Below are 63831 nucleotides of genomic sequence, written 5' to 3'. Positions count from 1 at the left end.
GGTTGTGTCGTCAAAGCGAGATTTCTCGGCGGGCATTCAGTTCCATACGATACTGCACGTTCAATCGCAGCGGCAGCTACGGCTTGACAGTATTGGAGGGTGTCCTGACAGCGACGTAGAGAAGTGCAGATTTTTCCAATCGCATTTGAAGAATGCAGACTAGGGAACCGTCAGTTGTGCAACAGCTGGGTTTGAGTACAAAGAACCTCCGCCTACAGCAGCCCACAGTGCCTCCCTTGAATCTACCTTCCACGACTGTTGCGTCTGGACGTGTCGAGGTTAGCGTCTTCTGAATAATTTATACAGTGATTACTCTCCTTGTGAGAATTACGTTGTGGCATGCAGACGTTAGGAGTTAATTGGTAATTTATGCAACAAAGAAAAATAGTGATGGAAGCCAATTGAAGGTTAGGCACAAAATCAAAAGATATACTGTACAATTCCGTGTGTTGTTCAGAATGCAGCCATGCCAATGCACAAAGCAACACCCACGGTACGTAAAATGAAGCTGTGTATTCCGCATCTAAGTGTAACATTTTAATTGTCGCAGCAATGTGCACCAATCTAGTTCATGACTTCTTCAGACCAGATGTGGAAACAATTGTTGGAAATACAAGGCAGGGATCCGGTACACGTTTTATTTTATTTGTTTTCCTTGTAATATGCAGCACACTGCACATAGTAAAGGTGGGTTCTGGATTCTAAATCAACCCTGTTGAAATCCTTAGTTTAACCCAAGCTGTACTATTGTTGTCTAATCTGGGGAAACACCACAAAGGGCAACTATGATAAAATTGCAGTGCACCAAAAAGAGATAGACTTGTGTACGACAACCATGTCTACAGGTGCACATGCCCCCCATATCCTGCAAGACATGCAAGTACTTTCAGTAGACAAAGTGTTCACTTGGAAATTAGACATTTACACAAAATCGCCTTGCAAATTCAGGATCCGTTACATTTCCCATTACGGTATGAAATCCATCACCGTGCCCCCTTAGAAAGTTCCACTGCTACGGACCAACTACGGAAGTCAGGAGACACCCTTCCTCATTCCGACTTTTCCGAACAAATTTGGTCAGCTGATTCGAGATGGCCTTCCTGTGTCCACTTTCAAAACAGAGTTACACAAACTTGTTGAAGTCTTATTACAGACACAGGCTACTCTGTTATGTTTTCTTTGTGTGCGTGTGTGTGAATACGTGCACAGCTTGGTGCAATTGTGTGTTTTATGCATGTGATTGTGATTTGCCGTATGCTTGTAGTGACAATATCTCAGTTATCGCACACTGTATTGGTGCCAGGCACCTCATCAGGCTGGTGCCTGGTAGCCTCATTTCATTTTCTATGAAATGAAAAATCTAAATTAACTGAACTGAATTGAAAATAGAGTTCCTCATTAATTTCTATGGTTTTTTTAAACAATGTTAGGGAGATGACTTCATGGATGTGCAAGGAACAGGAGACGAATGTTCACGACAGTTGACTGTCAGGTACGGGACCAATTTATTTTACTTTTATTTTACTTTTATAAATTGCGAGGTTGTTACTAACAAAAAATATTTTTTCTTTGCCCTTTGAAAGAATCTTTCAAAGAAGAAATGGTGAGCATGCGTACGGACTTGACATATCTCAGTACAACTTAGACCTGCCAGTTGCACATGAGGTGTGCGACACTTTTTTACACACAAACTTCTGCAGGTTTGATGCATGTATATGTTGAAACGTGAAAGACAGAGTGCTAAAAAATGTATCTAAGATGAAAAATTGAGCAGTTCATTGCAGTAATTATGCTAATTTATTTTCAGCATTTTGGGAAATACATGGTGATGGCAAGATTACCTGTGTTATGCCACCTGACTATCTGCTATTGGAGTTCCATGTCCTAGTTATTATATGTAATAGCTGTTTGAGGTTATTACATATTTATTATGCAGGTTTTGCACCTGTGAGTTCCTGCAAATGTGCTCCGCGGTGATCATGCTGGACAGAGAGTTATGCCTGTATAATAACAGTGACTAATGTTCTTCTGCCCATAAAATATGACTGTCACTGAGCAAGCAGAGGACAGCATACAGGGGGTTGCTGAAGAGAGCTCAAGTACATTTCGAACTCCAATAAAAGAACTTCGTCATACTTTCATATTTGGAGCATTTTTTACGCACATTATTTTAAAACAATGGCTGCTAAAAACGTGTCAGACACCGTTACCAAAGCTTCCTTCTGTTTCAGGTGAAACATGATTTTTCCCAGAAGCCCAATAATGCATGACGCTGCATCACATATGCTATTTTGGAACAATCTCAGCAAACATATTAGGAATATATTATCTGAGTGCCGCAATAAACTATATGAACCACATTTCATCTTGCATGATCTTTGGCTACAACATGCATATTTGAGTATTTGCGCAGCCAAAGATACAAAGCTTGGTTTCTCAAGGTCTACATCCTACTCCTACTGAGTCCACACTTTGCGCACAAAAGGAAGATTGAGGGTTTGGATAGTCAACTTGTATAGTGAGCACTTCTTGAGGACTGTGAGCGGAATGAACCGGAGGTCACACACAGGGTAACCTGCATAACACTCTGATTTACTTGCACATAACGATCATTAAAATATTTGAGGTGCTTAAACAATACTATTTGGGTGCTATCAGACAGAGTTTCAAAAACACTTACGACATGCTGACGGAATGGGTGGACAAAAGGATGCATCAGAACAGGATTGGATTTGAATATCATAGCTGTGTTGGCGGTGGAATTGAGAGCCCAATGTGATTCTTGACCTTGTTGACAGTTTCACACTCTGTTGACATGATCTTAACACACATCCGTATCGCTTGCTCTACTTGTTCCCAACTCCCCCCTGGTCTCTACAGTCTTCCTGCAATTTCCCCTTTACCACACCTTACAATTCTCAGAAACATTGTCATAAACAATACAGGCTTCTTACTAAGAAAGGGAGCATCCCTAAAACCAGTTAACGTGCACACCACTGACAACATTCTGTGGTTACAGCTGTGCTCCTGTTCGCCCATTGCCTCTCGACGGAGGCCACGCACTGAAACAGTTCTACAAGCGGACACTGTTTGTGAAAAAAGAAAAATTAATTTCTTCGAGTTCTAAGTAATAAGGTCCCCTTGTTTGTCTGTGAACTGCACGTGAGCTGTGGGACAATGTCAGTAATGCATGTTTGACCAATATAGGTACATGTCTAGACAAAAGCTTGCAGAACACCTAGGCAACACCTTATACAGTACTGAACAGGAGTGAGTACACTTAACGTGAGGTGCATAGAATGCATAGTCAGGGGTGGATTTAAGGGAGGGGGGTCCAGATGTTCTGACCCCCTCCGCAATTTCAGTTATTTCATACAGTTTCAATTGACTTTAGTGGTGTAATAGCATGCTGTCCAAGACAGGGCACCCATTCAGCAAAATCCTGGATCTGCGTCTGTGCACAGTCGTCTGTCTGCAAGTGTATCTGCTCCTGTTCCCTGCAACGTGTTGCTCCTGTGAAGATATACACCACAATTTCTGCATTCACATTCAAGAGCCCCATGTCCTACAATGCAAACACATGATAAAGGGATACCGAAAAAAAAAGTGGCTCACAAAAGTTTTAAAAAATGTGCTCACGTTGTTTTTTTTGTCATACTACAACATGAATTACAGATATGACTACTGCTAATGTGGCAATCAACTTTTCTCATCACATACTGGACAGCTCAAGTTACAGGTATGTTTAATAGCACCAGATTCATGAAATTGTACATGCAGGGTGTACAATTTAAATCTGGGTTATAAAGTGTCTGAAAGGTTTTTCAAATGCTGTTATAGTCTGAATATTCATATATGGCTATGAATGAACATGAACAGTACTGGATTAAGTTACTTATAAACACAAGCTGTCCATATACGAAGTCCACTTTTTCGTAAATATGAACGAAATGAGGGAAATTATGGTAAGACGTACCTCCACCTAATATCTTTGATATTGAAAGCCTGTAGTAGTTTCTGTGGGAAAGGCTTGGTGTATCCTATTCACCGCACAGGCTGGTATAACCATTCTCTTGTTTTGTCCAAGTTTGTGCCACACCCATCTCACAAACTGTTGGTATGCAGTGTATCTGTATTTCCTGTATGAGACAACGCAAGCTTTGAACAAAGCTAACGCTAGGACGCCGAGTATTATATCACCTGCAGTCTTTCTGAATAAGTGACGACCAATGACGAAATGTTCAGAATAACTATTTTGTATTGCAACCCACCAGCATAAGTGTGCATGAGATACGCTACTTACTTGTTAATATGAGCGCTCCTACACTGTTAAAACAGAACTTCACCACATAGCACGCTCCTAGCCAACTATCATTCCGAATGATATCATTCTGTGTCCTGATTTGTTCAAAACAGGGGGAGGCGCCTATCTGGGACAAGATAATCTGTCCCAGATAGGCGCCTCCTCCCATTTTCAACAACTCAATGCACAGAATGATATCATTCGGAATGATGGTTGGCTATGAGCGTGCTATGTGGTGAAGTTTTGTTTTAACAGTGTAGGTTCGTGCTGCCCTCGAAGTTCTAAATATGCTACTTTGAGGACAGCGCCTTGCAGCATAAGCACTGAACCTCTTTTGACATTATTACACACCGCCATTATTTGACATTATTACACACCGGCACCTTAAAAAGACGGTGCCATCAAACACGAAATTTACACAAACTGTTCATGTGCTTCACCATGATGAATGCTGAAAGCTCATCTACCAGTCTGTTGTTTGTTGTTTACGTTTGCGCATGGAACTTCCTCTTCATGCTCAAGTGATTCGCGGCTCAACATTTCAAGAGCAAGGCTTCCGAACTCTGCTTCACGTACCCAAACAAAAAAAAAAACCTCCCGGGGTGTTCCTGTGGATATCCTTTGACGGAAATTCGGATTTCCCTGGGAGACAGACATTTTTCCGACGGGCGTCCCCCGCATCTCCGAGTGGCCACGGTTCGGACTTCCCACATATATCCGTCGTTTGTCCTCACAGGATGTTACATGGAGATGTCTGAACATTGCACGGACCTACTTATGTACATGCACACGTTGTGTGGATATACAAATATTTTTCTGCCTGCTATGTTTTAATCCCCGCCTAGGCACCTTTTAATTTCTGTTGCTCCTCTTTGTTTTCGTACATGCCATGACGGAAAACGAACGCAGCGTTTTAGTCAGAAAAAATATATATATAAAAGCTCCTACAAGACAACCCAGTCCCACAAGCTCACTTCGAAAGGCAGTGCCATTTCCTTCCAAAGAGAGAACAGATACTATATACTGCTTGTCTCGCGAGCATCCCCATATTCCAGATACCTTCTCGCCTGTGAATCAAAATGATGGGTGTGTTGTATAAGCTTAATTCGATTACGCACGCATACAACAATGAAGTGAGAAATTGCTCGGTGTATTAACTCGCTATCAAGACAAATGATCCGTGTAACATTCCGACAGGGATCTAGCTCGGACAATTTTTGAAACAGCCGCGATCGGATATCATGTGGATACAGATCCTAGGACGTCCATGTATGAGGCTCCCAGTGATATCCGACGGATATAGATTTCCGGATATGGACCTTGGGATCTGTTTCGGACGTCCACAGGAGAAAGTGTTCTGTTTGGGTAGCAGCACTTCCCTCTCAGTTGCTGAAAGGTATCTGAAAAGCTGCCTTGTTGACTCCGCTGTGCTTTCTCCTTCGACGTCAATATTGAAAAAAGCACACAGCAATACGGAAATTGCGGAAACAACCCGAACTTTCGGTGTGGATTTTCCACCAATAAACGTCGCGGGCGTTTTAGGTCATACATTAGGGAAAACCGATGCATAATAGCTAGACTTTTGCGCTGATCGGACAAGTTGAGGGTTGAAACCGAACCCGCTTTTCGGTTCCTTGTTTTGAATAGTTCGCGGCTCCGCAGAGACGAAACGTTTCAATTGTAACTTGGAGGCACCATGTAGGTTCGTTATCCTTACAAACAAAAACATTTACCAGGTTCTGGTCAGAGACCCTTTAAATGTTGAAAAAGCTTGGCCTACATTCCGCAACATTGGCAACGCTGCTGCATCCTTAAAACAACAGTATGTGCTACTGGGGGCGGTGCTGGGTGGGTGCTGGTGCGGGTGCGGGTGGGTCCGGAAGTAACATACGTATTTCCTTCCGGACCCACACCTCGAAGGCCGTCCAGCTGCCGCTGAACAGGAAGTTCGTCACAAAAAATATCTAGCACCCAGTCGCTTGTGTCGCGTGAAGTGAGTGGAGTCTGAAATGCTTGCGCTCAGGGGCGCCTACTGAACGCACCCAGTGTCATCACACGAACCGTAGTTCACACGTTTCTCCGCGCGCGAATTTCAGACCATGTGGTTAATCAATTATACAGTGTTCAAATCAGCGAAAAGTGATGCAAGGATTCGGTAAATAAGGGTACACTCCTAAAATGAACTTCACCGCATAGCACGCTCCAAGCCAACCATCATCTCGAATGATATCGTCATATGCCCTTATTTGTTGAAAACGGGAGGCGTACGCCATTTCTGTGACAATTGTGAACAGTGTGAACAGCATAAGTGTCACAGAAAGGCGTGCGCCACTTTCTTTTTTTTTTTTTTTTTTTGCTATAGTCGTGACGATGCCCACTTGAGTGCGGCCAGCAATGGCAAGCTACCTCGACCCCCCCCCCCTTATTTTTAAGAGTGTATGTGCTACTCGTAGAAGGAAAAAAATATATATACGAGGCGTGTTCAAGTCAAACAGTGACTTTCTGTTTCCTGACTGTACAAATGGCTCGCGCTACTTCTTTTTCGTCATTTTCATACGCTAAAGGCCTCCGCATTCACCGCGTGGTGGTCGAAAGTTTGTGCAAAAAAGAAGACACGTGCTGGCCAAGAATGCGGACAACGAGGTGAGCGCGCACATCGAACAGCGAATTGTCATGAAGTTTCTCGTGAATGAAGCCATAAAGTCGTCTGAAATTCACAGAATATTTCAGGCTCAGTATGGCCACGATACACCTAGCCGCAGCAAAGCGTTTGAGTGGTGCAAAACGGTTCCGAGACTGCCGTACATCAGTGCAGGACGATAACCGGCCGGGGCGGCTCAGAGCCCAGTGTCAAAATTCCTGAGAACACCCAACTAGTGGAGCGCCTGATCCTCGATAACCGACGGATAACATGTCTATCGAACTGGCTCGAAAGACGGATCTTTCTGTGGGAACGTTGAAAACTGTCATTCATGAACACCTCCAGTTTCGGAAAGTTAGTGCTCGTTGGGTCCCGAGGCAGCTCTCCGTGTTTTACCGGCAGAGAGGACTAAAAATATCCCAAGAGCTAAGTACCGTTTTGACACTGAAGGACAATCGTTGCTTGATCGGATCATCACGTGCGATGAAATGTGGGTGCGCCATTTCACTCCTGAGTCTAAACGCGCGTCAAAACAGTGGAAGCATCCGGGCTCGCCAGCTCCCAAGAAGTTCCGAAGCACCCCGTCTGCGGGTAAGGTCATGGCCACGGTTTTCTGGGACAAGGCTGGCGTTGTTCATGTTGATTTTCTGCCCAGTGGTACCACCATCAATAGTGCATATTACTGCCAGGTTCTCAGGGATGTGCATAAGGCGCTGAAGCAAAAGTGGCCGGGCCTCGTCACCAAAGGAGGCCTCCTCCTACAGGACAATGCACGCCCGCATACCGCGCATCTCACGACACGCACCTTACAGGAACTTGGCTGGGAGTTGTTGCCACATCCCCCTTACAGTCCAGACCTCGCCCCCAGCGATTTCCATCTCTTCGGGCCACTGAAGGCGTTGTTTGGGGGCCTCCACTTCGACTGCGACGACGAGGTCAAGAATGCAGCCCGATCATGGCTGCTACGCGCCTGTAAGGCTTGCTACGCTGCTGACATCCAAGCCCTCGTAAAACGCCTAACGCGTCTACGCTTCATCAAGCATAATTTCGCTCTCAATTTTTCCTCTAAAATTATGCTTCATGCGCCTCGGCATCGTTTGCAAGACGATATGGCTAGCGGTCCAATCCTCTGAGGCCTCTTTCACACTAACGTTTTTGTCGTCCGTGTTTTTGAAGGAGCCTAAACGGACGCATTGGAACCTACGGGGCTCGATTGCCCTTACGTTCTGTTTTTGAAGCAAACGGACGAGAAAAACGTTAGTGTGGAAGCGGTCTTAGACCACGAAAACGTGGGTTCCAGGCAGTAGCGGATCTCGGGGGGAGGGGAGGGGACGTCAACTTATACATTGGATTGGATTATACATCCCCTGCCCCTCTACCCGCTTCGACAGAGAAACCGGTCAAATTTTTGTACAAATCTTGTGAAAAAAAAACGTGATTTCGGTTGGAATAGTGTGCTATGGCCATTGGCTTCTGGAATTCAATTCTGAATCAAGGAAAACGTTACTTTTGCTTCGCTAATTTTCGAGTTCAATTAGCAAAATTAGCTTAATTAATGTGTGACGCGAATGCAAATGGCCTGAATCTGTGGCAAAAGTCTGTGTGTGTGTATTCCAAGTAGTCTCATAATTTTCTGAAGTTAAACCTATTTTTAGAAACTTAATAACACTTTCTCACCTAACACCCTGTATACCGTGCGGTCTTGCGGATGCAAAGCTAGTGGAATGTGGTGAATATTAAATGCTGTAGATAGCTTATAGAAAGGAGAATATTGATAAGAACACATGCAAAAAATGCACCAATCTTTGTTGGCGACACCTCGGAAGCGAGTTTTCTGAATGACGTCGTCCACGGCCGACAGGTCATAAAAGCAGTCCTGAATCTCCCTGGTGTTAAACAAAACGTGCAAGCTTGGTGCCTTGGTTCTCAACTTTTGGTGCAGGCAACCACTGTCCATATTGTTGTGCATCATCTTGCAAGTGTGAGGGAAAATATATGCATACACATAGTGGGCGCGTAGACGCATAAAAATAGTCTAAATTGAGACTTTAGGCTAAGTATAGATTTAGACTAGTCCTAGAGTTGCTACAGTCCTATGCATTATTTAAACGTCTAAAAATTGAAATCTATAGGATATCCCAGAACATTTGGCAGTACACAGCATACAGTGTGCGGACCATGTTTAGGTATACACTCCTTAAAACGAACTTCACCACAGAGCTCGCTCCTAGCCAGCCATCATCACGACCGACATCGTTCTTTCCCATGATATGCGGAAATCGGGGGGCGTACGCCGTGTGCAGCAAATCAATGGAGCGAACGCTGTCAAGATAGGGGACGGGATGACGTTTTGACTAGGAGCGTGCTATGCGGTGAACCTGTTTTTAGAATATGCGACGAATGTTCGGTGTCACTGAACCTAGCTGCTTCTTGTATCCTACATTGCGAATAACTGACACACCATGAGCAATTTAACAAAACAGGCTGTTGAGACTGTTGAGTAACAGATAAATGCGTTCAAGACTGCAGCTGATACCTGATAAGAATACACTAATCTGGTCACACTCTAAAAACAGACACAGAAAGGTACCTCTTTATCTCCCGATTTGTGAGACTGCAGGGCGTACGCCCTTTTTTAACTGCGTTCCAAAAAGGCGTATGCCACTCGTTTTTCACCAATCATCGAAATGGGGATTGGCTAAGAGCGTGCCGTGTGGTGAAGTGCAGACGCAGCCCTACACTGTTAGAAATGAAAACTTCACCTCATAGCCAGCAATAATCTCGAATGATATCGTTATCTACCACGATTTGGTGAAAACTGGAGGCGTACACCTTTTTGTGGCACTTATGCTGCTCATAATTGTAACAGGCGTACGCCTCCTTTTTTCAGCAAATCAGGGCAGATAACGATATCGTCCGTGATGGTTGGCTAGTAGCATGATCTGCTGTGAAGTCCATTTTTTAAGAGTGCACTCTTAAAAATGAACTTCACCGCATAGCACGCTCCTAGCCAACCATCACCTCAAATGATATCGTTATCTGCCCTGATTTGTCGAAAACGGGAGGCGTACGCCTTTTTTGTGACACTTATACTGTTCATAATTGTCACAAAAAGGCGTACGCCTCCCGTTTTCGACAAATCAGGGCAGATAACGATATCATTTGAGATGATGGTTGGCTAGGAGCGTGCTATGCGGTGAAGTTCATTTTTAAGAGTGTGTAATAGCAATATAGCAAAGGAAGCAACGAAGTCTGCTAATGGTGAACTACACTCTTAAAAATGAACTTCACCGCAAAGCACGCTCCCAGCCAACCAACATCTCGAATGATATCGTTATCTGCCCTGATTTGTTGAAAACGGGAGGCGTACGCCTTTTCTGTGACAATTATGAACAGCATAAGTGTCACAAAAAAGGCCTACGCCTGCCGGTTTCAACAAATCAGGGCAGGTAACGATATCATTCGAGATGTTGGTTGGCTAGGAGCGTGCTGTGCGGTGAAGTTCATTTTTAAGAGTGTAGAAGCCATAGTCTGCCTCATCGGGTTCGACTTTCTTACAGGAGGCGCAACTCGTTCGGGAGTGCTCGGTTGGTTGCAGATAGCTCTACGCTACGGAAGTGTTCGAGGTTTTGTCAGCATCGAGAGCTCCGCGCCTACGACGCGTGTGCCGCCACGATTATGTCGATAGGGCCGCATTCACTTCGCAGGCCTTCTTAAGGTAGCAGCAGTTACTAGCATATGCCGTCCTGCTTTCTCTCATCGCACAGGACTATGCAACATTTATTCAGACATTTACCAGGAACTAAGGTCTAACACAGGAACTAACACATTGTTGCGTATTGAGATACATATATAAATATACAACGTTCCCGCGCTGCTCATGGGCTAGGTAGCTGCACATTCTTGCATAGTGCTTTGCGACTTCTCAGGTGGTCCTTGACATTTAGAATTGATCCGTAGTGCTGTGCTCCTCTACGTGCACAGCTGTTCATGGCATCATGGGTGAAGTCGAAGAACACCCAGCCGTCTTGAAATCCGTAGAGCTTGTACGCCCAACATATCTGCGGATAGAACAAAGCGTACATTTAGTTTTAGTTTAGTACAATTTAGTTTTGTTGTTCGTACATACAGTGAAACGACATTTGGGTAGGACCGCTCGGGACCTTTCCTAATTCATCAAGCAGTGTGTCTGTCATGAGCATAATGCTGAGTAAAATTTGGAAAAGCGCCACGGAAAATAAGTGCAAAGCAAAGCGAAGTGCAGTGAACTCGACAACTAGGAGATCCGCCCCTGTGACGTAACAGACAGATGAGCTTTCATTTGCCAGCTGCAGTGTCTCGCGATTGACGGGACTCTTCGGGATATTTTCTGGGTTCACTCTCCTTTCAATGTGTTCCGAAAGTGTGTTCATGCAGTGGGCGCGCATTTCTCCTCATTTCGGTGTTTCTGTCGCTCATTACGTTTAACTTTTAATTGTCCTGATGGCTCAATCGCAACGAAAATCAGCGGACGAAAAACGAGGCGGCGTGGTTTCGACACGCCACTTCATTGGCCAGAGAACATCTGTCTCGTGACCTCACGCGAACGCCGTAAACCGCCGTGGAGAAAGCTCAGCATGTCGAACTTTTGGCTCCTCGCAGAACGCCGGATATGCGCCGCATTCAAGCGATACGTCACGCACGGCGTCGTCAAGTAGGGAACTGGGCATAAGTCTTTTTATTTTCCTTTTCTTTCTTTTTTTTTTGCATGATTAAGCAAATGACGACACAGTTCCCTATGAAGACTGTCCAGGACACAGATGTGGAGCGGGCTTTCATAGGCCTCCTTGTCATTGGTCATTGGTCTGTCCGACCTTCGCGGAAGGCGGAGACCAACCGGAGGCCAGTCCGTATTGTTGCGCTTCTTGAGAATGAAATGGAGGCGTAAATTGCGCGTTTTATATAGATCATCCATAACGATCGACATAACCGTTGAATCCCGATCTTCTTACGTTGGTATCAAGGTAACGGTGTCTTGGATTCGGCAAGGATAAATTTTCACAGCCCTTTATAACATAATTACTCACGCACTATTACAACGCTCTGCGTGGGCGCTATGCGAAATCGCAGCATGTTATACCTTGTTAATCATGCTGTCATCCCACTCGTAGATGTGGAGCCTCTCACCGTGCTTCACCATATATTCCATCCACTCCTTATTCAGCTTACGATTCGGAGATGGCTTGTTTCCCTTGAAATCCTTGTAATCGGCACCACCAGGACAAACCTGCGGATGGCAAATAAAGTCGTGTAGACCAGCGCGTCATCGTGATTGTAGAAGTTCAACAGCACTAACTCCAACGTTGGTGAAACCCCCTGTCTCCGTGGAAAGTGAAGAAAGCAACCTAAAGGCGGCCGTTCTGTAAAATGTTTTTCTTCTTTTTTTTTTTTTTTTTTTTGCTGTATCTTAAGCCATCAAAATCCGTAGTCTATATACAAGGTGTCCCAGAAAACGTGTCACTGAATTATAAAAAGCTACACCACTTGGAATTATGCGGTGAACAGCATTTGCTCATACTAGGTTTTCGCCACCTCCTGATGTGAATGTCATGTAGCGTAAGTTTAATTATGTATTTCTGTTTTTCCGCGCAATTGTTTTATTTTTATTTATTTATTTATTTTTTTTTTTTTTGCGGACTGAACTCTGAAATTTTCCAAGCAAAGGTCACCTTCTCACCACACCAATATGAAGAGCGTTCCGAGTTTACTCAAATTAATAATAATTGACCCTGATATTCAGACGCTATACTATCGGAAAAAAATAGCCGAATGCTTCTCGGAGCTGCTTTTTGCGAGGAATCGCTGTCAATCCGACGAAAGGAGGTCGCAAGCCCAGTCAACGGGGTGATAGTAGAAAATGTGACAGTTCCTTCAATTTGGAGAGGGAAAGCACGATTCAAGCTGAAGCCGGAAGTTATGCCTGTGTTATACCTACAACGAGAGTGGGGTGGGGTGGTGACCTCCTTTCGTCCGACTGACAATTGCGCTGAAAAATTCGACGCGCCCTATGCTCTGGATGTTCGGCTATTTTTTCCGCTTGTAGAGCTCCTCAACATCCCTGTAAATCATCTTTAATTTGAGTAAATTCGGCACGTCCTTCACACTGGTGGGGCAAAACCGTCACAAATTACTTGGCAAATTTCTCGCTCTCAAAAAATAATTACAAACTTAAACTTCACAACTTCACCTGACATTCACATCAAGAGTTCGCAAAAACCTAGCACGAACGAATGCCGATGACCGCATGATTCTTGGTGGTATAATTTTTCTTGAATTATTATTATTATTATTTATTATTATTATTGTTATTCAATGGTACGTTTCAGGGACACCATGTATAGAAACGAATACTGATGTCATACAACAAGGCAGGGGCAAGTCCTTCGAGCTAAGATACAAGTAGTTCCAAAAGTTTCTAAAACTATGCAACCTGAAACTGCCTACTAACCCATGAGATATTCTCGACAGCAGACACTACTATCCACACGTGCAACAGAGCATCCGACTGTTAAGGCGCAGGAAGTATGGGAACGTTTGTGTACATAAATGTAAGTTTTACTCCAAAAGGGAGTGTTCTATAAGCGAGAAGCTACTTACTCCTCTAAAGGAGTTGTGGCGGCACCTTTTTTGTCGGAGTGCACAAGCACCAACCTCTCTAGATCCCCTTGAACACGCCATATCTAGCCCTTTAAATACCGTGCCAACGATGAGGACGGTGCCCAGAAGAACAGTCGCTGTCCGAAATATCGGAGACTCCACTCCTGGGGCACTCCCTTAACATTTCCTTAGGGGTTCGCTGGATTTTCTGCCCTTCTATGTAACATTTACGGTAAGTCAAACACTTACATAGCTTGATGGCGTTGACATGGTCGTCCAGCTGCATTTTGACCTGAGGTCCCACGCCTTTTTCCACTTAACTTGGGATGAACGACCGGCCATAGAAAATGAAAGCAGCTTTATGGTGTTCGGGGGAAAGGTGAGGTATAACATCAGTTGCAGAGAGTGTTCCTTTGAAATAAGAACAAATGAACAAATCAAACTCGGCTAATTACAGCAGTGCTAGGCATGTCGCAAGGGCATGCACTGTGAAACCGTTAATAGTAATTAAAACGCTGCTGTTATTATCTGTTTTTTCGCTCTTCTTTTGTCGGAAGAAGGTTGCGTGACTACACTGTTAAAAATGAACTTCACCGCATAGCACGCTCCTAGCCAACCACCATCTCTAATGATATCGTTACCTGCCCTGATTTGTTGAAAGCGGGAGGCGTATGCCTTTTTTGTGACACTTATGCTGTTCATAATTGCCACAAAAAAGGCACAGACCTATCGTGGGAACTTCGATTTTCAACCGGACCGATCGTATAGTGTTCCGTATATGCCAGGGGTCGAAACCGTAACTGAACCGTAACTGAACCGTAACCGAAACCGGCAAAAAAACGTTATTTTTTGCCGAGCCGAACCCGATCGGAACCGTAAACATTTTGTCTTTCCCCTTGAACGAACCGGAACTGAACCGAAAAAATATGATGCGGAAACCGGTTCCCCAGCCAGTAAAAACGACTATACCTTCCCACTCGACTGCCGCAACCAGCTCCCTGCATCGCTCGGAATTTTGCCGAATTCATGGAGCCGACAAATTGATAAACCAAGAAGTGGTGAGTCCATTCGCCTCTTACAGCCTCACCTCCAAAGGGTTCACGACATCCCGTACATTTTTGTGACTCGAGGTGTAGAAAAAAAAAAAAAAAAGATGTGCTACACGACAGCTACTCTTTGCATTGATGCCTTGGCGGCTTCCTTTCATTCAGCGTCGCAGTGTGAAGGCGACGAAAATTTTAATAGTTCACAGTGACATCCAGAAGCAACGCAGACCTCTAGCGACCACGGGAAAGAGGTTCTCGTGTGGTCGAGAGCATGGAGGAAGGAGTGGCATCTTTTCAACGGGGAGCAGCATGCCGGCCTGTGCATGGGACTCTGGGATACCCCTATCAACCACGCGACCGCTTTCTTCTCTCTCGTTTTTTTTTTATATTACTTCTTTTGAGATTGGCGATAGCCTTTTGCAATGGAGTTCAATTGTATGTTGTACCAGCCCTTTTCGGTACAGTAAAGTATGATCTGCTGTGAACTGCATGGCTCTTTGTACCTATGAAGTGTAGATGCGAGGGAATAAGAGGAAGGAAGGAGGAGCAAGCCATCGCCGGAACCTGATATGACCTCTCACATGTGGCACACTGATTATCACAGCACACGTAAACCGGTTCGAACCGATTAATATCGGTTCAAACCGTTATTTTGCTTGCGCTGAACCCGAACCCTAACCGAACCGATAACGTTGAACCGAAACTTGAACCGAACACCAAAAATAACGGGTTCGAGCCCTGGTTTATGTACGGCATGACGCGCATTGCTGCATTTTGAATACCGATTCACTGAATTGTAGCCTACAACAGTTCTCGCGAATGTTCCAATGACAACATTTATCTTAACGTCCTTCGGACATCAACGGCCACTCCGCTTCGCAACGCGCACTATGTTTTTCACCGGACTGCTCCACGGCATGGCACGCTCGTGCACACCCAGTATGGACTAAAAACACAGGTGCACGATCCATCGGAGTGCACAATCCATTGTAGTTCTGTAACGAAATCAAGGTTCTGAATTATGATAACAAGCACGAAATTAACATAGCATGTAACGTGATTTGAAGTGAACTTTTCTTTGCGTTTTTGTGTCCCTTTAAGGTGCATTAGAGTCCAGCCGGAGAGGAGGGTGAAGAGCGCGAGAAGCACTCCGACTTGTGGGTAGGAGCCACAAGGTGACACAAATCCGCCATTGTTGTAACTACCCTGAAGCGGGTGCTTTTTGCAAAAGTGCAATCTTTGCCTGGTCGCACGTCATAGAAAACGTCGAGGTCATGTGACTTTGTTTACATGTCGTTTTGCAGCTTCGGCATATTTTCATCGTCATAACACCACGTATTTTGGTAGCGTAAACTATGCGGTGCCTCTTCCGTAACATGGTACCCTATTTCGCCTTACTTTCAATACATCGCATCGGCTCAGTGAGTCTTAACACGCGGTCGTCATCACATCTTTGGAAGTAGTCAACAGTACGAGGCTTTATGCGTAAAACTGCGCGGTGTACCGCGAGATTATCGGATAAAAGTAATTGCTGTGATCGAAACACATCCAAAACGTCGTGCAGAAACAACCGCATTGTTTACAAACGGTTTGACCGCCGATCACGGGCGCCACCATCTTTAAGGTCACGTGTGCCTTGACGTTGCTGTGACGTGCGACCAGGACCTGTACAGGATACATTGCGTTCGCCCAGCACGTTTTCGTCTACGGAGCAATACATTGGATGCCACCCCTGTGGTAGGAGCGCGGGAGCGCCCCACACCGCAAAACCGTTCTAGTAAAAAGGGGCGTGCTCCATGCGCTCTGGAGCGGCTGCTTAACGCGTCCGTGGACTTGTCATCTCCTTCGAACTCTTTAGAGAGACATCACTGCGTAATACGCTCCTTGCAAACTGTCGCCCCAAACCACATCGTTCTCCCGCATGATTTGTACAGGACGAGACGCGTACGCCTTTTTTTTTACATTTATGCAGTTATGATCAGGGTGTCGAACCGAACCCGAACCCGAACCGAAAACCGTACCCGAACCGTTATTTTTGCCGGAACCGAACCCGAACCCGAATCGAAATTTTCATGACACTGTTGAACCCGAACCGGAGCAGAACCGTAAAAAATAGCGGTAACCGGTTCGCAACAAAACGGTTCGGACATAAAAGAAGTCAGCATAAGAGTTCCTCTCTATCCCCGAACGAAGACACATTGGTATCATCATCACGCGCCTATGGATTTCAGGTATGTTCACCTAGCAGTCAGATGACGACGTATAGTAAGTATACTTTCAGCGTCTTTTTAACATGTTGAAGCGCAGTTATCCTTGTGAGCGCCGCGGCTAGCGCCCCACGCACGCGGTGCGGCGTCTACTCTTCAGAGACGAGGTGCCACGCGGACGAATGAAACACGAATGGAGTAGGCCAGTTATATAGCTCTACAGGACGAATATGTGATCAAATAAGCGCCCAAGATTTCCCTTTACACGTGAGCAGTACAAATTAAACAAGTCAGAAACATGAGAAGTGGAGAAGGAGCGTACGCAGAACGGTGCCTGTTTGATTGGTCGTGGTTTGAAAAGTGAATGTGGTTCTGCTTATTGGTAGCGCAGTTGTGTCGTGACACATTGCCGTTGTGTTGTGGATTAACTAGTACACTGCTGTGAGCTCGGACAGAGTAAGGCTGGCAGGCTTATTTTCGACATGCTTCAGTACGGTTTCAGTTCGATTCACGCTGCGAAGGCAGTGTGCCGGCAAGTACTGTCGTCTATGTTGCGCTGTCCATCTTATTAGGCTTCCTTTAAGTGTATCTTGCTGGCACTGTGCGTGTGGAAAAAGAGATTTTGGGAACAGAAAGTAGCAGGACTACACCGCTTCAACAGCGTGAACAGCGTGCCTCTAGTTACAATAAGTGTTCATCCATTTCTCATTTCTCTCGCTAAAGGGCTACCTCACCGCTAGAGACGTCAATGCAGACAACAGCAGTAAGCTATTAGCCACGCATTTCCTGATAAAAGCAGTTTTATGGAACATATAAAACGGAAGCGTTGAACCGGTTCGCGAACCGGTTCGGGGCTGCGAACCGGTTTGCGAACCGGTTCGATTTCTGGCGTGGCCGAACCGGAACTGAACCCGAACGAAATCAAAACAACGCGAACCCGAACCGAACCCGTATTTTTTTGCGGTTCGACACCCTGGTTATGATAGTGGTCACGAATTTCCTAGGTGAGTCAAAGGGCGAAGAAAGATGGCATAAACCGCACACACAACTTGCACATGCCCATCGCACAGAATGGCAGCGTTATCATTCCTGATTTATGGAAAGGGCGGAGTTTAAGCCTTTTTACGACACCACACACAACGTACACTATAAAAATGAACTTCACCACATAGCACGCTCCTGGCCACCATCATCTCAAATGATATCGTTATCTGCCATGATTTGTTGGAAACGTGAGGCATACGCCTTTTTGTGACACTTACGCATATATGTAATTGTCAGATGAGAGCGTACGCCTCAGATTTTCAACAAGTAAGCCGGGTGTGAACTGTCATTTTGGATTACGGTTGGCTAGGAGCGTGTATTAATCAGTCAGGAAGGTGTAGATATTGTTCCTAAGAACCAAAAGCATCGGTGGGCTTTCACTGCAATATACAGGGTGTCTCAGTTGAATCCCCGGGCTAAATAATTCGCGAACGGGTGCACCAATCGAAGAACGTTCTTTTTTACAAGTATCTGTCGGATACCACCTACAGGCTGCGCACCGTGTGAATGAGTGGGAGGCGCTCATTATTTAAATAAAAATTCAAATGAGTTTCGTGAAAACAACTTCTAAAGCAGGGCGCCGTCGGCATTAAAACGTGTGCTACCCTTTTTGGGACCTTCAGTGGACACCTTTTAGAGAAAAATCTGCCACCGAAGCGGGTCATTGGTTGCGGTAATTAATTGGTTTAAGTTTACATTTTTTTTTGTCGCGGCTGGTCGCGGTGAAGCGCAAAACGACGCCCTTCCACTCCCTTATTCATCAATGAATTACCCCAAGCAGCACAATGTACTGAAAGTCGAGTGCAATAGGGATGGACGGGTAGGTGGAAGGCATTGGACAGACTTTTGAAACTAAAGAACATCGATAAGACACATACTGGCCACCCCTATTGCACTCGACTTTCGGTACATTGTGCTGCTTGGGACGTGTCCTAGCGCTTACTTCGCAATGGGGAGTGCTGAAGAAAAAATGGAGAGCATGTGATACCAAGATACTATGTGATTAACTGTGTTTCGTCCGTGCGATCATAACGGACAGGGCGCATATCAGTCAGATAAGCGGGGCGGGGACTGGCGTAGCCTGTTTGACGCTGTTATTTTTTCTCCAGCACTCCCCGTTGCGAAGTAAGCTCACGAACACGTAATTCATTGGTGGATAAGGGAGTGGAAGAACGTCCTTTTTCGCTTCACCGCTACCACACTCTTAAAAATGAACTTCACCACATAGCACGCTCCTAGCCAACCATCACCCCGAATGACAACGTTCTCGCCCTAGATTTGTTGAAAACGGGAGGAGGAGCCTATTTTGTGCCATTATGCACGGCACAAAATAGGCTCCTCCTCCCGTTTTCAACAAATCAGGGGCGAGAACGTTGTCATCCGGGATGGTGGTTGGCTAGGAGCGTGCTATGTGGTGAAGTTCATTTTTAAGAGTGCAGCCGCGACAAAAATATGTAAACCGAAACCAATTAATTACTGCAACAAATGACCCACTTCGGTAGCAGATTTTTCTGCAAATGGCGTCCACTGAAGGTCCCAAGAGGCGCAGTACCCATTTTAATGCCGACCGCGCCCTGCTTTAGAAGTTATGTTTTTCAAGCAGCTCATTTTAATTTTTATTTAAATAATGAGCGCCTCCCACTCATTCACGCGGTTCGCAGCTTGTAGGTGGTATCGGACAGATACTTGTAAAAAAGAAAGTTCTTCGATTGGTGCACCCGTTCGCGAATTATTTAGCCCGGAGATTTAACTAGGACACCCTGTATAAACAATTATGCTGCAGTAGCGATGTCGTCACACGTTTCCATATTAGTGTTTCACTATATCGTACGGCGTCGCCTTTACGTACGTAAAAGCGTGGTGGTTCTACGCAATGCCCAAAGCTATATGTATGTATTAAGCGTGCGCAGAACGACCGACAGTATCCCTTACATATGCAAAGGCAATAGCGTACGACATGCTAAAACTCAGTAATAACGATGGCAGAAATACGAGCGCAAACAAAGATAAAATGGCGTAGGTGCAGTCTAGCGGAGGATAAACTCCATTATAGGCAAGCCTGCTGGGCAAGGCACGTAACAACGGGTTACGGGTGTGCTGCTGGCCTTATACGAGCAAGTCCTCCCAAAACACACGGAACTGAAATGCGCTACGCAAATTGCTCTGTCTTAAAGCGATTGAGAAACTACACGGACATAACTTTTTTCTCCTGCAGGGTCTGTTCGCCTCACTCAGCGCACTTCGTACGCAAAGTCCCTCCTCCCACATGCTATTTTTTATGTTACCGAGTTTTAAAGGTCCTCCATTTTCGAGGCCCCCACCGACCGTGGCGCCAAGCCGTGCCCAGCAGCTCCATGAAATAGGCAGGAAGGGCCGCTTTGACTCCTTCCTCTATGGCTGTACGTCATATAGCCCTTCGCTCACTACCGCTTCTCTTCCGAGCACCTCGCCGCGCCCCGTCCCTGCGTTTGCCGCATCCTTCTTTACAGGCGTCGTCATGAGGGCGGGAGACTACGCTCGGCGGTTGCGCGCTCGGTACAACGTCATACCGAGATGTGGCGAGGAGGAGGCGAGTCAAGAGTGCCTCTTCATACTCAAAGTGTGTTCATACTCAAACTTCGTGAAGCGGGAGCGCAGCGTGAAGGGGCCTCGATGGAGATGTTTGGCACCCATGAATCAACATTTTGAATCACGATTTCGTGTAACATCCTGGATTGGATTCACAACCCTCTTAAATACTCTTCCGAGTGACCGGTATATTACCATTCGAAATGTAATATTTTTGGGGGAGTAACTTGTAGTCATTTCGTAACTTAATCGTACTTAACGATACTTCATTCGTGTTCTTTTTGCCCTTTTTTTTTATTTACGAGTAAATGATGAACGTATGTTTTCGCTATGCCACTCACATTCGCATACATCAGGGGGAAGACGGAACACCAACCAAGGCTCGTTCAAGACCGACAAAAACAATGAACCCCCGTGTATAGGCTAGGCTATCCCTGGCATCAGATGTCACCCCTCAAGGAGCCAGTAGGCTTCAAAACGTCAGGACCCTCTTTTGAGCAAACCTTGGTTGGTGACATACGTGTACACTTCAAATTTGCATACATGGCGCAAGGCGGAGAGTGTCCTTAAATGAGGTATGAACTGCTATCTGCATTTAGTTACGGGTTACAATGTATTGTTCAATTCTTCTCCTTCATAACTTGTGCAGCGTTAATACAAAAACGCACTCTCTTCGGGCGAGTAGGCGCATCACCGTCCAGATACCTCTATCCATCGTTACGTCATCTGAAGAATTGTAGCACCCAATCGGACGCCAACGCGGAGGTACACATAACCTTCTGCTTTACCCTCCTCAAGATGAACTTCACTACATGGCACCCTACTAGCCAACCACCATCCCGAATGACAACGTTCTCGTCTCTGATTTGTTGAAGACGGGAGGCGTAGCACATTTTGTAGCCGTGCATAATAGATAACATAATAGATTCCGCATCTCGTTATCAACAGATCATGGGCGAGAACGTTGTCATTCGGGAAGATGGTTGGCTAGGAGCGTGCTATGTGCTGAAGATACGCACCTATCAAATTCACCTATACAAAAGGTGTCACAGACAACACGTTGAAATCGCCGTTTGAAGCCGACATAGTCGGCAGGCCCGCTTGGTACAGTTCATAGCTCCTTTAAGAAGGTGTCGCAAGAAAGACAAGACGACAATGTTGTCTCGTACGACAATACCCTTTTATGCCCAGTTTTTGTTGTTTGGCAGTAAATTTCCAAACTGTAACTGTCTTGAAAGTCAACTCGAGTTAGTTTTGTGAGTATTTAGTATTCTGCTCGAATTATCTGATATATATTTATATATTGAATTATATTTTGTACTCTACACAGTTACTTTTTGCCTGACAAGCACCTTTTTTAAGTATCTCATACAAGCCTGAATTGAATGCAGTAGGACTTACGAAAGTAGGCTGGTCTACAATAGGAGAGTTTTTCCATACTGACGATCCAGTCAACCTACAATTGGATCTACTGAACAGCGTTCGGAAGGTTGGGAGGAAAAGAACACCGTCGGGCTTGATATCACTGCAAAAGACAGGGCGCAGGTTCGAGAAGGCGTTGACGAACGACAAGGTGTCAATGCCTCACTACATTAGATAGTCACATGACGGTCGTTTGTTGCAATTTGTTAGCTTGGGTGTGTTCCTACCCTATAACCATTGGCTAAGCAGAAGAAACATGACCATGGGACCCTGCCAGTGATAGCCCTATCAAGGTACCTGTTCAGAACCACGCTACACATCTTATTTGATCAAACTACAACAATTGAACAGCAAGGGTCAAATAAATAAATACAGACAGAAAACACAGACAGAACGGGACAGAAAAATGACCGTTCTTCGAAACTTCTCCATAGCGCAAGAACCTTCCTGAAGAACGGCTAAGGTTCACCTGGCGTCCTCCCGCCAAGAGAACCTGAGCCAAGATGAGGTTCTTGCGAGATGAAGAACTCTCGAAGAAGGGTTATTTTTCTGTGTGACGGTTGAAAGTCAGCAGTCGTCCCGTTCTGTCTGTGTTTTCCCCAACCCTTCTGTTCCGTTCTGTTTTAATTAATGATACTTTGGAAGAACCGTTTAAACATTAAAAATACGGACAAGCTGAAGTTGTTTCTCGAACGGTTATTTAGGTTGTGTATGGGATTTATTGCATCACCCGACAGTTATTTACACAAATAGGAAACTTGGCTCTAAAAGAACGTATAGCGTGTCCCCAGTGATGCACCACACGTGCAGCACACTAACAAAGCAGTCCAAGATATCATACAGTAACCAGGCAGTCATGCATAAAATGGTTCACACAGTTGACGGTTTCACCCTGCCAGCCCCCATTGCCCCGAAAAAAAGTTACATTTGCTTGGGAAATTAGAGTTCAGTTCGCAAAAATTACGTTAAGTGACAAGCAGATCAGGAGGGGTTGTGAGAACAAATGCCGATCGCGTGATTCTATGCAGCGTAGTTTTTCGATTAAAATTCAATGACACGTTTTCTGGGACACCCTGTATACTTTTATTATGCGATCGAAATGTGTAAATGACTGCTAGATTAATCCCGTATATGAATATTGCCGTAGGCAATAATTCAAACCTCAAACGCCTAAACCGACGAATGTTTTGCACAGGCAATCGCTGATTATTCTCACGTCACCATCGAGAGTTCATGTGTAGCTAAAATACAAAGTGTGAGTATCTAGAGAGCGCATAGGGTGATAGCAGCATCGTTGTATTTCAGTTGCATTTATCTTACTTTATTAGCGACTGGGCGACGCTTATCTCGCTTGAGCCGATGCTGTCAATGACAAAATTGAGCTTGAGGCCTATAAAGAATGTCGTGAGCGGCCTGCTTTGCATGCTTCGGACCGCCTGAAAGACATTGAAAAACTCAGTGCAAGGATCCCCGCCACCAAAGCAATGAGAAGCTGTGTGATGAAATGTACGTACAAACCTACCGATATAAAAGATTTCATATCTGTAAAATAGGACTCAAAAGAAAATGGGGTGACATCGATATCGAGAACAGCGTAGTTCTTGAAGCCTTTGTCCCAATACCTGTTGAAGGCCTCTCTCCCTTCCTGTTGTCGAAGTCGCGGCTCGAGACTTTCGGCGATCCTGTAATCACACAGGAGAAATCTCAATGACGTCCAGAGAGGTAGGAAGCAGCCCAGTCATTCAAATGATAGTCAGGCCGGCGAGAGAAATTATCGGGCCCCCAGCTGGGTCATGCCCGGGCCCGCGCTTCATGTCTCGACAACACAGTCCAAGCATTTCTTCTTTATATGATTACGACAGGCCCTGGGTCCCGCGAGCCCCCGAAGTGGACCGGGCCGCCATCCCCGGCTACCCCACCTTCTTGCCGGCCCTGAGTATCATGACCTGTGAATGGGTCACCGTGCATGCAGGACTGGGCTGTGGGAGTACAGAGAATACACTGCGAAGGTTCGCCCTATAATACTGCGCCTACACAGTAAATCCAAAAACACCCTTGTTCACAAAAGAAGGGTGTTTTGGAACATAAACACCCTTTTTCATTTTGTTCCCAATTTTGTTCATTTTGCACCCTTAAAGCAATGACGGTGACTAAAATGGTGTTTGAAGATGGCAACTTCATATGGGCTCCGACACATTTGTTGGAATGCTTTACGCTTTCCTGTGGTATCTGGAAATAGTTGCAGTGGGACGGGGGGGGGGGGGTATCGTTAAAGAGAGGGCGGTCATCAAGGCATAGTTTGCCTGTCTGTTCCATGCATCACATGTGACATGTCCCACCATTCTACCATTTGTCTTGTTGAGATTTCCCCCAACACCAGCATGAAACCAGTCAACTTCAGACTAGCAGACTATTTTACAATTTCCGAAGGCAATAATGCGTAGCAAGTTGTGAACAAGGTGGTTAAGTCCTCTGGCATGAAACTGTGGCATATTGTGTGCAAGAAAAGCATGTAAGTAACTTAAATATTTTAGCAACAACTTTGCTGGAGAAATAAACATGTTCCTGTATCCAACAGCGTACATTTCCGTGTCAAATTTTTAGCCTTATGGTAAGTCAGGTGAGTTCTTTTCGGAAGAGTGCTGTGAGTACAACACCAAGTCTCATTTGCACCTTGTATACACTCTAAATCCTGTGACGGACACGTGTCGGCTAAAAAAGTTTCCACAGAAAGTGCAGCTGCTACACAGCAGTAAAAGCCTGGAAACAGCCGTAACGGTTGTCAAATAGCAAGCACAGCGATCCCCATCGCCAAAGTTCAGCAGGTACAAAGCCGTCACGTCGGTATAAAACGGCTTTTGTGCCCGCTGGATAATATGTGTGCTTCCTGAACCGTGTACTCGTGTGCTTGTTGAATAATGCGTGTGCCTTCGTTGGAGCGTACTACTACTGCGTTGCTCCGCGCTCCGCCGGTGAGGAGTGAGATGACACGGCGTATTCCTCCGCAGTGCATGCCTTCCCGTTTTTTTGCCCGTTGTCTGCGCTGCAACCTCGCCATTGAGAAAGACGACAACCTTCCTTTTTATACAGGGTTAATGTTTGCTTAAGGTAAGTCAACCTAGCTGTGAAGCATCGTACAACGTCTGCGTTTTACTCGTGTTTAACCAATGAAGTACATTCTGTTGCACACGGTGGACGCATTGCAAATGGCGGCAGGAGAGGATATGCTACATCGGTGAATCGACGATGTACGTTACAAGCGAGGTTAATTGTATTCTTTCGTTATAGTGACCGTGGGATTGAATCGGTTGCAAGGACGTGAGTTACAAAGTGATGTACTATTCCGGCCTTCACGTTGGAACAATGCCAGCGTGATATTCACTTCGGTTTTTTACGTTTTTTTACGGGTTTTTACATCGAAGCGTGTCTGGTGCCACTTGCTTAGACAATTGTTTCGTTTGAGGAACTGTCGTCTTCGTCACTAAGGATGATCTTGATTGAACGAAGTTCAAGACGTTTGGAGGAAGACGTTTGGAGGACTGTCTGGTGCATCGGATGGGTTGTGTGTCCGTGCAAGGAGTGCTCCATATGTGTGTGTTTGAATTAGAGAACCGTGTATGCTTTCCATTAGGCAAACGTTGATGTACTGGGTGCAATTTATCCTTTCCTTATTTTTCCTTCCTATTTATCCTTTCCAATTCTTCCTTTGCAGTCCTGGCCATGGGTATCTGCAATCCAATAAAATTTGGTGTTTCATGTTCGATTAGCTTGGAGCATTTTCTTCCTTGCTTTTTCTTTTTTTGCGAAGCGTGGAGGTAATTTTTCTGTTAGGGAATTCGAGAGGCGTAATGTGTTTCGCGTATTAGTGAGTACAAGTAACCCTTCGATACGTCCGGTACACTGACTCCTGGCGTCAGCAGGGATGTCGTACCAGTTGGTGCAGGGGGCACGTGGCACCTGCAGCTTTCGCAGGCACCGCGTGCCCCTTTAAGTCATCGGGCACATTTTTTTTTTTTAAATGTGCCAGTTGATCACACGGCACCTATCCGTCACTGGCTTTAGAGTGTACTAGTGAGTTCTAGCATATCGTACGATGTCGCCTTTGCGTACGATATATGAAAGCCCATTATCAGTGAGTTTTGTCGCACGCTATCGCCTCTGAGTACGTAAGCGATAGCGTTGGTGGTTCTCCGCGCGCGCAAGACAAACAAGAGCTTTGTGCATTGCGCAGAACCACCACACTATCCCTTATGTCCGCAAACGAGACAGTACGATATAGAAGGACTCGTTACATACTGAGCGGCGACGTAATTAAGTTTTGCCACATCCAATACGTTCTTTGCTTAGTTAAAGCGTTTGTCTCGCTTTTTGCACAGCTATACTATAACGACATGCAGGAGTGCTTACATGTATGGAACGACGATGCCCAGGTTGAGATCGGGTCTTCTGATTTGATCAATAAATCTTTGGAAGTTATCGAAAGGTGAACCCGGGTCGACGTAACCCTCGAAGATCTCGTCAGCGCCTCCGGGGTACTTCATGCCGTAGAATACGAAGCTGCACAAGTTACTGGGAAGGGAGGCTCCAAGGAGGTCATTCCAGCGCATCGACTCGGGAAGGGGGTCCTCACACACACAAATTAGAACATCTGAAAGGAAGAAACGTCACAAATATATCCGTTTCCGCTGAGTGATGCTTTCCGTTCCCTATATACGCACATGCACATTAATCATAACTATAATCGTTATTTACGTTGCTCGAGAACATCAGAAAGTCTAGATGTATTCATAAAGTGGAAAAGGCATCAGCAGCCAGGCGATAGAGACGTGTTAAAACGTCTGTCGTGCTAATTATATCCACCGCTGCGTCTTGCTGCTGTCCTGCACTGTCTTGGAACAGCAGAAACGGAGTATAGAAATATTCGTATGCAAAAACACTTGCAAAACACATCGCATTTTGCACTGGTTAGGACGCGTACAGCAGCATGCCTTGTCATTGGCCGAGTACTTTAGAACGCTGCACGTCAGAGCTTTAGTACATCGTACGCTATTGCCTTTGCGTACGTAAGTGATAACGTTAATGGTTCTGCACACGCCCATGACAATGACATTTTTTCGCACATTGCGCAGCACCACCAAAGCTATCCCTAACGTACGCAAAGGTGATAGCGTACGATGCAATAAAACTCGTAATTCAAGCACACCACCTCCGCCAGTTAGATAATGTGGTAGCATGAACTCGTGCGTGGAATATCGCAACGTTCCACACTGTTCATCATGTTTTTAAATTCCAGGCCTCTGCGTCGGTATTCGGTGCGTGTTCGAACTCCGGCAATATGACAACACGGTAGAGATTGATGTCAAACACTACACCGTCTGTCAGGGTTTCATCTCATGTTAAAGGATAACCGGAGAAAATTAGGAATACTATCTTTTTTGGAATTGACACCAATGATTGCAGCACCACCGTAGGAGGATGAAAAGAGACGAAAGCTGGGAAACGAGAGGGTACTTACATGGGTACTTCGTGGTAGTCGTCGTGGTTGTAGTAGTAGTTGTAGTCGTCGTGGTTGTCGTGGTTGTGGTTGTCGTGGTCGTGGTGGTCGTGGTTGTCGTAGTTGTGGTGGTCGTGGTTGTCGTGGTTGTGGTGGTGGTCGTCGTCGTGGTGGTGGTCGTCGTCGTCGTGGTGGTCGTCGTTGTGGTGGTGGTCGTCGTCGTTGTGGTGGTGGTCGTCGTCGTGGTGGTGGTGGTCGTCGTCGTGGTGGTGGTGGTCGTCGTCGTCGTGGTGGTGGTGGTCGTCGTCGTCGTCGTGGTGGTGGTAGTCGTCGTGGTGGTTGTAGTCGTGGTGGTTGTAGTCGTGGTGGTTGTCGTGGTGGTTGTAGTCGTGGTAGTGGTAGTCGTGGTAGTGGTAGTCGTAGTGGTAGTTGTGGTCGTGGTACTCGTAGTCGTAGTTGTGGTAGTTGTGGTTGTCGTAGTGCTGGTAGTTGTAGTCGTCGGGGTGGTCGTCGTGGTACTTGACGTGCTTGCGGTGCTAGACGTCGACGTGGTCACCGGTGTCACCTTTGTCGCCTTACTGGTCCTCTTCGGTGTATCGGTTTTTGTTGGATATTTTTTCACTGCGAACACAAACGTTAGCAGCAACACGACACAGATATATGATGCTACAGCGTAAGGCGTTAAGTAGAACTAGAGAGGCACAGACTTGATGCTATATCTCAGCAGGTAAATTATCGTACAAAATGCCCCTCATCGGGCGCTGACTCGGGCAAACAGTCTGCATCACGAGAAAGATATGAATGTCCACACCGTAACGGCAGTACAACTTTTATTGCGAAAATACGAAGGTACAAACGCCTTGGCGGTCACAGGGCTCCTGTGCAATCGATAATGGATGCATGAACAAATATGGGATATATACGTATACGGTACGAAAGTGATGTTTTTGTGTACTTACTACGCAGAAACTGCAAGAAACATCTGCAAGAAACTACAAAGGAGCAGCATCAAACACTGAGTAACATGATTTCAAATCAAAGTCCTACAGGTGCAAGCTTCTATTGTAAGATGGGGCAAGACAGAATGCTTGCAAGCTATGAATGCTACGATAGACGCAGGCTATCACAAACAGCTGTACTAAAAACTTGTACTACAAACTGCACGATGGTACAGGGGGAATGCTTACGACAAGATGGATGAATCGCATAATGAAGACCACAGCGAGCCATAGGGCTCGTGAAAGAACCCGCGAGGCCAGTGCCGGTATGTATTCTTCTACTTCAAACACGTTGAAAATGCAGAGAAAAAAAAGTAATGTTATTGAAACATGGTCATGCGTGTGCTCCGGTACGAAGAGACCGACTACCGGGTTTCTGGGTATATATGGCATCTGGATAACAATGTATTGGACAAGGCACCTATTGCACAGGCTTCTGTGATTATCGGGGAGCTATCGTAGCTTGCAAGTCATCAGCAACAGCTGTGTTGCGCAGTCTGTTCCCAGGTTATGGACAGAACAACCAACGAACCAACTTCTGATATTCCACCCCGTCTGCGGGTGAATGGCAAAATGATTATGTGCACGTTGTTTTGTTCATAAGGACGAGACGCACGCTAGCTTCGTTGCAAGGTGGTATCAAATAATTTGATTCTTTTACTGCACAAGCCCTTTCTATTCCAGACTTGCATGCCACGTTGGGATGGAATACCATCAGTGTGGATCAAATATTGGCACGCATTGGACGCGTGCGTATGTAGAGCTAGAAGAGAGAAGGAATAGCGCAGGAGGATATGCGAGCAAGAGCGCATGTTTGCATGCTTAGTTGCGAGTCCGTTCCAACGTCTCAGGGATGTTGCCGCCGTTATGAAAATGGTGTCCCACTTGCTATAAGGTGATTTCACGCCGGATCAGGCAGAGTGGTCCGGTCGACCTACCAATTTTTTTTCTTTCAAACATATATTAAAGCCTTGTCCCTAGGAGGCATATTGGCGCTGAAAGTAGTCGCAAATAATTGGTGGTTATTTTTTTATGAATTATCATTCACCATGTGGTCACTTCGACTATTGCGCTTCCGACGCAGTTTGACGCCACGTGTCGTCATAACTATTTGACATATTCAGCTGAATTGCTTTTCACGTATTGTCTGGGGTGGGTAGCATTGCATCCTAAGTTCTGAGGATACTAAGATTTGCCTTTGAGGAGATAAAAAATCGCAAAGTTGCCTCATTTCTAAAATATGGTACGTTTTCGGAACCTCACAACTCGTCCCCCAGTTGTGATACCCGAAAGTAATCTAGATCATTGTGTTCGTCTCGAAATGCCCTTTCTTCACATAGCGAGTACATCGTATTGTGAATTACGGCAACGCCCCCAACAGTCTTTTTGTGAGGGGTGTCTACGGAAAATGCGTAAATTCGACAGCGCGCATCCCATATATTCTCACTCGTGACATCGTTCATTTTACTCACAAACGTTATTCATGACGACTCAAAACAGCACATAAAAAAAATTGCTTCAGAGGTGGTCGAAGTCACGTTGCCAAAGACGTTGAGTTACGAACGTCACTTCGACCATCTCTGAAGCAAATTTTTTTTATGTGCTGTTTTGAGTCGTCATGAAGAACGTTTGCGAGTAAAATGAACGATGTCACCAGTGGGAATATATGGGATGGGCGCTGTCGAATTTACGCATTTTCCGTAGACACCCCTCACAAAAAGACTGTTGGGAGTGTTGCCCTAATTCACAATACGATGTACTCGCTATGCGAAGAAAAGGAATTTAGAGACGCACACAATGATGTAGATTACTTCCGGGTATCACAACTGGGGGACGAGTTGTGAGGTTCCCAAAATGTACCATATTTTACAAATGAGGCAACTTTGCCATTTTTTATCTCCTCAGAGGCAATTAAGCAGGGTGTTTTCACGTCAGATGAGCCAGGTGGTCCGGACCACATCTCCGATTTTTCTGAGAAGATGACACACTATGCCCCAACACCTATTTAGTGCATTCATACCAAAATTAGTTCAAAATATGTGATATTTCGTTTCCTCAAGAGCGCAAAAGCTAAGAAGGTGCACTTTCCAAGTTTAGAATTTTTTTGGCAACTTTTGGGCCCCCGTATCGCAGAGACTTCTCGTGGTAAGAGAATGAAAATTAGTAGGATAAAAGACACCCACCTTATCCCTCTGTATGTGAAGTTTAATCGCTGCAGAGGTCGCAGGTAACTTTACATAAATTTGCAAACTTCGAGAAAATTGAGTTTTTCGCTTAAGTTTGGCATTTAATTTCTCAGAACACATTTGGAGTTTATGGATGCGTTAGGTATCATTTTTTCAGGGGAACACGCTCATTCTGCTCATAAGTCTTCTCCTTCGCTGAACAAAAGGGTCCCTGCACCTGGGACGCTCCTAACGGAGCCACTCAGCGAATATTCATGAGTTTGAGGTGCCTCGTTCTCTAAAACACCCACTTCGATTGCGTTGAAATTGCTCACCATGCTAGGCCAATGTGTCAACATCAATATCTGACAATCAAAATTTGCCATAAAGCAGTCGGATGGGAAGCGCGGCCGTTCCCGCGTACCCTATCCAAGCACTGCGTGTTGGCCTGTGCGCTGTGGCGCAGTCGGCAGACCGCGCTCTTCTCCCTCTCATATATTGCTCGAATATGCGTCGGTATTGCGTGTGAGCGGATTAAGATAAACAAAAGGTCCGAAAGCAAGGCCCCGAAGAGGATCTCGCTTTCTTTCTTGAAAGCAATCGGCGGAACCTTGACCGCTGGTGTTCGATTACGCTTACTTCCAAAAGCGGCATCGGAACCGCTGTTGGCTCTTCGTCACCTCGACTTTCTCATCGTCAATTAGCGCAGTCACTACGTCTTTTCGATTAGGGCTCTGCAATGTGCATTGCATGTCATCATCTGTATAGTACTTCACTGCTGTGGCCACATCTTCTTCATTGAGCTTCTTCCAGACAAGTACAAGATACTAAAAAAATGTATTTAAGATTAGATAATAAATACTAACTTTAGAATGTAATTAAGATAGAGTATAAATACATGAAAATTAAAGTAATTAAGATAGAGTACAACATACTTCCAAAAGTATTTGAAATACGATTAAGATACTATTTGTCCTTGAACGCAAAAAGCCACCGGCCACTGGTCAATGCGGCAGGTCGCCCGCTATGTCACATGAATCACCTAAACCCCGCGCACTACGCTAGCCGCCGCTGTGTGATAGGAGTCATCTAAACACAATTCCCAAAATGATGACAAAGAGATACCACATAACTCCACTAAGTATATGTGACCAAGAACAAAGCAAACTTCTAGCAGGTCCCTACTCAGCGAGGTCAAAATTCGGCGTCATCGCGTCAGAGCACACATAATAGAACCATCACTGGCCAAGGATTCGTACACAAGGGGCAAGATCTCAAAATGGAGACTTCCAAGAAGGGCCAATGTTCTGGTCTAGAGTCACTAACCGGGTCAAGTCCGTGGGACTCAGCAAATTTCCACTGAACAAGCAAGAGAATGGAAAGACGAGACACAGAAAGTTTGAGAGGGAGATCTAAAATATGTAATAGTAATATGTAAATATGTAATTAGAGTATCGAGTAGAAAATACCATAAACTTTATTTTAAATAGAGTACAAATACACAAAAATGAAAGTATTGAGTAGAGTACCTATTACTTCAAAATGTATTTAAAATCCAGTATTTTAAATACAATACTCCAAATACGTACAAGTTTGGCTTCTTCCCTTCGTACCTGTCGGGCTCTGCCCACACACCACTCCTATTTTTCAGCATGCAAGCCTTGACAACCATATATTTTGTAGCTTCTGGAATCAGTCTTCTGATGTCGTTCATTGACAATTTGTCTGGGATCACAGTGCAGAGGCGACAACGCTCTTGATGGGTAGTGCAGGCCAACAATGCGCCACGAAAGTTGTTTACCTGTTCCTTACAAAATTTCGCGAGAGGCGTCATCATCTTCTGACGTTTCGGTACCATAAACGGCATTTAGCTTGCGAGACAACTCGTGCTGAATTTCACTGCTCTTCCTTCTGGTGTACGACACGCGCAACTGTTTCTTTATTGCACCAAAGTGTTTTAGAGGAGTTACGTCGATATTCGCTACAGGTAGGCTACGATTTGCATCAGCGAGAATATTACCTGGCGAAACAAACCTCTGATCTGATAAAGAATCACTGATTTCCTCATTTACTGCAGTAATCTTTTGCTGGAAGCGCCGAAAACAATTCTTACAGATGCAGTCCTCGTCGCTCACCTGTGATGCTTGCCCAACTGTTAGGACCAACTTGAGTGATGCCACGTCCAGGTCAGAGACATTCCTTTTCCTTCTTTCCTCAAGCAGAATCTTCTTCTTGTGCTTTCCTTCATAGTCGGCACAAAACATCCGATCTGTACTGTACGCCCGTTTCATAGCGTGCGGCGTGGGTCTGAGCAAACTCCTCAGGACTCAGGAGAAGACACCGTGGATTCGAAAGTAAGCGTAATCGAACACCAGCGGTCAAGGTTCCGACGATTGCTTTCCAGAAAGAAAGTGAGATCCTCTTCGGGGCCTTGCTATCAGACCTTTTGTTTATCTTAATCCGCTCACAAGCAATACCGACGCATGTTCATTCAATAAATAACAGGTCCCCTGTCTAGAGCGTAGGCGTCCTTGAGCCACGCACCTGCGTGATGATGTCATACCGCGAGACTATTGTTTCAGGATGACCTTGTCTAGAGAAGCATTAGTGGAAAAAAACAGTGTTGCCCTGAGACAATAGGATGACGTCACGACCAAAGAGAACAGCCTGCAGGGGGCGCAAGGATTCACTTCTCTCTTGGACACTGACGGGTGTGGACACGCTAATTCTGCTCCTGGCAATTGCGTTGGCCGTCAGTGGAAGAGCGTAGCTTCGGTGGGGTTCTCTCTCCCTCTGATGGGGTGCGGATGTGTGGTTCGTCACTGGTGAATGGTGTTCGACGATGCAGGTCGATTTGGTGACGAACGAATTTACAATGAGGGAATGCTGTGAACGTGAAAAATGATGGTGAGTGTCTTTTTCACTCTGTTCAAGTGTCTCTGTGTTTGTTTTTTGTTTGTTGCCCAGCAGTCGTACGATTTGTCCTGACATGTCCTGACATGCCCCGACATGCATGCTTTCCTTTGTTGACGCTTTTTTTTTTTTTACAAGGAACATTCTTGTCTTGACGATGTCGATAGTGCTGCCCTGAATGGGAATAGCGCTATTCTTAATAATTTTATGGTTAAATTAGTTCAGAAATCAACCGCAAGAGGGACAGATGCATGACTTTATAGAGGAGAAAAAGCATTACGATTCAGTTCCGTGCCTGGCTGTCGGATGGAGTAGACGCATCGTTCTGTGCTCCTTGTTACTGGTACTCTGTGTTGATTTGTTGAGTGCCTAGTCCTCTTGTTAGCCATTGATGGAGTTACGTGTTAGGATATTTTGTTCTTTTGCAAGTCTCATTTAGTAAGACTTTGGAATTCCTATGATCAGCCTTCATACATGGTGCTCTTCTGCAATAGCTTCCTATGCAATCGTTATAGAAGAATAAAGGAAATAATCTTCAGATAGTGATTCAATAACATAGGTCCTCTGTCTAGAGCGTACGCATCCTTGAGCCACGCAGGTGCATGATGACGTCATGCCATGGCTTCATTGTAGATTGACCTTGTCCAAAGGAGCATTAGTGGAAAAAAACAGTGTAGCCCTGAGACAACAGCAGGGGGCGCAGGAATGTTCTTCTCTCTTAGCCTCTCGCAGGTGGTCGCCGCAAAGGGGCTAAGAGCGCGCGCGCATGCGGAGCGGCGTCCCAGTCAGTTTCTCGCTGGCTGTCACGGACAGCAGACGTGCGCTTGGTTGCTCCGCAGTCCCCGGGCTCGCTCAGTTTTTGGCTGGCTGTCGCGGAGAGCAGACTTGTGCTCGGTTGCTCCGCAGCTAAGCGGCCACCTGTCGTCGATCTCTGCAACTGCTGGGTGCCAACTACCAACATGGCGGGCGCTGGTCACTCGGGTGTTGCGGAGTGGTTCCTTCGCCGCGGCATCGTCGATTTTCGAATAAATTGTTTTTCTCCACTCTATTTCTATATATCTATTTTATTTTCTACCTATTTTTTATTTTTTATGGACTCTCTAGTGCACAACGCTCAGCTGGTCTGGACACGAGTTAGACGCTCCCCAATTTGTGTGATGGCTCCCTGGAGGGTGCTGATTAATGTGGGGGGCCCAATTAGCTCTAATTGCTAATTAAATCGTGTTCAGGCCAGTTGAGCGTTGTGCACTATGAGAGTCCAGTCATTAGTACTATCGTCTGCCAGCTTTTCACACGCATTCGCTACCTCTCGAGTAGTACTATCGATTAACTCTGCAGCCAGGAAATGACGTCAAACAGGAAATTACGTCATCAAGGACGTATGACGTCACTCCAAGCCGCAGCCGCTCCGCCCTCATATCAGTGAGGTCAGTGGATAAGATAGTTAATCAGTGACGTCACATAGTTAATCTTAGTGATATGATATCAATGATAAGATTAAGTAACAATAATGACGTCTTGGTGAAACACACTAGGAATCGAACTTGGGTCCTTTAGGTTGTCAGACGAGCAGCTTAAGCCACTGGGCCACGGGCTCTACATGTTTGCTTGCGTCGCTAATCAGAATAGAATTGTGTGGGGTGGAGAGGTTGTTTGATTTCTTTTACGCCAGGTGGCGTCATGGGGAGTTGAGTTCGTTCATCTAGAGATGGCAGCACTTCCAGCAAATTTACCACCGTTCAACAGATGGTGCTACTCGCGCCCCCCCTTCGCGCCCGCAGATTTTTGTGTCATGTTCAACAGCTTACAGCATATTTTAAATTTGCCTGCCTTTTCTGACATTTTAAACAGATGGCGAATTCACTTTTGCCTCAACAGATGAAGCTATGACGAATTAAAAAAATTCCCACCATTAGTCCATTAGACTCCTCACGATGATTTCGTTCAAAAAAAAATTACGAAGCACTTCTACGTCAGTTTACTGTCAAACGGCTCGAGTGATGTATTTCTTAGTAACACAAGGAGCAAGTTTAGAATGAAACTCGCTCACTCAGTGCAATTAGATCGAAAGTGGCAGGTTGCTCTGACTGAGATGAATATTCCATTTGCAATTAACAATGACACGAGGAGAGCCCCTCCTCGATACTGTAAGCATGAGAGAGCAAGCAAAATGTGGGAGAAAACATTATTGTAAATTTTTCTCCATCCCTAACGAAACAGTAAAAAATAACGAGTACAAAAAAAAAGAACAAATTCATTCGCTTTTTCATGACTTATTTTTATTATAACAGTTAGATCATTTCAAGTCTATAGTCATTTCAAAGAATGAGCAAAGCATAGTGCTACTCTAGTTTACAAAACAGTTGAGCTTCGTTGACATTTGGATTTTCATACTCTAATTCACTGTGTTATGCAAAGTAAGTAACGGACATATTGTAAGACAATTACACACATGTCTCGCTGTAGGGATAAATATTCCTTCTATTGACGTTACATGACACAGTCAACCTAACACAGCATCGAATCGACATTTAAATTAAGTCGATCCACATACCGTGTGAGGACGACGATGAGGCAATGTTGATTTTGTGTTGGTGATATCCAAAGCGAACAGAAAGTCCAACAGATCACTGGTCTCTTTGCGGAGATTTTCTGACAAAAGGAGGTCATCACACTCAAGTCTTGACTGATGAAGTTGTAGGACAACTTTCCTGTTGCATGAGAGAGTCTTAGAAAGGCTGTCTCGCTCCGATGAGGAGCAAAGTCGCTCTACACATGATGCCGACGAGCCGCTGAAGTTTCTACAGTGAGCCAGACGGTATGGGGAAGTGACGGAGACAATCATGAACCGTTTGTACTGCATTTCCGTGAATGCTACAATGAACTCGGATGCTATGAACATTGAGCAAAGCTCAGTCTCACCAGAGAGGGGCTTGCAGTGACGGCGAGAATATTAGGATTTGACAGGCAGGCCACATGACTGCCCCCCTCTCTGGATTCGACGCTGTGCTAGGAGTTCTGTTGAATGTTTCAGCCATCTTTATGTTAAGGTTTTCTTTCCCATACTTTTATTGACAACTTCCACGTGACAACAGCGTGCCTTGTAGACGTCATAGACACTAATCACCTCTTTCCGCAAACTCATCGCTAGCCTAATCTCACTTCGTTCCGCTTGACAACTTTTGCGCATTCGACATCGTGTTACATCTTTTCCTTCCACGTGATCGCTCCATGCATATGTCTTCGTGTTACATCGTTGCAGTCAACATCCTCGTTACTCACGGTCCGCAAACTCTTCGTTAACCTTTTTCTTCTTTTTTCCTTTGCAAAGTAGAGCGTGGGTAGCACTTTCGAAATCTGCTTTCGCAAAGGAAGAGATCCAGTGTCGTCTGCTTTTCATCACTTTTCCGAAGAGAGGCGAGCATGGAATGATAGCGACACATGTTAAGAACTAAAAAAAAAAAAAACAAGTTGAAACGAAATAGTAATGTCTTCAAAGAGTGCTTGATTATTATGTACATATTTCTACTCACTTAAAAACAAAATAAAATAAACTAGTGATTCTCCGATTAAATCTTTTTATTGAGATACCTTAACAACAATATAACAGCCCTCTTCGACAGCGTAATTCCATATCCAGAATGATGTTGGCCATGTGTTCGACCGAGTGTGTATACATTTTGTGGGCAGCGGTGAACTTTTAGCTCCCGATCCTCACACAAACAACATACTTCTACACATTCCTCATCGTAAAAGCTATGACTGACATTCACCAATCTCAAGCACATCTGTAGCTGTTGTGTTTCATTGTGTGTGAGAGTAACTCCATAGCGTGTTGGAAGACCAGTCTTGTCCCAAAGTCGTAACGCCAGCAGTGATGCATTAGGAGGACACGTATGGGCATAAACGTATTCTTCCAGCTCAACTTCTTTGCTACAGTTACCTTGTCGAAGTGAAGATGATGACTTCGTTAACTCAAAAGTTACTATGACGAGAAAGAATATGTGACACAGAAGACAAAATAGAAAACACACCCTATCCATTTCGCTCTTTTATGATGAAGTGAGAAAGTCTTAGTATTGAGGATGAATTTATTTCTTATTGACGATACATTTTTCTTATTCACAAACAAGTCGATTTTTCAAAAGGTCCAGAGTAAATAAAGTTATGTACTTGGCAGTTGAATGGAATCCATGCTTTATGGCAGTGTCGATAAAACACAGACTCTTTGTAGCAAGTTGCATGGCATCGAAACGAGTCGAATAGTCAAATAGCTCACTCATTTGTCGTGACCATTCGGTTAGTAAAACGAAGGATGAACTTGTTAAAAATGAATCGTCTGTATGAAGCATGGAATACATTTCCTTTGCAGTTTCCCAAATGACTTGATTTGGAGGATTATTCGGTAGAGCTCGAAACAGCACAATGTTCGTCACAATTTGAAAAGCTTCCGCTAATGGCGTCCTCTTGACCGTTGTTAACCCACAATTTGATAGCTGCTTCCAAGAGGTATGTTTCTCATTACATGGCAGATGGAGTTGAAATATGTGGGACCTCCTAATCCATTTACCGCATTCATCTTCTCCTTTTTCCGATTGCTCTGTTTCGTCGTCTGTGGACCATGAATCGCCAGGCTGGGTTTCAACGTCGGACCATGCTGTACTGGTCATTTTTTTTTTCAACCGAGGTAATTTTCTGCTATCCACTTCTTGTCCGCAGTTCCACTGAATCTAACTAAATACTGGAGCTTTCCATTTCTAACTCGTCTTTTTATAATCTTTTCTACTTTCGGTACTTCTCTCACTCTTACCATTTCACTCTCGTAGAAACTACCAATGATATCTTCATTGTTAAGGTCACGCAGTAGGTATGTATTAGGATAACCTATTTTGATTGCTCTCACCGAAAAAATCTCTTTCGTAAATGACTGTAAATATCTCTTTGTTAACTGGTGTCTATATTTGGCAATTCTAACGAGATTACCAAGATTGTAACGTGGTTTCTTTGGGGCTTCAGTTGGGGTGGGGTAAAGTCTTTCTCGGAAAATGTGCTCGCTTTCTTTGGTTACATCCACAGGTCTCGCAGAGAGAGTCCTGTGCACTCGATTGTTGTACGCTTTGATTACTTGAGGTAGAATCTTCACATAACGTTTATGACCCTGATAGGTAAAGATACGGTAAAGTGTAGACACAATACTTCGCTGACATCTCTCAACGATCGCACATTTATAAATAGACATAGAATGATATAACGTTACGCCTTTTCTTTTCAAGAACTCTCGCACTACCTTGTTCGTAAACTCTGTTCCTCGATCACTATGTATCAGCCGTGGAGTACCGATCCTCTTAAATGCAACTTTAAATGCTCGAAGAATCTCAGGAGATTTTTTATTGCGAATGGGTACAACAGCGAGGAGCCGGGAAAAAGCATCTATACAGAAGAACAAATAGCGAAAACCATCATTTTGCCCTTTTAGAGACTGCATGTCCTTTAGGTCGATTTGGAACATTTCCTGCTTTCCGAGTGCAATTATTTTCCGAAAGGTCTTGGGTCGCTTGTACTCCTTATGTAAGCTGTAAACATCACTTGTCTCCAGATATTTAGCAACTCTGCCCTTCTTTTCACCGATGGCTTGAGCGAGTCTCTGCACTCCACCAAAACTGCCGGCATGTTCTGGGTCGTAATAGGCGGCCATTAGTGCTTTCTTCTGCTGCGAACTCGAAGAGCGTCAAGGGATAGATAGGCATTTATTGTAGCTGACACGTCTCCTCTCATCCAGGAAGGTTGTCTGTTGTGAAGTTCATACTTCAGCAATTCGACAATGGACGAGTGTGGCACTACCTTCCCGTGACATATAACTCTTCCGTACTCGTCGTAAGCTAGAACAGTTGTTATCAGTTTGAGTATTGCTAATACCTTTTTATGATGCCTTGGAGGGAAGTGCGACAATATGGTTTCATCTTGAAAATAGACTTTCTGTTCCTCCTGCACAGGCTTCAATATGGGCTCCATGTTAGGTTTCGGCGGGCACGCTTTGCAGCACGTGTGATTGCTGGCGAGGCACCTTCAGGTGTGCTTGCTTCACTTGTAACAGGCGATGCTCGACTGCTCGATGCTCCCGTTACTCTGTGTTTTTTTAAACGATTTGGATGCACAATAAGTGTTGGTAGATTCAGTTTGACCAATAGCGGCAAGATGCGATCGAAGTAAGGAGGAGTTGGAACATTTCTCGCTCTTGAGACAAGATAATAAACGAGATCGATTATATTACTATTCTCCAACGTTTGACCGTCAACGATTACTTCGAAGGTTTGCGCATTCCAGGAGATTGTTGGTTGTAGAAGTTGCAGAAGTTGGTTTGCTCTGACCTTATAACCACTACTCATAAAACCAACAATTGTGTCACTTTTCTCCCCCTCCTCGGTCTGTGTTCCTTCTTCTCGCGATCCAGGAAGTGTTTCGCTTGTATGTTGTTTTGCAGCTCTACTTGAATGTAGCAAAGAGTGAAGATACTGAATTATCTCTTTTGCCTTGATGTCATCCGGTTCATCTTTCTTCAATATATTTGGGATGTGATCTTCTCGGTAAGGTACAAGTTCGTATTTCTCCATCGATTATACTCCGATTGCTTTTGCAATCGCTCTTCCACCCAATGAGGAGATGAGACCCAACAAAGGTGGTATTAGAAACTGCAGAAAACCACCTGATTGTTGCAAGACCTTTTTAGCTTTCTTGACCCCCGTTGCGTCTCGTTTTGCCAAAATGCGAATTGATGCTGCGTAAGGTTTTAATTGCTTTCTTACTCTCGGAGTTACTGTGACGTTTCCTTCACAAAGGTTCATACAAATTTCTCTGATCGTATTCAACTGATCCTTTGTAGCATGCTCCAAAAGATAATAACGTTGCTCGGGTGACGTAGTTTCTGCGAGCAAGTGAAGAAAATGAATATTCTTCTTTACACGTTTCATGTTTTATATACTATTTGGCGATGATCGTCGGGAAATATGTTCGTCCACACTCGATAGTGGTCTGAACAATTTTGAGACAAGTCAATTACGATGTATGAATACGGTTTCTTACAAGCATCCTTATATATGCTTGTCAATAAGTCGCTTTTGTTCCGTCCAAACAATTGTCGTGAAAGTATTTGTAATTGATCCACAGTTCGAGCAGAACGACATAGAATTAGAGCACTGCTATTGAACTGAATACATCTATACAGAGGATCATTAACAAATAAATATTGAGTAATGAAGATGGCCGAACAGTTGAGATGGTGACATCCAGCTACATAGAAGTTACAGATTTCTTTTAGCCTTTTCTTGTCAGCCAAGCAATCGTCAAATATGATTAAAGAATTTCTAACATCCTCCAGGTTAGTTGGAATATCTTGACTGAAAGTTACCTCGGGAAAATCGTCAAAAATAGGTTGCTTGTACAAGTATATGTACAGTATACGATCGAAAGGTTTATCGAAGACAGTGGCTCTATGCTTGATCAAACGTGTAACGAGTGTCGTCTTTCCACTTTGACTTTGTCCAGATATAGTCATTGAGACAGGAGTGATAAACCTATAAGGTCTAACCTCAGTCATCTCTTCCAAGTAAATGAAGACTGGTATAAATAGCACATTACATAAGACTTTTACTCTTTTTTTCAAGCATGTGTGTTTTTTTTATGAAAACGATAAATGGCAAACAACACTTAACCTTTATGCACTCCTTTAGTTTGTCAATGTTGGATATGGGAGCTGAGAAACTCATATCTGTATATCTTGTGCAGCAAGTCAGTGTAGAATTCTCAAGTTCTAGCACTTTCAGCTTGTGCAAACACGCAATATGAGTCTGTGACTGTATCTTTATTTTTTCGGAACAAGTCTGTTCTAGACGGTTTTTTTTCTTACTTTTTTCCTGTTCAAACTTGTCTAGACATGTGATGAGCACGTGATTGGTTACGTCAGAGAAGGTAACCAACAAAGTCAAACATGTCTATGCATGCACTGTTCGCAAAGCGCTGTATAAGACTGCCCTCCATGACGATTCTTCGCACAGATCCTCACAGGAGGAAGGGTACGTTACACTTTTTTCCTTTCGCTCCGATATGTGGGAAAGTGTGCTTATATTTATTCTTATTTTCAGCTTCACTCTGTGTGTAGAAAAGAATAAGTGAGCCAGAGTGAGAAGTCACCACAAGAGAAGGTATGACATCTATTTTGGATAAGCTCGATAAACTCAAGAAACCTGGAGATGGAGATATTCAGAAAATGAGTACCCTACCGAAGAATGAAAAGCTGGAGGTCTTGGGTTTGCGAAAGATTGACACGGTGTACGGCGAAGCGGTCTATGTAGAAGTGTTGATGGAGAATGACAAACGTGTAAAGTTCTACCTTCCTAGTCGCTTTAAGCGTTTGACAGAGGATGATCTAGAGGAGATGAGACAACTGCCAAATCTTAAAATTGAGAAAAAGGAGAGTTTCAAAGATCGCAAGAGAGTTGCCTCGCCCGACATTCTATTCACTCATGGGAAGAAAAAGTGATGATACATCGACATATCGGCAGCTCCTATCCTGAGACACTTCTCTCCACATCATGGTGGCCTGTCACTTATGTCCTCAACACGAACGTCAGTACTATGCATCAATAGAGGGACTCCAAATTCATCTGGCAAACGTTCACGAACTCCAGACACCCTGCATACCATTTTGTGAGACTCTCTGCACACTACGGAACTACACGAAACGCTTCGAGTTGCATCTACATGACAGAGACGAGGCGGGGCATGAAGTGACAACGTTTTTTCATGAGTATGAACACTATCTTGCTAATGTATTGCGACACTTTGGATTCCCACTGCGCTACTTCACATTTCTTAAAGTAGAACTTGGGCGACATACGCCCGATGAGGAGTTACGACTTGAGATTCATTTTGTACCTTCTAAAGTGAGAACTGTTTGGTCAGAGGGAGATGTACTGCCTTCGATTGCGCAGTCGAGTAGTGAGATTGCACAAACATTAGAAAACTTAGAAATTCAAGGCTCCGGTTTTTTTCTCTTTCGCATTCTTGCTTGTATTCTAAACATTGGACGTTGGCTCCTCAACTAATTGGATGTTCCCAATTTGAGTTACCGAGTGAATTGAAACGAAAGTATCGTTCCCTGTTGAATGTGGATTACGGACTACATGATGATGAAGAGAACATGTGTTTTGTCTTCTCCGTGATTGCTGGACTACATTCTGCCTCGCATCATAGGCGGAGGGCATCTTCCTACAGACCATACATAACACAGTATGTATTTCGACATTTCCCGTAGCTTTCCCAAAAGATGTAGAGGTATTTGAGAAACGTAATGAAATTAGCACTAATGTGTACGCGTACGAAAAGGAAGAAAACTACATTTACCCCATCAAAGTTGTTGATGAGGAGCGTCAGAAACATGTGGACTTGTTACTAGTTGACTCTCATTTTGTGCTCATCGCAAATTTTAATGGATTGTTTGTTCCACGTGGACAATTTCATTGTAAAAGATGTACAATGGGCTTCTGCTCAGAGGGAAGTCTGAAGTGTCATTTAAGTATGTGTAAGCAACAGAAAGTAGCCAAGACCATTTACCCAAAGAAGGGAGAGACATTAGCATTTGCAGGGGAACATCTCATGTCAGAAGTTCCCTTCTACTGCGTGTGTATGACTTTGAAAGTGTGCTGTCACCGTGTCCGCCCAGATGAAAAATTTCCCAACTGGGACCAGTTCAAACTGTGTTATTGAACTGGGACCAGTTCAAAACCAGTTTGCAGCTGGTCCCAGCTTGAACTGGTCCCAGTTCAATAACACAGTTTGAGCTGGTCCCAGTTTGAACTGGGACCAGTTGAAAACCAGTTTGCAGCTGGTCCCAGCTTGAACTGGTCCCAGTTCAATAACACAGCTTGAGCTGGTCCCAGTTTGAACTGGGACCAGTTCAAAACCAGTTGGCAGCTGGTCCCAGCTTGAACTGGTCCTAGTTCAAAATACCAGCTTGCAACTGGTCGCAGCCGAAGTAGCAACGTTTCTCCTCCAAGCGGAACTGAGCCATTCGGGAGCTCATTTGGATCTCCATGATGAAACCCACAGATATGCATGATACTGAAATAAACATGAATTATTTTAGTGTGCACTTCTGAAACAGACATTTTGTATTTCACGATGCAGTTTCTCACTGACTTTACAGAAACGGTTGAGGAAAACAGGAAGCATTCCGGGCAGCCGTGGAAGTCATGTCATCAGTTGGTTTTCTACGTATAGAGCTGCAGAAGAGCTATCATTACTAATTCATTTAGTTCACTATACACACATATGCCGCAGACACTCACCTTTCCTGTGTATCCCCCGTTACAGGAGGCGCTTGTGGAGTCCGACATATTGCTTCGCAGTCGTCCTGTGAAGCACAATATTATCACCAAAACATGAATTGAAAGGCACAACTACTCCACAACAGACTCACATGCTTTTCCGATCCACGCCACGAGTACTCTGGTGAGCTATGCGGATTCTAGAGGAACCCGTGTTTTCCGTGTGAAGGATCTGAAACACGAGAATGACATGCATTAAAAGCGGGAACGCGCAGACTAGCGGCACATGATGAATAAAAGAACGAGAAACCAAGAGACACTTTTCACAGCGTGTGGTGTGCAAAAAGTTGCTTTGTTAACGTTAACTTCGCATTTGCATAAACCGGGCGTTGGTCGTGAAAGAAACGCGTCCATATGTTCTCGTGCAACACACTGGAGAGACAAACTTTACGTGCAGCAGGACGGTATCATTATTTATATTTCTGCTTTATTCGCAGGAAGCAAAAAACACTTGAGCATAGTACTCACGATGAGGCAGTCTTCGCAGCTGCAACAGAGCCGCAATCGCATGACACCTGTCTGGTCGTACTGAAGCCGATGACGCTCACTGTAATTTGTATTGTCGCATGTCACGCTAATAACATTAAGAGCAAAAATGTCACTTGGGGCATGCTGAGACGAACGCGAAAAGTCATAACACGGCAGACAAGAGCGAACGCTGCATCTTGAAGCAGCAAGCGACCGTTACACCTTGTTCAAACGCGTCATTCATCAGGGGAGCAGGAACGCGCAAAATATGCAAACATAATAATTCCAAATTAGCTTTTGTTAACATTAGCGCACCTTCAAAAAAAATAGAAATATGATTTTTTTACTATAAAGTTGCTTTCCGATCGTCCCCCAGTTAAATAAGATGCGAGCCTCTAGTTGCCTGGAATCCCAGAGCCGGGAAGAGGTTGCCGTGAAGTGAGGTGGTTGGGTGCGCCGCAGGTCCGTTGCGGAGTGCAGAGAGCAGGCCAGGCACGGGCGTGGAGATAACGACGTTTATTACATGTCCGGCTCCAATCCAAAGACCCCAAACAAAGCAGCACTTTGGCTTTTATACATCCGTCAATTCTCTGTCACGTGACAACATTCCCACGCATCCAGGGGCCACGTGCACAGATATTCCAAGAATATATACATTCACTAATCTAGCAGCTCCGCTTTCAGTGTTATTATTTACAAATATACAATGCCGTGAGAAAGCCGACGCTCACGGCGAAAGTCCAGTTACACTCGGAGCCTAACAAAGGCGATGGCCTCCAGCGATTTCCGGAGTTCCGAGATCTGAGGTCAGAACTAGGCCGCGGGACACTGGAGGACCGGTTGCGCGAGGCTAGCGGCGTAATCCCCTTGAGACGAACCACGACATGTGTGTGGTTACCAAGAAAAGGGGTTGTCTGAAGGGATGGCAGAAACCAACACCTCCCCCCTGAAATGTGTTGCACGGGGCTCTGGGAAGTGCAACACCTGATACATAAGAGAAAGGTTTCTGCACAATCAAATGTTTACAAAGTATCAGCTATGAGCATATGTACGCTACTAATAATTCACGTTGCTACTATAGCACAACCATAATCAAGTCATCACAGTCTATAATACAGCAAGCAGGCTCCTTTATGTAGTGCCTGTTAGAACCCCACCATGTCTGACGTAGCCGAGGTGACCCACTAGGAGTCTAAGCGTGATAGAGCATCAGCGCATTTGTTGTCTGATCCCTTTATGTGGGAGATCTCCAGGTCGTACTTCTGGAGTGCGAGGGACCACCGCGTTAGGCGAGCACTGTTAGGAGCAGAGTGCGCAATATACGCCAAGGGATTATGATCAGTGAGCAGCTTTATCTTTGTCCCGAACAGCCACGTGTCTAGACGCCCGAGTGCCCATACTACAGCAAAAGCTTCCCTCTCGATCGTGGACCATTTTGATTGCGCGTCAGACAGCTTTTTGCTTAGAAAGGCGATGGGTCTTTCCCTGTCATCCACTCGTTGAGATAGGCATGCACCTACGGCTTTTTCAGACGCGTCAGTCGTCAAGGTCTATCCAAGTTGCGGATCAGGGTGCGCCAGTTCTGGGATTTTAGCCAACAACTCCTTGATCAACTCAAACGCCTTGTCGGCCTCGGCGTTCCACGGCAGTTTGTTCGGTATGCGCCGATTTGTCAGGTTAGTTAACGGGAGTACGATTTCGGAGTAGCTAGGTATGTAATCACGGTAGTAATTAAACATTCCTAAAGTGCTCCTCAAGCCTTTCTTGTCAGTCGGTGGCTTGAGCTTGAGGATGGCTGCGACGTTCTCCGGGTCCGGTGAATGACTACCGGAGCCTACCCAGTGACCTAAATACTTTACTTTAGGCTCCCCAAATCGGCATTTCTTAATATTTGCCGTGAGACCGCTCTCTCTGAGGGTGTGGAGAACTGCACGCAAATGACGGACGTGTTCATCCCAGGAGTTGGAATGCACCGCGATGTCATCGATATACACACATGTATATTCTCTGTGATCGCTCAACAACTCAGTCATCACTCGCTGAAACGTGGCAGCCGAGTTCCGAAGCCCGTAGGGCATTACCTTCCATGCAAACAGCCCTAGTGGGGTGGCAAATGCTGTGTATTTCTGAGATTCTGGGTCAACTTGCAGTTGCCAATATCCCCGAGTCATATCGAGTACAGATATGAAGCGCGACTTGGCCACTGTATAGACCAGCTCTGTTACGTTCTCCATAGGGAACCTATCCTGCTCTGTAACCGCATTCAATCGTCTATAATCTACGCACATGCGCATGGTGCCGTTCTTTTTAGATACGCACACAATCGGGTGTGCGACATTACTCTCTATCGGGTATATACAACCCCACTGTAGCAGTTCTTTTATTTGTCTTTCTACTTCCCCTCGTAATGCGATGGGCACTTTGTACAGTGGACCTCTTTCTAGCCTAGCTCCCGGAACTAAGCGTATATGATGAGTCCCCACGCTGCATTTTCCTGGTCTTTCACTGAATACGTCTCTGTATTCGGACACTAATTCCTCAATTTCTTGCCTTTGCTCGCGGTTCATTTGGCTCGCGGATTCCCTCGACATGTTCGGATGTTCTTGCGGATGGGGAACAGGTATCGTGTTTATTTCTCCGAATTCTGTATCTTCCCCGAAGATAACGCCAACCGCGTCTACGCGAGCGACATAGCTTCTCAACTTGTTTGCGTGCACCCAACGTTCGCTTCCATCGGGCATTTGCAGCCTGTAACTGTCGGGTCTGACCCTCTCTTTGACCTGCGCCGGTCCTTTCCATTTCGCTTTCAGCTTGTTTGCGGATTCGTGCTCTAGTACTAACACTTTCTCCCCGGGTTGGAACTCCTTCGCGCGGGTTCGCATGTTATATTTACTTGCATACGTGTTCTGTATGTTTCCTACCCTCTCCGACACCTCCTTTGTCATTTCTGCCATGCGTTCTCGAAGTTGACTTAAATATTCCCCAGCCGGCTTGTTTAATCCTGCTGGTGGTGTTCAGTTGCCTGTCCATGTCTGCTGCAGGATATGAAGGGGACCGTGCGGGACCCTGCCAAACATTAGCTGGAACGGCGACACTCCGGTAACCTCATTGGGTACCTCCCGATAAGCCCACAAAAGACATGAGACGTAGCGGTCCCACTCTCTGCCTTCGTCTGCTACGACATGCCGTAGCATAGCCTTGAAAGTGCCATTCCACCGTTCGACGATGCCGTTGCTCTGTGGGTGATCAGGTGTCGAGAACCTAACTTTAATTCCCATCCTCTCGGTTAACTCTTGCGTTAGCTTACTAGTGAAGTTCGTTCCCTGATCACAACACACAAGCTCGGGCGTGCCGTACCGCGCGAACACATCAACCAGCGCCTGACATGTAGCCCTGGCTGTCAAAGAACGGAGTGGTATAACCTCGGGCCATCGCGTGCAGAGGTCTATCAGGCATAATGCGTACCGATGCCCACGGGCTGAAGGGGGGTCGAGGGGTCCAATACAGTCTAGATATATTACCTTAAACGGTTCCTCGGGTCTGGTTATTGGCGTGATCGGGACGCGATCAGTGCTCCTCGCTTTAGAAAATATCTGGCATCCGTGGCACGACTGACAATATTTCTTTATATCTGATGTCACTGAAGGCCAATAGAACGCACTTTTAACTCGTTGTTTCGTCTTCTTGTACGAAAAATGCCCTCCCCATGGAGAGTCATGCGCAATTGTCAGAACCTCTCTCCTACGCGACGCCGGTATAACCAATTGTCTACAATTACCGAAGTCCATGCAGTCGTTGTGGTACAACAATCCGTCTACAATGACCATGCCATGCGACCCTTCTTTCGCGTGTTCCCACGATTCCTTTAGGGATTCATCAGTTCTTTGTTCAGTTGCGAAATTATGTGACTCCACATTCCTCATTTCGGGATCTGCGCTCTCTACCGCTACATTGATAGCTGCGGTTATGCTGTGTTCCTCTTTCTCATCCCTTTCCCGATCGCACGTCTCTTCCTCAAATTCCACCGGTATGGATATTGACCGCGGTTCAATCGTATCTAACTCTTCCTCATTCAGTTTCTCATTAGCATTCTTTATGTTTACCCAATCATGAGGGGTCAGTAAGGCATTTATGCCGTCCGCTAGCTCGTCTGTCACAGCACATTGGGTCAGTACCTGCTGCATGCACGCATTCTCTGTCTCTATTCCCAACGGGACTTCCACAAGCTGTGCTGGGACAATGTGTCCAAAAGCTCCTTTTAACCTTATCTGCCCACTTTCCTTTTCATTGTCGGCAAGTGAAACTGCGTCTCGCCTTAATACAGTTATGTCAGCTCCCGAATCCAATCGAGCTGTGAGAAGATTATCCCCTACTCGTAAGCGTACATACTGTGCGGCATCTTCCTGCATTTTACTTTCGTTTACTGGACCTGTCGCATCCCCCCCCCCCCCGTAGCAATGCAACTTTGGCAACAACTTCCGTTCTGTCTCGTCTCGTGTCCGCGATTCCGCAAAGTCCCGTTCAGATTCCCTCAAAACAGACCGGGGGCAATCCCTAGCATAATGGCCCAGATCTTTACAGTGATAACAACGAATCACCCGTTTCGATACTCCACGAGTCGCCGTAGAAGGGCGAGCGGCCTCACCGTTTTTGGCGGAAATTGGCTTATTCTCGCGCTGTTCTGAATGTCGCTTTTGAGGCGTTGCGGTGGTTGCGGCTACCGGTTTCCGCTGTCTGGATACTCGCTTGATTTCCTCGAAGTTTTCTGCCAGTTCCACTACCTTGTCTGGCCTGTGCCATTCCCTCATTTCAGCGAGAGCCACGTACGAACGTGTTTCCTCAGGCATAAGATACAGGAGCCTGTCAGCTAGGATTAGGTCTCGTAAGTCGTCCAGACTCTTAACTTTGCGACTATCGGTATAGTGGTCGAGGAGAGCTGTCAATCGTGTTAGAAACTGGCCCCACGACTCGGAATCACCTTTCTTTGCCTGGTAGAAATGCCTTCTATACTCAGCAGGTGTCAACCGCAGTTCGACTAGCACCTTTTGCTTCACGTCAGGATAACTGAGGAATTTCCCATTGCCATGTCTTGCAATCACTGCTCTCATTTTCTCGCTCAGATATGCAAGCAGCACAGTACCTTGCACATCTTCCGGCACGTTGAAGTTTTTAAATACAGTTTCAACGCTTACAAACCACGCGGGAACTAGAGCTTCGGACTCTGGCATTGCAGCTAACACACCTCGTAGGTCCTTGGCGTACTCACTCACTCTGTTCCTGCTTTCCCCATTCTGCCTGAAACCGTTCCCGGCTCCAGCTTGAATTTGCGCGAGTTTTAGTTTTTCTATCTCGAGCTGGAGTCTTAGCTTCGCGAGCTCTCTATCGTTATTTTCGTCTGAGCTTCCCTCATTGATCATTTGCTCTGCGTCGTCCGCGTCACTCATGTTGCCGTTGTCAAGCGATTCGGTATTTCCCTTTTTCGCGACCTGCCTTGTGCTTCTCGACATGGTGAAATCCCAACAAGCAAACCACAAAAGGAACCTACCTCGAATCACTTTCCACCGTTGACTTCATCAGTCCAACGTTGCTGTTCCCTTTTCCTTTCGTCACAAATGCTGACTTCGATTGTTCCTTGACCTTGACAGACACACAACGTCGCTCTTGAGATGCCTCTTTGTCACGCAGCTTCCACAGACAGTGGTGGACCTCTCCTTCCGATACCGTCCGGTGCTGTTGCCGCTCCACGTCTGCTTCAGGATCACCGCGATGGTCCCGGTTACATCAACCTCTTGCGCCTTTGGGCCCACGAAATCTGTCTTGCTGTTGCAATTTCGCTGAGTTGTTCGATGGCGGGCTTCTCCCGTAGATACTGCCCACCTGCTGGCTACCGCCGAATCCGCAGTTCCTCCTGCTCGGTTGCTCCTTCAAGCTAGCCACTCAAAGTGGACTTTGGCGCCTTCCTGTCCTGGCCAACTTCCGCTGTCCCTGCTGCCGACGCTGCACCCAATCCTGTCGACTGCGCCAGTTAAATAAGATGCGAGCCTCTAGTTGCCTGGAATCCCAGAGCCGGAAAGAGGTTGCCGTGAAGTGAGGTGGTTGGGTGCGCCGCAGGTCCGTTGCGGAGTGCAGAGAGCAGGCCAGGCACGGGCGTGGAGATAACGACGTTTATTACATGTCCGGCTCCAATCCAAAGACCCCAAACAAAGCAGCACTTTCGCTTTTATACATCCGTCAATTCTCTGTCACGTGACAACATTCCCACGCATCCAGGGGCCACGTGCACAGATATTCCAAGAATATATACATTCACTAATCTAGCAGCTCCGCTTTCAGTGCTATTATTTACAAATATACAATGCCGTGAGAAAGCCGACGCTCACGGCGAAAGTCCAGTTACACTCGGAGCCTAACAAAGGCGATGGCCTCCAGCGATTTCCGGAGTTCCGAGATCTGAGGTCAGAACTAGGCCGCGGGACACTGGAGGACCGGTTGCGCGAGGCTAGCGGCGTAATCCCCTTGAGACGAACCACGACATGTGTGTGGTTACCAAGAAAAGGGGTTGTCTGAAGGGATGGCAGAAACCAACACCCCCCAACCTTTCTTTCGTAATCTTCATATATGTTATTACAAACCTATCCCGGAACCCCCAAACCGAAACTTCTCCCAAACATGTCAGCTGGTCGAGCTTGAACTGGCACCACTTCACTTTCCAGTTGCCACCTACCACGCTTGAACTGGTACCAGGTCATGTCCAGTTGCCTCCAGCCCAGTTTGAACTGGTACCAGTTCATGTCCAGTTGCCACCAGCCCAGTTTGAACTGGTACCACTTCACTTTCCAGTTGCCACCTGCCCAGCTTGAACTGGTACCAGCTCATGTCCACTTGCCACCAGCCCAGTTTGAACTGGTACCAGTTCATGTCCAGTTGCCACCAGCCCAGCTTGAACTGGTACCACTTCACTTTCCAGTTGCCACCAGCCCAGCTTGAACTGGTACCACTTTAGTTTCCAGTTGCCGCCAGTTTGATCCCACTTGGTTCCAGTTCGTGACCAGTTGGAGGCAACTGGGAACGAACTGGTACCAGTTGACTTCCCAGTTCATTTTTTCGCCTGGGTGGATTCAGGAAATGTGTATGAAGATCACATCCCCTCTTCATTTTGTCTGTTAGTGATACGCGCATCCGACTCATGTGTCCTCGAAAAGCATCTGTATCGTGGACCTAATTGTGTCACTGTCTTTATGGAGCTACTGCACAGACTCTATGACGACATTTTGGAATGGATACGTACAATTGCCCCTCTAGAAATGACCGCAGAAAACGAGCAGCAGCATGCCACAGCAAGTCACTGCAACGTTTGCCAGGAATCTTTTGCAAAGAAGCAAAAAGTTCGTGACCATGACCATGTAAGTGGAAAATTTCGACAAACTTTGTGTAACACCTGTAACTTAAAACTGAGAGTGCCTCCTAAGATTCCAATCATTGCACACAATGCCAACTATGACTTGAGTTTTCTTTTGTCTCACTTGCATTTGCTTAAGAAAGTAGACATAAAGGTGATTGCCAGTAGCTCCCAAAAATTCAAGGCTATAGACGTTGGCTCTTATCGATTCCTAGATAGTTTAAACTTCCTGAATGCAAGTCTCGAAACATTAGTGAAAAATCTACGTGAGAAAGGTGAAGACAACTTTCGTTGTCTTCGTCAATTTTTTCCAAACGAAGAACACTTTCAACTAGTTGTTCGCAAAGGAGTGTTTTGTTACAATTTTGTCACCACTTTCGAAGCCTACAATGAGCTTTCTCTACCTCCTCGGGATCAATTCTTCAACACTTTGAATGGGACAGAAGTAAGTGAAGAAGATTATTGTCATGCACAGAGGGTCTTTGAAAAATTTCAACTCCGTAACTCCTCTGGGAGAGTATTCAGACCTATATTTACTCACAGACGCACTGCTTTTAGCAGACGTGTTTCAGGGCTTTCGTAAGTGGACACTTGACTTTCACAAGATTGAACCTTTTCACTTTTTGTCTCTGCCCGGATTAAGCATGTCCTGCGCCCTAAAAATGAGTGAGGTAGAGCTAGAGTTGATTCACGACCCTGACGCATACCTGCTGATTGAAAATGGCATACGAGGAGGTATTACACAGTGTTCGCTGAGGAAAGCGACTGCAAATGTACCAGGAACAGAGCAGTTTGACCCCAAAAGCCCAAGTAGCTTGATCCACTACATAGACGTTAATGGGCTTTACGGTTCAGTAATGAGAGAACCACTACCTTACGGAGGTTTCGAGTGGCTCACAGAGGATGAAATCACGAACTTGGATATAACACACCTCCCAGATGACGCACCTATGGGTTACTTCCTCGAGGTAGATCTAGCATATGACAAAGAAATCCACCAATGTCACAGAGATCTGCCAGTTGCCCCGAGAAAATGTCAGTTCCCTATGATCTGCTGTCAGAGTATCAAAAGGAATTGATGAAGAAGTTTCACCTTCCTGAGAAAGCTACCGATGCAAAATTACTGTTGACATTATTCGACAAAGAGAGATATTTTCTACACTATCGCAATCTGCAGTTGTATATGCATTTGGGCTTGCGTCTCACCAAAGTTCACAGGGTTCTAAAGTTCAATCAAAAGCCCTTTCTCCGATCCTATGTGGACTGCAATCACGATCTTCGAAAACGAGCTACGAATGCCTTCGAAAGCTCCCAAGCTAAGATTGCAATTAATAGCGTGTACGGACGTTCGTGTATGCAGGTTAGAACGTTTGTAAACTGTCGTCTCACAGTAACCGACGAACAAGTGCTCAGACTCCTACGCAAACCAAACCTAAAGGAGTTCCGACCGCTGAGCTCTCATGTTATCCTCTTCCAATTCTCTCAATCTGTGCTCCGCATGAGACAGCCACTGTACCTAGGATTCGCGATACTGGAACTGTCCAAGCTGAAGATGTTTGATTTTTACCACAACCACCTTCTTCGTGTAGCTCCAGATACTAGACTGTTGTATATGGACACAGATTCCTTCATCATAAAGTTGAGTGAAGAGAAAGCGCTTCACGAACTAGCTGACAAGCATCTGGATAACTCTAGCTGTGACCCCGATCATCCGTTATATTCGTCGAAAAATAAGATGGTACTGGGAATGTTTAAAAACGAGATGCCTCGTGATCACATTCTCGGTTTCTGTTGTCTAAAACCAAAACTGTACGCTCTCGAACTGAGTAGCAAAAAGCAGTACAACCGTGCGAAAGGTGTGAAACATTCTGAAGCACAGAAGCTTCTTTATTCCCTGTACACCGACGCTCTTGAGTATGGCAGAATACACTCTATTAAACAGAACCTGATCGTACACAAAGACAATGTAAACAAAAGTGTCTCAGTGACAAAGATTGCTCTCAACCCTTTGGATACAAAGCGTTACATTTGTGCAGATGGAATTGAAACGTTCCCTTTTGGTTTTCACACCTAATCATATGTATGCATCGGACAAATGTAAACAAAGATGGAAGCATCAGGATGGTAAATGATGGAAAAGCCAATTACCATCAATATAGATGTTACCCTTTCTTTATTTCTTGTGTTTTTTTTTCTAACAAGTGTTTAACACTAAAGGAGTGTTGATTGTACATATCTTCATTTGACTTATTCAGTGCACCTTTTCTCCTAAGTTTTTTTTATGTGAATGAGAGAGTTGTCACTTCCTTAAATAATGAAACTTTTTCAAAGTGTTTGCAAAAAAGTGGAGTATGTACTTTGCAAAACAGCTTGTTTCAGTTCTCTTGTTTTCAAAGTGATGATGAAATTGTGACTGTATAATACTTTTCGCCATTTTTGTGAGCTGTCTGATGTAATGTATCCTACTTTCTTGCTAAGATGACTAAATAAAGGCTCTTTTCTTTTTAAAAACAAATTTATTCACTTTTAGAGTACACTACAACATGACATATTATCTGTTTTTCGTGGTATCTGTTTACGCACAAGTATTGCTATCAACCTATCATTGAGTTTAAAGTTGGTGTGTGAGAACCTCCGAGTACACTCTTCAAGTAGAAACCCACAGCAGAGAAGACTACCTACATAGAGACAATAAAGTCCACATGTGGCTGAGCCGTATCCCTGAAGTCGTTTCCTGTTGTAGTGAAATGAAGATGCTGGGTGTATGAATTTGTAGAACTCCTTGTATAGTGGTCGCATTCCGTAGCTATCGAAATAAGAAATGCTCCTATCGTTAGAAATATGGAATAGAGTCCAGTGTTCTCCCGGGGAAGATCTTGGAGCTGTATTCACCACATAAAGACCCGGTCCAGCTTTTTGCAATGCAATTTCATCGCGAGCGAAAGTTCCACGAAAGCATGTCCTTGTGCAATGGTTCCGAGCAAAAGCTGCATAAAATTCCCATTCTTCCATTTTGATTCGTTTATACGAATTTAACGCGTCTGTCTTTGTTTATTTCCAGAACACGAGGTGTCTCGGAAACAAAGAGCACCGTGACAGCTTCTGTAAGGTTAGCAGCAAATGTCAATGTGAGACGAACATTAGCTTGAAGCACTGGACTTAGTGACTGCAGTTCCACATCCGGTGTGAGGTGATAATAAAGCATAAATGTCTCTTTTGCATATGCAGCCAGAGCTAGAGGTATATCCTTGCTCTTAAGTTTGTGAAGCAAATTCATGTATCCCTTTGCATAGATGTCTCGTTGAAAGTCGAAGTCGTCGGTGTAGTGTTGACCGCCAACGTCGAGCACTGCTCTTTTGAGTTTAAAATTTTCAAGCTTAAAAGGGTTCCGTTCTCTATGACCCTGATATGCTTCACTCTTGACCATCAATACGGTCAACTTAGAAGGAACTCGTTCACTATAGAGATCATCAAATATCACCTGAGATTGGTTTGGAGCGATTGTCCTATACTTAATCTCTAAACCTCGAAGAAGGTATGTGGCGGGTGTCGTTTGAAGTCTTCTTTCAATGCCAACGAGTACGCTTGGAGAAACCTGCACACGTCGGAGGTAGAGCACAATTCGAGAAAACTCTATTGTATGCTTTTCAGTCTCGCTGGGACCAGAGAGGAGCCTAAATTCGTCAGTGGCTTGTCTTAGCACCACTCGTATATCTGTGTTATTAAGGACAAATTTCTCTTGCTGACAGATGTCGCTAAAGATAGGAGAATAAAGATCACAGAGAGTTGATCCTTTGGTGCGTTTATAGCGTGCGAAAAGTCCTTTTGCTTCGTTGGGGACAGCAAAATTTTCAGATTCTCCCACTTGGATCTGGTTCGTAAAGCATTGCAGACAGGGTGTGAGTTTGAGTAACATTGTTTGCATTTGTAACAATAAGTAAGGTGCAGAAATGGGGAAAAACTCCACATATTCTGACTTCTCCAGAGAAAAGTTTGTCAGTGGAACAGAAAACAGGTCCAACTGATTCGTTGTGCAGAAGCAAGAATTTTTATGTACTGAGGCGATGGTAGACATCTTTTTTTTTCCTCAGGTGAAAAAGTCAACCTTTCTTCGTTTCTTCGTTGGTTTTACTGATCGATCAATTCTGTTGCCCTTGCTTTTATTACGTTTCCTACCCTTCCCTCTGAGTCTATGCAGCAACTCGTCACGAGTTGAATGGATGGTGCGACCAACCCCTTTCCTTAGTGCCTCTCCAAACGTTGTTCCCTGTTTCACTTCCTCCGCTATGTGACGTCCTGTGTCAAGAAGTTTCCGACCTACATAGGGCGCTAGCTGTTTAGTCAGTATAGGTATAAACCGCTGCACCAACTCAGAAAAAAAGCCAGATCAAACTTGATAAAGAGGAGCTGAGTAATGTGGCAATGGTTGATCTCGTTTACCGCTGCCGAAATGCGATATACAACAGGGTGTCTGAGTTATATGCATTTTCGAAAATGTAATGTTACTCCCACACGACCAGAACCAGCAATGAAGGGAATGAAATCACCTATCTCGTTTGCCAGTTCGATTTGAATGCTAGTCAGCTCCTTGACAGTCACATATTTATAGTAAAGATTTGTGAAAGAGTAGGACATAACCTCATTCCGACTCTGCAGTCTAAATGGGAGAAGTCGAAGAAGGGGTGCGGTTATATCACCTACAGCTTCACTTTCAATGATATCGCTGTAAACGAAAATGTAATTTTGCGCTGGGAAGAGGCAGACATCACGCTGAGCAACTGTGAAACTGGAGAAGGTTGTTCGTTTTCCAAATCCAAGCATCAGAGCTAAATATGGGTGAAATGTAACGTAACCCTCATTGCGACGTTCCAGTTGACAAACTCCATTATAGGGATTGTAAAATATGAGACGAGCATCTTCTGGTAGGTGTAAGTTTGCTCGATATGCGTGATTTATCGCATCGGCGAGGTCCTTCCCTGACTCATAATACCCTTCTGGAACTTCGTATTTGGTTGTACGTGAACGATACGTGATTAGGGTGACTTTCTCTTCAGTGTCCACCTGATATTTCAATACTTTTACTGGCTGCCCTTCATCCAATTCCAAAGAACCGATAATCTTTTCAGGAAGGCCAAGCTTAGCAGAGAGAGTTGAACTTAATTCCAGACCAGTATTTAGTGGAAGTTGTATTTCATAATGACCACTGACTCGTATTATTTTGGCTTGGTTTTTGAAGTGTTTCATTAGAAGTTGTCGAAAAGGTACAATAATGTTTTCTCCCGCAAGAAACTTAACTTGCTCTGTCGTGGTTACGCCACCGAAGAGGCTAGTCTCCGATATACCATTAACGATATCTGTGACATTATTAATTGCAAATGGGATATTCACCTCCGCCAGAGCAACCTCCCACTTTCCATCTAATTGCACTGGCTGAGCTAGTTTAACTCTGAACTTGCTCATTGTGTTACTAGGAAATACATCACTCGAGGCGTTTGACAGTAAGTTGACATAGAACTGACTCGCCATTGTTTTTCTTTTTCTAAAATGAAAACAACATGATCGTGAGGAGTTCTTTTAAACCAAGAGCGAAGTCAAATGGGCGCGAAATTTAAAATTTGGGGGCGCAGGTAGCGCCATCTGTTGAACGGTGGTAAATTTGCTGGAAGTGCTGCCATCTCTAGATGAACGAACTCAACTCCCCATGACGCCACCTGGCGCAAAAGAAATCAAACAACCTCTCCACCCCACACAATTCTATTCTGATTAGCGACGCAAGTAAACATGTAGAGCCTGTGGCCCAGTGGCTTAAGCTGCTCGTCTGGCAACCTAAAGGACCCAAGTTCGATTCCTAGTGTATTTCACCATGACGTCATTATTGTTACTTAATCTTATCATTGATATATCACTGAGATTAACTATGTGACGTCACCGATTAACTATCTTATCCACTGACCTCACTGATATGAGGGCGGAGCGGCTTGGAGTGACGTCATACGTCCTTGATGACGTCATTTCCTGGCTGCAGAGTTAATCTATAGTACTACTCTCTCGGCAGCAAAAACCGTAGTATCCATCCGTAGTATCCGTCGGTTTGCGTTTCACACATGAACACCTGCATGACGAAAAAACAGCGCTTGTTTCGGCTTACACAAGTGCTTCTCCCTGATACATGGAAATTTCACAAAGTAGTCCATGTTCACGGCACGGTGAGCTACTGCTGAGGACGAATGTGACTCAGACTGATCTCTGGACGAAGAATCTTCTGCTGCGAAGAACACACTTTCCAGCACGCTAACGCACGAACAACAGTTCTGTGTGAGCGACAGTTCTCGAATGCGGAATTCCAGCGCACTCATGTTCAAGAGGCTCGATATTCTCGACGTAGAAAGTGGTCACAAATGCCCACTGCCATTTTCGTTTCCGCCGGATTAGCGCCCGGAAGTGCGCGTATTACATGCGTCCTCGACAGATGGCGCGGGGTCATGCAATTGTTGCCAGACTGCACGGTTTCCTACTAGGTCCCTGGACACGCAATTATGGAAAATTCGATTACAGAAAAACTACAGCGACTTCAGCGGAGTTCTTTGATATTCGCACTTTTGAAGGTTCAAGCTTTTCGCTGAACATAAAGTTTCGATAGGTTTATATTCACTTTTCGGTCCCTTTAAAGCAACACATTGAAGCAGTGACATACGTACAACAGCAGCACTTCTTTTTCTGTTTTTTTTTTTTTTTTGGGGGGGGGGGGGTAAGGCAATCTATATGCTTCGGCTTCGGCTACAAATGAGTTCTTCTTCCAGAGCCGTCAGGGTTAAATTCAAGCAGCGTCATTCTTCTTCTCCTTCTTGAGCCAGGCGTCTTCTACAGCGTCATTCCCACAACAGAGGCACAGTCTTTGTCTTTTTCCCAGTAAGCTAATTCCGAATCCCATCTAAATCATTATGTAAATATGTAATCATTATGCTTCTGTTGGTATGGTCTCCAGTAGGTCGTGCAAATTTTTTCCTATCTGTGCTCAATATTTTTGTTCCTACTTCCAGATAAATCTGTCGTGCGCATGCCGTCCCTATAGGTATGTTTTCGAGTTCATGTTTGATATTCCTGTATGTTTTATGCACTACTGTTGGTATGGTCTGCAGTAGTATAGGGATCATGACAATTCTTACCTAACTCGTGCTCAATATTTTTGTTCTTACTTCGAGATAAATCTGTTGTTCATGTGCCCTCCCTATAGGTATGTTTTTGATCAACAAAAGATTGCAACCAAAACAAGGGAACTGGACCATGTACTGTTTTCCGGTACAAGTATCATCCTACGAACAGTCTAGCCGTTTCGAAACTGGAATGCTGTTGTGAGATGACGCCTGAGGAGCACTTTCGAGCGCTGTCGCATTTTCAAATACAGTGACAAAGAAGAGAGGATTCGGAACGACACTAGTATTTCCCGTGACAGTGTATCCTTCGGTGCACTGCCAGCATAAAAAGATGTTCATTTGTGAAATCGCACGCACTCGTGGGCCTCGCTGGCTTTCAGAAGTAGACTGTTTATGTGTTTTGCAAGTTCGAACTTGGTTTGGTTGCAGCCTATTCAACGAACAAAACGTCCTGTACATACGGTAAATATATGAGTCAAACTTTTGAATCAATACGTTGCATCAAATAAATGTGTATTTCGTCTGACAAAAATGTGTCTTGTTATTTTGGAATAACAGGAGCCCGGAATGAAAACCAGTAGAAGTCGATGGTAGCCAGGACCCGCCGAAAGGCGAGCCAAATGGAGACGCTCCTGATTGGCTGGCTTCTAGGCATCATGACGCATTTTCATTAGCCGCATATCCAGTGTTGCCTGAATTATCTCAAACTATGGGCTCTATGGGGAGCTGTTGGCGCCTGGCTGTACCTCATGTGTTTCCGGCGCATGAGTACGAACGCCTTCTCACGATCCCCATGCGCTGCAAAAATATTTCGCGTGATTCCAAATACCAGTCAATAAATTCCCTTATGCAGCAGTGCCGTACCGGGTCTGCAATATCATTCTATCAAAAAAGTGTAATGTCTGGAACCCGTGACCATGAGGGATCGCACGTTTGGGAAGAATGCGTTTCTGCCAACCGCCTGGCAAATCAGTTTGTTTTGAAACGTCGGGGAGCGAGGACAAGTCTGCTCGGTCTTTGAAGATACTCGCACGTCGCTTTCAAGATTGGAGTCATTTAAAGTGCGTATTATATGTGTGAAGTAATTCTTCGTCCGCGCGACGCATTTTCGTTCATCTTCGCTCTGATTCCCGGTGGTCCAGATCACCAGGCTGGACACAACGACTGAGGGAGGAAAACACGAGCGTTACTCTTCATGCACGAACTTTGATGCGTGAATTAGAGAAGCCTGCACTTTATATTTGGATTATACAAGCAAGTAGGAATGTTTCTCAGGCAGGCTATTTCGGTTTTCTTTTTTCTTTCATTGTATTTTCTCCTAGGTAACGTCCAGGAGATGTCGTAAATGGGTGAGGCAATCATCTTCTGTGGTTGGTGTTACGTTATGCGCACGAAACGGAAGTTGCGGTAGAAGGAATCCAAATGCGTGGAAAACATAAAGAAGCGTGACCTCAGAGCAGCCGCAATGGTGAAGGAGAGATGCAGTGGTCAACGTCCATCCATATACGTTGTGCCCCGTGTGCTCGATGTTTGTGCATCATGATCGATGGAACGATATGGATCGACGTTTGTGCATCACTGCACGCTCGCGATGGACCAACATCATCCCTGAAAGGGATGTAATTTTCGAATAAAGGTATTTGTTTGTGATATTCATCGTGCAGCGTGGCTTCCTGAGGCTGTTAATATATCGTAGAGGAGGGGAACCATCCCGGCGGGACGGGTAGGCCTAAACCGCTGCAGCTATGCGTTGCAATGTTTAAATTTAAGAGGTATTTTTTTAAATGTACCTCTTGGCCAAGCGGTACTTAACCGTTACATATGCGTTACCTGGTTTAGAGTGTAGCACAAACTGCAGATGTGCTCTGGCTTTGTTTCGATGAGAGACTGTGAAAGCAGTGCTCCGCTCACCTTCCCGGCCTGGCAGTGCCCACTATCCTGGGCAGGGATTCTATCATCAGGCAGAAGTTTGCGCTGGACACGCCCAATGTAGAATACGACTGCTGCGTATCTTGGGATCATTTCATGTACCCGAGGAGGAGTGCCGTCAGCTTGAACAAGTACTGCGGCAGTTTAAACATATCTTCACAGTGAAACGCGGTAAGACGTCTGTGTTACAGCATGGCATAGACACGGGTAACGTTAGGCCCTGGCGTTGTAATCCAAGACCCGAGTGTTACATAAGCGTGTATTGTTGATGCTGATCTGGGTGAAATGATCCAAACAGGTGTAGTTCTCGAAGGTCGCAAAAGCCCTGAGTGCTTCGTCGATATGTCATGGACGAAGAGACCGGGCACGTAGACGTTTCGGATTTGAAGGTTTCCCGTCTCCGAGACTCCGATGGAGAGGAGACCGACCCTTCCCAGGCTCCTGTTCCAGCCCTGTACCAGGATTCCAGTTCCGGACCTGATACCAGTTGCTACTGTCTGCGTCTGAGTACACGGCACACGTAGCCGCCATTATTTCGGTCACTAGGACCTAGTGCACTCGTCTTAGTGGGCTTTTTTAGTGCGATTTCCGTTATTCGGTCTTCCACTAGTGTCTTTAGGGGTTTACCTCAAGTACTCGCGGTCGGGAGTTTTCTTCCTGACTGTGTTCGCTGTTGCATGTCTAATGCCGCCTCGCCAACGGAATCTCGACAACGTTCGTTCCCCACGAGCTATGCAAGGTGCCAGCCGCGCACCTGGACGGTCCCGTTCTCCGTCTTGGACGACTCCTTCAGCGACCTGTCGTCGCTCAGCTGCTACTTGAACGGTAGTAGCAGAGGGCTGTCCCGTCGGATGGCCCTCCGTGAACTAGAAGAGCTGTGTGCCCCGTCCACTTCGTGGTGCAAACCCACGCTCGGTCCCTGTCCCATTCCGCGGACTGACTCTCGCGGAGCGCCAGCCCCAGGATCCACCTCTCCCGTTTCTGAAGACGAGAAGAGGCAGCTTTGCCGCATATGCAACGTGCCGGAACTGCACCGGGCCACTCATCGACGTGGACAACTCCAAAGGATCAAGTCGGAGGCCGCCCGTGCAACAGGCGACAGATGTGTCAACGGCTCTGGAGACACTTCGCCGTCTTCGCCCAGACCTGCTGCGGGAGCCCCCGAGGGGCGGCATCTCCCCCTTCCAGGACGTTATCTTGGACATGTCCGACGAAGTCTGAACTTCTGCCCAGTGCACCCGAAATCGGACTTGCCCCACGAATTGTTGGAACTTTTTGGGACTTCTTGTGACTGTTGTCTTGTAGGTGGGGAATGTGGGCGCGCTGCAAACAGTCGATATGTTATGTTATGTCGGGGCGCTCTTGATCATGTGCGGGGGCGGGGCACGAAAAGGATTTCAGGACATGCAGGTATTCCATTGGACGGCAGTCATCGACCGGGAGCCTTAGCATTGGGAAAGGTAAACTAAACCTTAAAGGGTCTCTGACCAGAAGCTGGAGAGCCTTTTCCGCAGTGGCTACCGATAGAATACACAAAAGCAACTACATATACGAAAATGCATGCCTCAACACCTCGTAGTTTTCGTAAACTCGAATTTTGAACATCGCGGTTCCCGCCGACGCTGGCACACCTAGCGTCAAACCAAGAAAACGTACGCATATATAGAAAACTCATCTGGTCATCCCACCGGGATGACGTCAATCGCCCATGCAATCAGCGCACAGAATGCCGTCACGTGATCGAGCACTACAACAACAACTTTCAGCAAGAACCAGCATTTTTACGCCGATATACTGTTGTCACAATGCCTGGAAATAAAAAGTATGTATATACTTCGAAATCTACGACCTGTTTTATAACTGCGATAATCCAATTAGCGACTTCCGTGGAAAGGGGAGCTACGAGGCTACGAGCTACGACGACTTTCGGGATCCAGCGCGCTATTTCACTGCGTTAGCGTACACTCTAAATCTTTTCACACCTTTAAAGTTGTAATAGCGTGCATGGCGCAAGCCCTTTTAGGTATAATTTTGGTAACATCATAATGGAGGTTTCGCACAAATTTTCTTTACTCGAGTGTTGTCTGTCCTCCAAAAATTTAGTCTTGCAACATCTCAACATTATTCAACAGTATTGTAGACACTTGCGCGTGCTCGATTATCGATAGCGATGCATATATGTATTAGCTCGTACCTACGATATCCAAGGCATAATGAAAGCAAGATTTGCACTGACACTTGATCTTTAGTAATGCTCCGAATTTTGTTAAATATCATCCTGGAGATGCAGTGTTACGCAACCAGATTGAATGTGCATAGCGCACACCTTTAAAGGTGTGAAAAAGTTTACAGTGTGTATTTCCAAGTTTTCTTTAGTTATATCTTTTGGAACAACGACCACTTTATCGAGGTACAGCCCTTACTTCATTTGACGTGCCTCGGTTGTGTCGTCAAAGCGAGATTATTCGGCGGGCATTCAGTTCCGTACGATGCTGCGCGTTCAACCGCAGCGGCAGGTATGGTTGGCAGCGGATTTTGCAAATTGTATTTGAAGAATGCAGACTATGAGACGGACCCCTCAGTTTGAGTACAAAGAACCTCCGCCTACAGCAGTCCGCAGTGCTTTCCTTGAATCTATCTTCCAAGACTCTTGCATCTGGACGTGACGAGGTTAGTGTCTTCTGTATAATATATACAGTGATTACTCTCCTTGTGAGAATTACGTCGTGGCATGCAGATGGAGACCATTTGCGCAACAAAGCAAAATACGGATTAAAGAAAATTGAAGTTTACGCACTAAATCAAAAGATTACTGTGCAATTCCGAGTGTTGTTGAATGCAGCCATGCCAATTGCAAAATTCATGCAGTATAGCAGTATGCAGCCATGCAGTAAGCAACATTCACAGTACGTAAAATGAAGCTGTGTATTCCGCATCTAGATGTAACATTATAATTGTCTCAGCAGTGTGCACCAATGTAGTTCATGACTTCCTTGGACAAGATGTGGAACCAAATGTTTGGGAAGGCAGCAATTTGATTCAGTGTCGCGAAACCGAAGAAA

The 63831-nt window shown here is 45.3% G+C and overlaps 3 protein-coding genes and 1 long non-coding RNA gene across 4 annotated transcripts; all 4 read right to left on the bottom strand.

Annotated features, from left to right (window-relative positions):
- Window positions 1-10747: 10747 nt before the first annotated feature.
- LOC135390048 (uncharacterized) lies at window positions 10748-28620 on the bottom strand. The gene is made up of 8 exons (XM_064620066.1): window positions 27383-28620; window positions 26275-26515; window positions 23390-23549; window positions 23188-23303; window positions 21847-21970; window positions 13830-13991; window positions 12064-12210; window positions 10748-11005 (listed from the first exon to the last, which is right to left on the bottom strand). The coding sequence occupies exons 2-8, from the start codon at window positions 26472-26474 to the stop codon at window positions 10823-10825; spliced, it is 1092 nt and encodes a 363-aa protein (XP_064476136.1). The 5' UTR covers window positions 26475-26515; window positions 27383-28620; the 3' UTR covers window positions 10748-10822.
- LOC135389212 (histidine-rich glycoprotein-like) lies at window positions 27379-32788 on the bottom strand. The gene is made up of 3 exons (XM_064619277.1): window positions 32660-32788; window positions 31205-31351; window positions 27379-27897 (listed from the first exon to the last, which is right to left on the bottom strand). Exons 1-3 carry the CDS (start codon window positions 32786-32788, stop codon window positions 27379-27381), a joined length of 795 nt encoding a protein of 264 aa, XP_064475347.1.
- Window positions 32789-43426: 10638 nt separating this feature from the next.
- Window positions 43427-44606, bottom strand: LOC135390047 (uncharacterized). The gene is made up of 3 exons (XR_010421678.1): window positions 43912-44606; window positions 43781-43845; window positions 43427-43714 (listed from the first exon to the last, which is right to left on the bottom strand). It is a non-coding gene; the product is annotated as an uncharacterized LOC135390047 (long non-coding RNA).
- A 2695-nt stretch (window positions 44607-47301) lies between these two features.
- LOC135389211 (uncharacterized) lies at window positions 47302-49731 on the bottom strand. Its single transcript, XM_064619275.1, has one exon. The coding sequence runs from the start codon at window positions 49729-49731 to the stop codon at window positions 47302-47304; it is 2430 nt and encodes an 809-aa protein (XP_064475345.1).
- Between the last annotated feature and the right edge of the window lie 14100 nt (window positions 49732-63831).

This window comes from Ornithodoros turicata, chromosome 3, assembly GCF_037126465.1.
Source record: "Ornithodoros turicata isolate Travis chromosome 3, ASM3712646v1, whole genome shotgun sequence".
In the NCBI taxonomy this organism is placed as follows: domain Eukaryota; kingdom Metazoa; phylum Arthropoda; class Arachnida; order Ixodida; family Argasidae; genus Ornithodoros; species Ornithodoros turicata.
Note: the sequence above shows the minus strand (reverse complement) of the source record. Positions and strands in the feature narration are given on the sequence as shown.

What these genes read in the sequence shown, in the direction of transcription:
- LOC135390048 (XM_064620066.1), bottom strand. Translation starts at nt 26,474, where the DNA reads ATGCGCTGGAATGACCTCCTTGGAGCCTCCCTTCCCAGTAACTTGTGC. An exon ending in GTCGCCCAGTCGCTAATAAA is followed by an intron (nt 21,971 to 23,187) that starts GTAAGATAAATG and finishes TGTCTTTTGCAG; the next exon opens with TGATATCAAGCCCGACGGTG. An exon ending in ATGACAGCATGATTAACAAG is followed by an intron (nt 11,006 to 12,063) that starts GTATAACATGCT and finishes TTCTATCCGCAG; the next exon opens with ATATGTTGGGCGTACAAGCT.
- LOC135389212 (XM_064619277.1), bottom strand. Translation starts at nt 32,788, where the DNA reads ATGTTTTGTGCCGACTATGAAGGAAAGCACAAGAAGAAGATTCTGCTT. An exon ending in CAGTTGGGCAAGCATCACAG is followed by an intron (nt 31,352 to 32,659) that starts GTGAGCGACGAG and finishes ACATTTTTTTAG; the next exon opens with TATCTTGTACTTGTCTGGAA. An exon ending in TTGACGATGAGAAAGTCGAG is followed by an intron (nt 27,898 to 31,204) that starts GTGACGAAGAGC and finishes GTCGACGTCTAG; the next exon opens with CACCGCAAGCACGTCAAGTA.
- LOC135389211 (XM_064619275.1), bottom strand. Translation starts at nt 49,731, where the DNA reads ATGAGTGACGCGGACGACGCAGAGCAAATGATCAATGAGGGAAGCTCA.